This window comes from Lactuca sativa, chromosome 6 (genome assembly GCF_002870075.4).
Source record: "Lactuca sativa cultivar Salinas chromosome 6, Lsat_Salinas_v11, whole genome shotgun sequence".
NCBI lineage: Eukaryota > Viridiplantae > Streptophyta > Magnoliopsida > Asterales > Asteraceae > Lactuca > Lactuca sativa.
Window position 1 is genome coordinate 73,587,125 of NC_056628.2, and position 72,089 is coordinate 73,659,213.

The window sequence follows — 72,089 nt, forward strand, 5'->3', positions numbered from 1 at the left end:
ATCTATACAATATTTGATCCTTTCAGCATAAAATGGGAAAAAGAAACACGCCCCTCTATATATCATAAATTAATATAATTCTTCCCTTTTCAAAAAGTTATGATAAAATTATAAAGATCTAATTCTCTTTTAAAAGACGAGGGATCCACTAGTACTAGTACAGAAAGGATGTGTTGATGCTGTTAAAATGATTAAAAAATGTGTGTATTGAACCGCATAAAAAATACCCTGATTTAATGATGTAGTTCTAAAACCGTACTAAAAATAGTCAAAACCGCCTCAAAAATTGTGACAACCCAAAAATTTCCGTTAGTTTTAACGTCGAAACTAATTACGTCAAAAATTAGCCATATTTATCCCGAAAATATTTTTGACCGGATTTAAACCCGTTGGAATATTTTAAATAATATTCGTCAAGCGAACCAAAATTAAGACGGTATAACGTCGAAACTAATTACGTTCCAAGTTGCAATCTCGGCAACCGTATCAGCTGTCATGACTCAACTGAATGCTAACAACGCCAATGTTAGCAAGAGACCTATCGGGAATTCCGATCCTAGTAGTGGACAGCAGCAACCAACCTATGTGTACCCAGCCACCCAAGAGCCTCAATCAAATCCACTGAAGAGAAAGTTCAAGAACGAGGAGGGAAGTACCTCGGCTCAAGGACCTTCCGAAGGGCAACGAGCTGAGACAGTCAATACCCCTGCCAGCCCTTCCACCCCGACTTCAAGAAAACCATACCTAGGAAACTTTCCCCACTGCAGCAAGTGTAGCTACCATCATCATGGTATCTGTCGAGAACTCTTTTGTGCTAGGTGCAACATGAAGGGGCATACCGCTCGCGTCTACAGAACCCTGGTTAAGTTTATTACATCAACCACAAATGTGACGGTCAATCCAGTATGCCACCTATGTGGTGAGATTGGGCACCTAAAGCGAGATTGCCCAACGGAAAGAAAAGACAAGGACACAGGAGGAGTCTAACTCTAATGCTTGGGGAAAAGCATCAAGGAACCCGGTAGATTTTGGTACGTCTCTCAAATCTCAAATAACTAACCGAAAACATTAAAAGGCTAATTCTAAATGTAATTACTTCCCCGTTAAGGCGAAAGTCGCAGCACGGTTATAAAATTTAAAATTTCATCAGGTAAAACTATAATGGCTAGATATATACGTTACGGCCATGTATAATTTAGATGGATAGACTTAGAGTGAGTGAGTGCTGCCTCATTTCTTGTTCCTCGTTTGGTTGTGGATTTAGGGCGGAGTCGCTCAGTCAACAGTCCTCCCCACCTTAATTATACATGACTAGTATATGTTAGGCGATTATAGAAAGGCCTCGTGAGAATCCATTCATGAAAGGTACTCTACTCAGGAACACTCAGGACCCTCTACAGTTCCGCGTCGACTCTATCGGTCCAAGTATCCGCGACAGTGATACACGGGACGAAACCCGAGACGCCTAGAACTTGTGTGCCCATTCGGCACATGACTCTATCGACCCTCATTCTATATCATGTCGAAGTATGCCAACTTCGACGCCTCTATCAATCATGGTTCGACTTCGTGCAACCATGTGTAAATCCTTAGTGCTGTGTAAAAAGAACTTTCACTGTAGCCATTTCGACAGATAAAGGTTCTTCCGAACCTAAACAAAATAAGAATAATAAAGACTAATACGATATGTCAGTCGTCACTCTTATTTCAAACCTTCAGAAGTACTCAGGAGAACGGTACCACGCGCTGTTAACCAACCCTTCTTAGACATATAGAAACCGAAGCGAAAGACACTGCAGGCATTCCAGAAGACGATAACCACCCGAAGCAGACCCCGTAGAAACCCAGAAAGACCCTTCGCGCCTCGCAATCAGGTTCGTGAATCAAGAGGATAGAACTCATGGGACTGACTACTATAACTGAGTATATGCATAAGGGTGGTATATAATTGAGATCAAAAAGATTTAAGATGTGTGCTTCCTCCCTACTCCCTGTTCCTCGTTGGGTTGTGGGTCTGGGGTGGAGTCGCACAACTGAACATCCTGCCGACCTCAATTATATACGGCTTGCATACACCAAGTATTAGTGGTTAAGCCGAGTATGAGCTTTACCCCGAACCTCATAGTAAAACCCTTCATCCTATTCCATAGAATAGGAGCTAGAGTCAAGAGAAACACTGCGGGTTGAGCTACTATAATGACCACAAATCCGAAATTTGTTGTCATCCCAGTTAAGCCAACATAGTAGCTAACACCCTCAGTTGGTAAAGAAATCTGAGTCGTAAGAGTCAAGGACATTGACTACGACCATCCACTCACGTTTAATCCCACGAATTAAGCATCTCAGCGATATCCCGGAACCCTGGAAGCTACGATAAGTTAAACTCTAAGAAGAGTGGATGAGGAGATTAAAGTTCCGAGTGATGGAACCCTATACTCACTAGATTTGACCTAGATCGAGAAAACTCGGTACCACCGGAAGAGTAGTTGCAGAAGATGCTCGCACTACTCAGGCACTTCGTCCACCTCGTTACCGATGAGTAGTGCCTAGGACACTTCGCCTCCCCCTTGCGTGGAAGAATCCACCGTCACCCTGTAGACGATAGACTACATTCTTCGAAGCGAACACTAGGATACCAAGAACCACAGGATAACCTCCGCAGCCAAGAATACTTGATTTAAGTGCGGAAGTAGGTTGCGTTAAGCCTTATAACCCAGATCCCGAAGAGATTATAGACTTGACACCAGTCTAGGTGTTAGTCGATGGGTTGTACAAGAGCACGCACTTTCTGCAACTGAAACAAACCGACACCTTAGAGAATAGGGCATGTCTTAGAGATTCATTGGACTACTAGGTGTTCCAAGAATACTATCTCACACAGAAATAGTAGAACCACCTCCCGAGATAGTTCAACACTTCAGAAAATCTCTAAGGATTGAGTTAGCCCTGAGCAGAGCCTGCTATTCATGAAACAGCAAGGCAAGTAAGAGCATGATCCTTTCCCGTTAAGGATCATATTGTGAAAGCGCTAATTAGACGATAATGTAAGGTTTAAAAACTTTCTAAGCACTCGTCTGGTGAAATCCTATCTCCCCGACCCTGAGGGTTTCAGTTAGAAATATCTCAAGAAATCAGAAGTGCAGGTCCATTTTGCACTAAGTTGAGATAGATTCCACGAAACCAATTACATGCCATTGTGTAGCCAATACATCCGATGGTCCAGAAAACCTCTAAAAGCCAATCAGTAGGAAACACGAATCTGAGGACAACCCGAGCTTTCAAGGAACCAACCTGAAGGACTACACTTCCAGTATGAGAGAGAACGTTTGGAACTTCGGAATGGCGATCACGCCAGTGATGATCTCGCCATAGAAGTACACTATGTTCTAAGTACTGAAAAGCTCTACCCTTCCGAGAGCTTAGGACCATCCGAGATCCTATACAAAAATTGGTCCAACCCTCGTCAGACCACTACTACTTTCGGAAATTCCACAAGTTTCACCCCAGATCAATCCACTTCTTAGACTTGATAAGGGTTTGCCCGACGTCACTCCTTGTATCCCACTCATCTTGATAGAAACCATTGGGAACCCTAACTTCGTAGACGAACCAGTAGGAATCGCTAACTGCACGAATAAAAATCTGCATCCCGTAAGTGAAGGTTGTTAGAACGCTAAGCAATGGCCAGAGTTCACGTGGGAGCGCAAGGACCAACCAAATAGGAAGTACCCTCATACCTCTACCCGATTGTTCATGATTACTTCCTTGCCTAAACCTGAATTTCGGGACGAAATTCTCTCTAACGGGGGGATGATGTGACAACCAAAAAATTTCCGTTAGTTTTAACGTCGAAACTAATTACGTCAAAAATTAGCCATATTTATCCCGAAAATATTTTTGACTGGATTTAAACCCGTTGGAATATTTTAAATAATATTCGTCAAGCGAACCAAAATTAAGGTGGTATAATTTTAAAATTTGTTGTGATTTGCGTTAGTCGTGAAAAATCCCGTTCGCGGTTGGTGTCAGGTGAACCCCCAACAAGACCATAAGCTTCACCCTATATAAGGGTTGAGTGGGTTTCATTCCCACCTTTTTCCCACCTTAGACACACACTCTCTCTCTCTCTCTATTTTCTCTCTCTACAAAACGGGTTTTGGTCAAAAATCGCCCCTTCGAGCTTCAAATCGGTAAGTTAACCTTCCTAGCTTGTCGTTTATCTTATCTAGCTTGCAAATTCATGGCTTAAACATCCAAAAAAAACCCCAAAAACAAGATTTTATGGTCTTGGGATCATCCCAAAAGCATAAACCCCTTGGAAGAGGGTTTTGATGCCCAAAAACCCTTCCAAACCACTTCTAATGCTTAGCAAAGACTTAGAGGCTTACATGAAAGGACTTAGAACACCAAAATATTAGCAAATGGGGAGTAAACATGAGTTTACGATCTAAGAACATTCTTAGACCGTAAACCCATCTTCATGGACCATAAACACCTTTTTGGGTGTTAAACTACCCCTCAAACACCTCCAAAAGCTTCCATGAGTGCCTAGAGCCTTGTAAACCTTCATTTGATGCACCAAAACACATGATTCATGGACTAACATGAGTTTACTTCTGTAAACTCATGTGTTTAAGGTAGTAAACTCCCCAAGAACATCTTCATAGACCGTAAACACCTTTCCAAGGTGTTTAAGTGCCTTTAACACCTTCCTATGATTACATAAGTGACTAGAACCTTGCATGCATGCGTTAGAACCACCAAACAACAAAAGAAATGGGCAAACATGAGTTTAAGACCATAAACTCATGTGTTTACGGTGGTAAACTCCTCAAGGAGTGGTCATGAACCGTAAAATCCCTAAAATGGTCCATATGAGGCCTTAAGCCCTTCCTATGACCTAGAATTGAACCTAGCCTATTTCCACAAGTGTTATAAGACCTTAATGCATCCAAGAGCACACCACCCATGAGTTTACGGCCGTAAACTCATGGGGATAAGGTCTTCGGGCTGTAAACTCTATAAAGAGTTTACTCTTGAAGAGTAAACTCCTTAATTGGGCCATACACTCCCTTAGATGTTACCCGGGACACCCCTAACACTTAACCAAAGTGTTTTCCGAACTTTAGGATGCGTATACGTGTTTAATTAGTATTATATTTACTAATTGTATGTAAACATATGTCATCATACGTTAATAGGTCACTAAGTGTGTTCAAGTCTTTACTTGCCACCGAGCACCCAATCGGCACCGTCACCCGATCCACTTACAACAGGTGAATTCATACCCCTGAATTAACCTTTTAAATGTTTTTACATGCTTTTATGGGGGGGGGGGGGAATACAAGTTAAAACATGCCAGTTATCATATCAATCATATGTGATTAATAACCCGCATGCACAAGGATTTATCACACTTTCAGTTGTTTTACCAAGTATAATATTATAGATGGTTTTCCAAGACGTTTTTACTTGCTTAAGTCTTTTCTCAAAATTGTCTCTCGCGCTGTATGTTTTACATCAAAACCAGTTACAGCAATATTTTAAACAAAGGTTATCTTTACTTATATTGTTTTATCAAGGTTATATTCAAAACTTGTTTATGAAAGATTTTCAAGGATTTCCAAAAGGTCTTCAAACTTATTTTTCAAAAGGATATCAAGTCATGATTTTCTTAAGTGTAAAGGTTTTCCAAAGTTTTCATCAAAGTTTTCTTCCATGCTTCTATGCTTCTACTTCGTTAAATGCTTCTACTTCGTTAGATGCTACTACTTCGTTAGTTGCTTCTACTTCGTTAAATGCTTCTACTTCGTTAAACGCTTCTACTTCGTTAAATGCATGCCTGTACTTGTATAGTTATATAAATAATGTTTAAAGGACTTAGGAAGGCTAGTTCGCCCTATTTCCTTTTCCTCGTTTAGATGTGGTCTGGTGGGATCAGATATCTGTCCGAAGGTCGTTTAATCATTAATTATATATTATGTATACATGTATTGACATAAAGGTTTACATCGGCCAGTTCATGTTCCTTGGGTAGCAAGGGCATCCTCCCACTCATCACTCGTAGATCAGGGACACTAGTAACTATTATAGGAATAGTTAGGAGCCTCTATTTACTCTTTCTAGTACGATAATTCTACAGGACTCAGTTCATACGCGAGTCTATATCATTTCTCCAGCGCTTCTAATAGAATTCAGATTACGAGATGCATCTTCAAGACACGGATCTCGCCGTCGTCGAGTTGGTAACCAGAATCTCCTGTAGGGAGAGCGGGCATTGTGTGTATAGATCTATACGGGACTGACACTCCCGCACCCTGACTGCTAACTATAGTCCACAGCCTACCAAGCCAAGGGGTGACAAATGTCACATTTATTCCGATGCTTGCAGGGCGTCAAGTACTCTAGTGTCAATCAGTATGGTTACGAGTATCTCCATGTTTACCTTATAATTCATGGCCTTAAGGTAACGAGAATTAACATTGTATTCTGGAAACAACACTCTTAGGATTACTCTTTGTTTTAGACCTTGCTAGATGTATCTTTCATTTGATACTGTATGGGGTCTGTGTTTCTTTGTTTTAGACCTTGCTAGTTGTATCTTTCATTTGATACTGTCTGGGGTCTGTGTTTCTTGTTTTAGACCTTGCTAGCCATATCGTACATTTGATACCATCTGGGTCTGTGTTTCCTTTTGTTAGACTGAGCCAGGCATATCATTCATTCGATACTCTCCTGGAGTCTATAATTTCTTTGCCTTAGTCAGCAGTATTTTCTGCTGATGCATATGTTATTTTCCCCTAGTACTTTTACTAGTGATATTCTCCTACTTACTTTAAAGTCAAATACCGTATTTTGGTAATGATAGCATTTCAGGGAAAATTTCTCTTTAAAACATAACACTGTCGAGTCTTGGTAGAAGACCGCTTTTAATTAGAAAATATAGGATTTTCTGGAAAGGACGCTAATACACCATAGATTCTAAACTACTAGTTTTATAAAGTTATTTTGAATAAATTGCTTACTTACACAAATGACACTAAATACTTATGAACTCACCAGCATTTATAAAAATGCTGATACTCGCTTTCAAAATAACTTGTATTCTCAGGTCAACAATAGACAGGTACATCCCAGGAGCTTTTGTTGAAGACAGTTTAGTACCGAGCTGCATCTATACTAGTTTATGTATTACTTTAATGTCTCTATGAAATGTAACTTATGTAAAACTATTACTATTAATGCAATGGTTGTTGTACTTTGATTACTATATTGCATATGTTGTGATACTTGACATGACGTCATCCACCCCAGAACGTTTCTGCCATTCCGGTTTTGGGGTGTGACAAAAATAGCCAAATTCGCACCAAAAAATAGCCAAACCCGCCTCAAAAAATAGCTAGCTAAAACCAATTAGCAGGTTTTGTCAATGCAGACTATGCTCATGAAGCTTCATTTTCTTGTATTTAGGTATGTTCGATGAGCATTTTTCAATCAATGGTTCAATCGTAATATTTTAATCTGGTTTTTGAACTTTCTACCTATAATTACATCAACTTGTTTTCCTCAATTGCGGGTCAATCAGAGGTTCTAGTTGCCCCTTCTTTGATTTTAGTTTCTCCAAAAAGGTTGGTTTCAATCTGTGCAATTTCTTTTTCTCTACCAATTAAAAATCTGTTCTTCGAAAATCACTTTTCATCGGATTTGTTTTAATTTCTTTTTCGACAAATCTTAAAACTCACTCTGCAAAAATTAGCTCCATACCCATTAAATGAAAGTCACTGAAGCAAACATCATAAGTCTTTGGACCATTTTTTGGAGATATATCACGGAAGAAGAGACATTTGAAGAGATTTAGAAAAAGAAAACATCGTTAAAACTTAAAATTGGACATCCATTTATAATTAATAAGCGAAAAATGAAGTCACAAATACCATTAATGAAAAGAAGATAAATAATGGACAAACCTCACATGCATTTTCAAGCATGAAATCGACAAATTGAATTATGAGAAGAGGCAGAATCTCCAACGTTATATAAAAGAGGGAAAGACTGAACGAAAATTCTGAAAAACATGAAAATTTTGAATGAAATTTGGTGGGATCTAGTGCAAAACTAAAAATTCGAAATAAAATTTTAGAAGAAAGATTAATGGTGAGGTTCAATATTTTTTAGTGCGAATTGTTTTTGGGTGCGGTTCAATGTTTTTTAGTGCGAATAATTTTTGGTTCAGGTTGTAATTGTTTTTTGGTGTGGTTTCCACATGATCTTTTGATGCGGTTTTAGGAAACCGCATCAGAAAATGCTTTAATGGTGCCATTTTGGGAAACCGCACTAACAAAGCTGTTTTATGGTACGGTTTCTTACTTTTTGATGTTGTAGATATTTAATAAAACGGTTTTAGAAGGGACCACATCAAAAAAATAAAAATCACTCGCACTATTAAATGACTTGTATACTGGTGATCAAACCAAATGGAGCAACTTGGCATCATTTATATAAGTTCACGATTTAATAATCTAAGTGAGAAAATTCCATTGCATAGTCGCTAAATTTATAAGCCCAAATATATCATTTCCGTGTGGATCTGTGTTGGATGATGTTTGTCTTTTTGGGAGTTAATATCACATTAGCTTGAGGACCAAAACGTATCACGAAATGGAAAAATATATAATAAAGACAAATTTCCAGGACTTGTAAGTCTTTCAGCTTCTAATTTGGGGCAGTTTATTCCAATTCCTCATCTTTAATTTGTCTCGTAGAAATTTCCAAGACTTTTACGTCTTTGAACCTTAATTTGGTTCTGATGTCATGGAAATTAAGTATTGTATTCTCCACATAATGAATCCTTCCTCTTCACAGTCAAGAGTTTGAGACTATATATACAAGTCATCGATAATGGGGGAGACAGTTCATATACGCATCAACACAAATAAGAAAATATCAATATTTACATCTACGTACATCATGCATCCTTGTGTTTTTACAATTTTGTCACTTACGATGCTACGCCTTGTGACAGTATATGGCTACCACCAATTGGTAGCGGTGGAAGAAGGAGGAGGAGATGATACTAATGGTGTAATGAACAAGTGTTTGGATATGGAGAGACATGCTCTGCTTCTTTTCAAAGCTCCCCTTCAAGATCCTGATGGCAGTCTCTCAACATGGAGACCTAATGAACATGACTGCTGTCAATGGAAAGGAGTCACCTGCAACAACCAAACTGGTCATGTTACAGAGCTTGATATCAGCGACTATAATCTTAGAGGTGAGATTAGCCATTCATTGCTTAACTTAAGCTACTTAAACTTTCTTGATCTTTCCTACAATTCTTTTTGTGGAACCATTCCCGCCTTCTTTGGTTCCATGGCTCGATTAAGAGACCTCAAACTCAATTCCAATAATCTTAATGGAACTGTCCCCAAGTCCATTGGTTCCTTGACCAAATTAAGGTACCTTGACCTTTCTTATAACTCTTTTTATGGAACCATTCCTCCAGAGTTTGGAAATCTCACCAACTTGCAATACCTTTACCTTGGAGTTGTTGGCAGATGTAGAGTTGAGAACCTACAGTGGTTATCTCATCTCTCTCATTTGCAGCAACTTGGGATGGATGGGATTTCCCTAGCCAAACAAAATCATTGGGTAGATGTAATTTTGAGTCTCCGAAAACTATCATATTTAAGTTTAGATGGATGTGAGCTGTCACAGGTCATGTATCCATATTCTTCTTCATTTCTCAACTCTTCTTCTTCATCTATTCAATCCCTTTATCTTGGAAACAACAGTCTCAACTCATCCATGTATCATTGGTTGCTCCCATTAACAAGCAATAAGCTTCACTTTCTTGATCTGTCTAGCAACATGTTAGATGGGATACCCAAATATCTTGGTAGCCTTTGTAGTTTGGTAAGTTTAAGATTTGATAGCAACTCTGCCGTTGTCAAATTTCCTGGTTTTCTGAGCAACTTGTCTGGATGCACATCACTTACATTGCAAGAATTGGATGCTTCTTATAACCAGTTTATAGGGTCATTGTCTGATGACATCCAAAAGTTTTCATCCCTAAGACATTTATGGGTATCTCATAATCACTTAAATGGCATTATAAGTGACAAAGTGTGGGAACTACCCATGCTTGAAGAGATTGACGTTTCTTCCAATTCTTTTAGAGGTGCCATCTCTAAAAACATTGGAAAGTCGAAGGCTTTTGAGATATATCTTTCAGAAAACCAACTCCAAGGAGTTCCTTCCACAGATCATATGTCAAAACTTTCTTATGTACAGCTTATTGATATGAACTCGTGCAATCTAGGGCCTCATTTCCCCAAATGGGTTCAAACACTGAGAAATCTCACCCGTCTTCATATTGCCAATTCCAAAATTTCAGACAAAATTCCTATGGAGTTTTGGGACACATGGCCTTCTCAGTTAAGATATTTGAATCTCTCTTCCAACAACATCAGCGGTGAAGGACCAGATTTATCATCAAATTTTGACAACGGTTCAGTGATAGATTTGAGTTCCAACAGTTTTTCTGGTCCACTATCGAATGTCTCTTCCACTTTGGCATTGTTAAACCTTTCCAGAAACAAATTCAGTGGAGGAATCTCTTTTTTATGCCAAATGGTTGATGGGTTTTTGGAAGTTCTTGACCTCTCCCATAACCTTTTCACCGGAAAACTTCCAGACTGTTTGTGGCATCTCAAACTACTAAAAGTCCTTAATCTAGGACACAACAATCTATCTAGAAGACTTCCTCCCTCCATTGGATATTTGAGAGAACTTGAGGTGCTGGATTTATACAAGAACAACTTTTCTGGGGAATTGCCATTATCCTTGAAGAATTGCACGAGCTTAAACTTGATGAATTTGGGGGCCAACAAGTTTTCTGGTTATGTGCCTGTTTGGATTGGGGAAAACTTATCAAGGTTGTATGGTCTTATCCTAAGATCAAACAACTTCTTCGGAACCATCCCTTTACAGTTATGTTATCTTGCAAATCTTCAAATTTTGGATTTGTCAATGAACAATCTCCAGGGAACCATCCCCTCATGTTTGAATAATCTTACAAGCATGGTTCAAGAAGGATTCTTATCACCACCACCAAACATATATTCCATTTTAATTGATTGGATAATGAAAAAGTCAGGAAATGGTTATTCAAATTCCAGTGAGTATGCTGACCATATGATGATCGAATGGCAAGGAAGTGAGCGTGAATTCACCCGTAATCTGGGATTGTTGAAGACCATTGACCTGTCAAGCAACAATTTAACAGGACAAATACCACATGAACTTATGGATCTCTATGACTTAATTGCACTCAACTTATCAAAGAACTGTCTTCTTGGAGAGATTCCATTGAAAATTGGTCAGATGAAACAACTTTTAGCTTTGGATTTATCTAGAAACATTTTATCAGGAGGGATACCATCAAGTATGTCTCAAATGAGTTTATTGAATTACCTAGACGTGTCATTTAATAACTTGTCAGGGAGAATCCCAACTAGCACTCAGCTCCAGTCTTTTGAACCTTCAAGATATGATGGAAATGCAGCACTATGTGGACCTCCCCTTTCCAAAAAATGTCAAGGAGATGAAGAATCAAAAGTACCATTGGTGGTTGGTAAAAGCGAGGGTGAGGGGGGAGACGTGGATGAAGTTTGGAATTGGTTTCATATTGGTGAGGGCTGCGGTTTTGCTACTGGATTTTGGATAGCATGTGGAGCTTTACTTGTCAACAGTCATGGGAGACGAGTTTTTTTTCACTTTTATGATGGCGTCGAAGATTGGGTTTATGGGTAGGTGGCATTGTTCATTGAAGATTTATGGAGGGTTGCATATATGTAGTTGTCTATATATTTAGTGCTTCTTTGTATCATGTATGATTTTTTTTTTATAACCTATAAGTGTTCTTATTTTGGACTAAAGGTGTAGTAATGTAAGACCTTGCATGTTTTAGTTGTATTTTGTAGGGTTTCTAAGTGCCTTTTATCAATAAATTTCCCACCAACACCATGGGTGGCTATTTCCCTTGGTTGCATGAAAGAAGGTTCCCTAGAAAGTTTTTTTTTTTTTTTTTTTTTTTTTCTCATAAGGTTGTGCGGAGTGTAGCAGGAAAAGCGCACGGGAAACGAACCCGCACCTCGGAACACCACACCGATGGTGTGGGAAATGTGGTGTGGGAAGGGGGTGAGGGGAATGCTCCCCGCATTCTCTCTCCTCCTCTTATTGGCCAGGCTTTGTTTCTGTTTTTTTTATTAAATTATAATATTATATAACTACTAAAAAATTATAAAAAATATATCAAAATTCGTGGTTTTTAATTCGAATTCTTGAACATCAGTCACACTACATATTCTCAGGAACTGGAGTTGGATCCCTGCAAGTCAAAAAAGTAAGCATTTTTTGAAGCAAAGTTTATTGCTAAATAAATAGAAACGTACTTTTGTTTCTAAATATACTACAAATAGATGAATGACAGTATGTTGCTATTTTTGGCATTCACTTATTTTTCTTACTTTTTTAAGTATGGTTAGGCCTTGAACAATCTCATCTTAGCTTCTTCCTATTCCAGCTTCTTTCTTTCTTCCATCTCCCTTTGCATTTCCTCTTCATGTCTCACCATGCTCTCTAACTGAAACGGTTCGGGTTTCGTGCATTGTTTTGGCTCTAGTTTAGGAGGAACTTTTATATTAAATTCATGTCTTTTAATTTAATTTCATTCCATGTATAAGTTACATTATAATGTTTGTAGCCCAGAACAGAAAAAAGACTTAAACTGACATTTAATCCAAGAACATAATCCCCATGCTTGAAATAAGCAGGACTCTTTGCAACTCTCCTTTCAGCAGTACCCATATCATCTGTACACCATGCAATCCATGAAATCTCAATTGCATACAATGTACAACTTTGTAATTCATATCATGTTAGTTTACTACAGCTAGATATAGTAATATTATCAATATGTGAGTATATATAGAAAAGAAAAAATCTGCCACACAAATCCAGCTTACAAGAAGCCTCAAATCACAACTAGTTCTCAATGCCCAATAATTCAACACTTGTCCAGAACAACAAACTCATTCAATAATGATCTTACAACAAGCACAAATCCATTATATATAACTAGCTACATAGTAATTAAGGAACAGTTTTTAGGTCTGTAGATGATGTTTATGAGTAGATGTCGATTGAATATATTCACACATGTTGAATGTGATGCCAGCTGTGTCCCTCCTCCAACCGTACCAACCTGATAAAATAAACAAACATACATCAAGTCAATGACCATTTTACCCTTCACACTGGACTTAAGTCATTATGAGATTTCCTCATTTACCCAAATGTGTCCTAATTTTCTTAAATATTTTTTAAAGATAAATTTCCATACATCACTTAATAGGAAAAAGGAAAGAAAGAGGGCCACATGTAAACCAGACTAGTTGTTGTTATTTGAAGGTTGGTTAAATGCACATAACTTTATCCCATTTCTTATTTTAGGCAATGTTTGTTTTTTACTTAAAAAGATACAAAAAGGATGACAAGTATAGCAGATAGCTTTTTTATCTTATTTTAGGCAATGTTTGTTTTTTACTTAAAAAGATACAAAAAGGATGACAAGTATAGCAGATAGCTTTTTTAAGATGTCACGATTATTTTGGCTCCCTTGCCGGGAAATCGAATAGATTCCTCCGCTTTCTCCACCATGGTACAACCCACTGAAGCAGAGATTCAAACCAGGTTGCAAACCACGATGCACTCCCATGAAGAGAAGCTTAATCAACTTAGCGACCAGATGAAAGATTTAACAGGCTCGGTTCGTGCTTTGCAGACTCTAATGACTGATCTACCCAAGTAGATGGAGGCAAAGATGGAGAAAATGAAAGCAAACATCCAACCCTCGACTCCCTCACAATCCAAACCGACGTCTGGAAGTACAGGGTCAGTTATTTGAAACCATACCCTAATCTCCACCTCCGGCACCAAAGAAAACCCCACCATCGTCACCCCATCGCAACCCCCACCCCAGAAGATTGATGAATCGCTCTTTTCTCTCCCCAAGGTCAAGCTTCCTACCTGTAACGGGATAGATGCTCGTGGCTGGGTAAGCAAAGATGAGTTGTATTTCCAAGTTCATAAAACCCCCACGAATCAAAAGCTCGGTTTGTCCCAGATGTGTATGGATGAATCTGTGTTACATTGGTTCACTAACCTTTTAATCCGACACCCGGATACTACATGGGAGCAATTTCGATTGAAGCTCTTGAATATATTCAGTGGCACCAAGTATTGTAAGGCTAATGAGGCTTTGGGATCTCTCTTTCAAGAATGCAACGTTGAAGAATATATCGTGGATTTCGAGGCTCTATCGGCACTTATACCCGACCAGTCAGAAGTACAATCCGTTGGATGGTTTTTGAGAGGGCTGCAAATAGAAATCAGAAACTGCGTTCGAACTCTCAGCCCTTCAACTTGCGATCAAGCAATGGAGTATTTCCCGGAACGTCGAAGTAGCACTAGGAGGACAACCGGAGAAACCTAATTTCCGTCGCAACTCAGGTACTACTCATTTGGGTCCACGTCCATTTACCTAGTCCATTCATAAGCCTAGTTACTCCACGGGGTTTTTGAGTCCGGCCCATACCTGCCCACCTAATAAGCCGGATCCCACAATTATAAATGGGATCCCTAATAACGGAGGAATGTTTCCCTTATTTTTTGTGGGCCACACTACTTTTTTCTTTTTTTTCCTTTCCCTCACCTCCCAAGGAATGGGTGGGAAGCTTCCTCACTATTTTTTTTATATTTTTTTAAAAATATATTTCATACATATATATTTTTTATATTTTTTGATAGGTATATAATTTTATAAATATTAAAAAGGATAAAAAGAAAAAAAAAAACTGTCCAATAGCATGAAGAGAGAGAGTGCGGCACTCCCTCCCCCCACCTCTTTCTCGCGGGATGTTTCCCTCACCCAAGTAGTGGTGTTCAAGAGTGAGGAAGCTTCTTTCACCCCTTTTCCCGCTCCCACTCCGTGCAGCCTAATATGAGGCATTTAACTTGTACGTAATGGGAAGACAAAAAGGAAAGGAGGGTTATATTTCAAATGAGGATTGAAGTACTCTACCTAGCATAAGTGCACCAACAGAGGCCTATCCATCCTCCTGCTTGCAGACAGTGAGACTCTTGACGAAGACCGAGAGGCTTGTTGCGTTGAAATCAAGGAAGAGGACGAGACTATCGAGGACGAGTGCTCCTCTCTAGAACCATGGAACAAACCCCCAGGTTCTCCAGAGCTATCAACGATCAAACTCACAAGTGCAATTAATGGCTTCTTGGTCTTAGTTCTTGTGGATAGTGGTGCCACTCATAATTTCTTGTCAAAGCATGTCGCCATCTCTCTCGGGTTAATTATATCATTCTTTGGGCGTATATATATCAGAATGGGGGATGATAGGAAGGTTTGGATGTCGAAGCAATGCAAGGAGGTTTCGGTCACCCTAGGACCATACTATTTTGTCACCATTGCTTTCGTATATGAATTGGGCTCCGTAGATATGATACTAGGGATAGCCTGGTCACTCCGGGTGATGTGTTATGTAACTGTCCTGTCGAAGAAACTAGGTAATCTGGTCAAACTACAAGTTGTATGATACGAGCCCAACTGAAACAACCCCAACTCCACCTGAAGAGCCCAACACAAAGCCCAAATGAAATACCACACATCCCTTTCGTGAATAATGTAGACAGTAACCCTAGTTTTCATTATTTCTTGTTTACATCACGTATGAGACCACGTCCTTCAAAGAACCGGTCATAGTTCACGTTTCTTCTTGTTAGCATTTTTCCTGTTTTCTAACTAGTAGTTCTATTTATGCATTCCACACTACTTTCTTTTGGCAAAATGATTAAGAAAATTGCTTCAAGCTTTTGTGTTATTCTTTTGAATTTTAGGAGATTAGCCATCTCAAAAAGGGCCTCTATCAATTTGGTGCTTTCGTTATCGTCTCCATGCCTCCCAGAGTCGAGTCAGGTTCCACCTCTGACAACACCAAGGCCGCCTTTGACCAGCCCATTGTCGCCCTTAACGATCAATTACACAGGTTCTCACCCACCTCTCCACCGCTACCAACCATCGCCTGGACACAATCACCACTCATCTCGCTACTCAAGCCGCTAATATCGCTAAAGAAACTGACACCATTGTCCAACTCCTCCCCACCAACAACATCAACGGGCTACCACCATAGTCGTTGCCACCACCGTACACCAACCTCCGCCCCCCTAAAATACACCGCCCAACATTCGACGAATCCAATCCCCTTGATTGGCTTTTTCAAGCAGAAAACTACTTCACGTATTACTCCGTTCCACCACCACAACGCCTCTCTTTGGCCCAATTTTACTTCACCGGAGACGCCTTGAGTTGGTATAAGTACCTCGCCAATAACCAACTTTTAGGTACATGGCCAGAATTTTCTCGGGCTCTCGTACTCCGATTCGGCACATCCGATTATGAATACCACCACGCCTCCCTCTTCAAACTCAAACAACTACCACTATCACCGCCTATCAAGCTGCGTTTGAGAAATTATGTAACCGGGTCATCGGAATCTCTAATGAGGCTCTCCTTAATTGTTATATCTCAGGCCTTACATAGGAAATCCAAACCAAATTAGTAGTGCTACGCCCTACTACCCTAAGGTTTCCTCCCCCTTGCTTTATATAACCATGTCATCCACATAGACCTCCACATTGCGTCCTATTTGTTCTTTGAAAACTTTATCAACCATGCATTGGTAAGTGTCTCATACATTCTTTAGACCAAATGGCATTTTAGTGTAACAAAGGTGCCTCGATTTGTATAGAAAGATGTTTTATCTTCATCGTATTTTGCCATGTGAATTTGATGATATCTCTTGTACGCATCTAGGAAACTCTTTCATCGGAAGCCTTCTAGAGATTCAACTTTTTGGTCGACTTCGAGGATGGGGTAGCAATCCTTAGGGACAAGACTTATTGAGACTTGTATAGTCCACACACATACGCAATGACCCGTCTCATTTATTAACTAAGACCAGGTAAGATATCCATACAGGGAATAGTGATTCTCTTAAAATCGTTGCCTTGACCAGTTTATCGACCTCTTCATTCACTGTCTTGCTCGTTTCACCTGCCAACGTGCGTTTCTTTTGCCTGATGGGACGAGCCTTTAGGATAAGGCTAATCTTGTGTTCAACTAAGTTTCAGGATATTCCTTCCGTAGCAGAAGGTGTCCAAGAAAAAAATATCCATGTTGTCTTGAAGAAGTTTTCAGAGTTCCTTTTTAAGTGATGGGGGAAGTGAAACTCCTATCTTTATTGGTTGATTCGGGTACTTCTTATATATGAATTTTCCGTCCTCACGATCTTGTTGTCGTTTATGTCTGATGTCAAACTGTTCATAGTCTATTATTTGGTTGCAGCGTGGTGTGATCATTGGGACGCATACCATGATCCCAACCCCATTAAGATGGATGATTTAACTAACCCATGCAACATAGAAGGAACAACTTTGAGTTTCCTTAAACCTTCTCGACCGAAGATGATGTTGTATGGGGAAGGTACCCGAACCACAACAAATTCAACATCAATTGTTTTCTTTATGCTTCCCTTATAGTCCTCCACTGTGAGTGGGAGAGTAATGGTGTCAAGTGGCCAAAGTTAGTGTTTATCGAAGCTAATGAGGGGGGATAAAGGATCTTTAAGTTTTTCTTTTGTATTTTCTGGGAAATATTGGAAACAATGTTCGAATATCACCTCCGATGAGTTGCCTCCATTGACATATATCTTGTCGACCCGAACTCTATCTATTACTCCTTTGATAAATAAGGGCTCGTCTCCCCTATGGTCTTTAGGGATAGGATCATTTTTGATAAATTTAATGTTTCCCCTGCTGGGACGACTAGGGTCATCTCTTTCTTTAATATCTCTTGACATGATCATTAAAATCTCGTTCTCATTATGCTTGCTGGTTTCTTCTTTGTCTCTTGGTCATTTATCTTTATAACTTTTCTTTTTCATATCCATGGTGTAACTATTCAATTTCCTGGACTTCAAGTGACCTTCCATTTCTTTCTTCAAGACGCCCCACTCCGTTGTATCATGACCACAAATCAAGTGATGCTCACAATATTTGTTATTGTCTTTTGGAGGATATTTCTCTTGTACCTTCTCTTATTTTCTATTTGTTTACTAGTAAATTCAATGCTTCTTGCAATGCTAACTTTTTTTTTTCTAGTTTCTTCAAAATGACACCAGTATCCCTCCTTTACTTGACCTAGATTGCATATTAAAAAAAATCAATATAATTGTCCATCCCTATTCTTCTACATGAAATGTAGCCACCAAATTCCAGAAAACCTACAATATTCTCTATGTGTGCTTTTTTATGTTCAAATCTCTAAACGCCAGCATGATCGTCTTACACACTTTCTTGTCAAGAATAAAAACGACAATCGGAAATTTTACCTTGAGTCTTAAACCGAAAATCTCATTATAAAGCCTACTCATAAGAATATATAATACTATAAAGTGTGATATTTGGGAATAAAGAACATCACTTTCCTTCAATAATATATTCCTAGACTCCTAGTTTAACTGAATATGAAAATGATATATATTACTTTATTTAATAAACTAGAGAAATATATCTTTCCTCATCAAGCACCCCACTAGCTTTCACACCAAAATGGTACCTCAGTGGTTCACCACCAAGGTGACAACCCAACAAATATTTTGATCTCCTCATCCCTTCAAATTACACCACTAAACCATCTATCTCTATTCAACTGCTACTGATGTTCACTCATACACTTAAAACAATAATCAATTTAACAAAAAATCCTAAAGAATGATGTGTGTGTGTGTGTGTGTGTGTGTGTGTGTGTATATATATATATATATATATATATATATATATATATGATGACGTGCCGTTTGCACGAACGAAGATTCGTACTCAGACACGCCTGATAATTTCCCAAGGCAATTCGCGCCTGGCGGAATAAGCCCGATGGAACCTCGCGCTCGGGGATGCCCCTAAGAGCAGGGCGTCCGCAGAAAAGGCTCGGCCCCACCAAGGGCACCTTGTACTCCGCGACAAAGTAAAATGGCGCTAAGAGACAAGGAAGATGCTCAGAACATTATCACCTAAACCAATAGTTGGCCCTGACAGATCAAGGAGCACAATTACCCAATGAGCGCCCCTGATCATGTCGGGTCTGATGCCTTTGTCCTGTATGGACTAGCAAAAGGCCTTAGTATAAAAGGCCTCCTCCGGTACCTTGGAAAGTAATTCGCTCTCTCCTAATTCACTCTAGACTACACCCAAGTCTATCCACTAACTTGACCGTCCGAGCGTTTTCTCCGGAACCTCCTCCCAAAGAACAGCTGGCGATTCCTTCATGTTGTGACCCAGCCGATGTGGGATCAGATCTAACCCACTTTCACCCCCCATTATAGGGTTCGACGTCCCTGTCGAACACATCGACCCGTGCCCTGGCTCTGATACCATTTGTAACATCCCCCTCAGGCACGTATCACAATATTGTCAGCTTTGGGACACTCGGCACGAGGACTTCCCAAGGGGTCACCCATCCTGGTACTACTCCCGCCCAAGCACGCTTAACTGCAGAGTTCTTATGGGATCTGCTGCCCTCACGGCTTTAAAACGCGTTGTGTTAGGGAAGGTATCCACACCCCTTATAAGGAATGCTTAGTTCTCCTTCCCAACCAATGTGAGATCAGATCTAACCCACTTGATGGGGACGTCGAACCCTATAATGGGGGGTGAAAGTGGGTTAGATCTGATCCCACATCGGCTGGGAAGGAGAACTAAACATTCATTATAAGGGGTGTGGATACCTTCCCTATCACAACGCGTTTTAAAGCCGTGAGGGCAGCAGATTCCATAAAAACTCTACAGTTAAGCGTGCTCGGGTGGGAGTAGTACCAGGATGGGTGACCCCCTAGGAAGTCCTCGTGCCGAGTGGCCCAAAGCGGACAATATTGTGATACGTGCCGGAGGGGGATGTTACAAATGGTATCAGAGCCAGGGCACGGGTCGATGTGTTCGACGGGGACGTCGAACCCTATAATGGGGGGTGAAAGTGGGTTAGATCTTATCCCACATCGGCTGGGAAGGAGAACTAAGCATTCCTTATAAGGGGTGTGGATACCTTCCCTATCACAACGCGTTTTAAAGCTGTGAGGGCAACAGATCCCATAAGAACTCTGCAGTTAAGCGTGCTCGGGCGGGAGTAGTACCAGGATGGGTGACCCCCTGGGAAGTCCTTGTGCCGAGTGGCCCAAAGCGGACAATATTGTGATACGTGCCAGAGGGGGATGTTACACAAAAGCACACTCGAATATGGCATCCGACGATACCAGCAGGACTAGTGGGACCCCGACGAGCCCCATCAGGCCTATGATGTCATTGGAACCAGTTACCGATGAAACATCACAACAAGGCAACTCAATGATGACCACTACTCCAACAAATGAATTATGGAGGCCGACTGCCGAAGGACCAACATCCTCTGCCTTCGTAATGGCATAAAGTGCATGCACACAAACACCATAGCTAAAGGCGATCTCAAGTAGCATAACACCACTAACAGCGGACAACGTCAGCGGCGTGCCAGTTATCTCACAAATACCGTCGCTAAGCCAAATGGTGAGAGAACAAACGATGGCTTTCCAAACACCTTCATTTGTCACAAACACGCCTTTCAATACCATAATCCCACAACATTATCCATTCATGTCAAACAGCTCACTAGCACAAAACCTACCCCTCCTATCAACTCAAACACTAATCTTCTCGTTTCAGCAACAAACCTTTTACGGCTCAAACCCTGGGCACCTCTCGGCATACAATAGCATGATAATGCAACCATACCTCACCGCCCAAGAATATAACTCGCAAGGTGTTTTCTCCATCCTAAACCAATATTGTTTATCGCGAAGTGTAACATCTTCATTTGCCAAAGAACTCCTAGACTACGCGATCCCAAATACAGTGAAGTTACTACACCTCAAGACCTACAATGGAACCACAAATACATATAATCACATCGATACTTACGAGTGGACAATGATCTCGTTAAAACTAGACGAGCGATTCTGGTGTATGTATTTCCCGACAACCTTAGATGACAACGCAAGAACATGGTTCAAGATGTTAAAGCCAAGGAGCATTTACAAATTTACACAACTAAAGTACCTTTTCTTGACAAATTTCATGCAATTGCATAAATACAAAGGAGATTCACACTCAATAATCGGTTGTAAATAGAAGGAAGGAGAGACGAGGCGAGAATACTTCACCAGGTTCACTAATGCCACATTAGATGTCCTAGGGCATGACGAAGGATTAATAGCAGGCGCCTTCATGTGGGGGCTTCTCCCAGGACCGCGGTTCTAGACGCTCAGGGGGGAACTAACCCCAGACACGGGCTGAGCTAAAAGAGAAGGTAGAACATTATCTGAGACAATATGAAGGGGATGCAATGAAGCAAGCATACTTGAGCGCCATGACCGCCTCAGCCACAAAACGTCACAACTCACTGTCGCACCACTTGGAAACCCGGGTGGTGGAAGACACTTTGAGCGAGGGAAGTGCCCATAAGGACTTTTTAGGCCACTCTAAAGAGATGAAAGAAGAGGCAGGCGACCAAACATCTATGTAGTCTTTGATAAACAACCAGTGGAGGGAGGAAATGGACGGTACTATGAATACCACAAGATCAAGATACACGACACCATCAACTATTATGTATTAAAAAGGGAAATGGAGGAGAAACAACTAAAAGGGAACCTCATAGAGGTAGCGCGGAGTCTCCATGCTAAGTTTAATGTCGAGAATGCCAACGATACAACAAGGGAGTGTGACCAACCTCACGAAATCCTGATGATTAGGTCAAAGCGGGAAAGGCAGGAAGAATACGACGGGGCAGACAGCCTTACCAAATCCATGCAAGGCTTGACATTCTTAGCAAAACATCCTCAATCGGCAAGCTGGCGAAGAGACGAGCCGCTCATAAACCAAGGGCCCATTAGAGACATTACTATCCACCGAGTATACATCGATACTGGCAGTTCAACAGATATTATCTACGAGAATTGTTTTTGTCTCCTCCCAGATAGGTGGAAGGAGAGCCTCAAACCTACAACTAGGTGGCCGACAGGATTCATAGGGCACGACCTGTGGCCCCTAAGCACGATCCGCCTGTGGTTCACGATGACCATCTATGACAAGGAAAAGAACAAAAGAACCCTCATAGATTTTTTGTAATCCGACATCCAACAGAACACAACATCATCCTTGGACGGACATCCCTACTCAAATTTAGAGCAATCCTATTGACAATGCATGGAATAGTCAAATTTAGTACAACAGAAGGCCGAGAACGATCTTGGAAACGCCACTAAGAGAATTATGGTGTTATGAGATCATGTAGCTGAAAGAGATCATGAAGGAAAGAAAAGATCACAGGCGGAGCCAACAAGTGATAGTGAAATCATCAATAGGGAATACCCGGACCAACCAGTCGGCATAGAATGCAACCTTCCCCCGACGACGAGACATGCATTGATCAATATTTTTGTAACGCCCTGTTCTGAATTGTTTCCTATGTGGGGGTGGTAACCCGAAGACCGAGTATCATTAAGCTTAGGGCCTTTAAAGAAAAGAGATTTAGACACATTTGGGTGTGGGTAATGTAATTTGGATTATCCGGGAGTTTGGTATGTGTTTTGGCGTCAAGGGGTATTTCCGTAAAGTCTCACTTAGGGCTTTTATGAATTTTGGATTTTTGTTTGGAATGTTTTAAGAAATTATGAGTTGATAGAAGTGTAGAGCTTCTCGTTACCTTTCCGAAGATACAAAGAACGTCAAAATCGGAGTTAGAACGAAGAAGTTATGCCCATTTGAAGTTTGGTCAGTTTTGGGTTGTGCTGAGTACATTCGGTGTACAAAAGGGAGTACATTGGGGGTACTGAGGCATCATGAGTACGCTGGGCAGATCCAATCAGTGCCCAAACCTATTTTCATGGTTTGAGCCCTATTTAAGCTCCTTAACTCCCCCAAACCCACCCCATTCTCAGCCTCCACCCCTCCAACACCCCTTCCATGAAACCCTAAACGTAGTTAAGCCTTGTGTGCTAAAAGAAGGTGTTTTTGAGTGCTTTGGAGTATGTATGGTGCACCTTGGAGGAGAAATGTTGGTTGCTTTGGAGCTTATAGGTCTGGACTTTGTTCACCTTGATCTATCTTCTAGAGGTATAAAGTTTGAGTCTTGATGATGCATTTGTTAGATCTAACTAGGTTTGGATGTTATGAGCATTTGGTCATTTTAGTGCATAAAGTTTAGATCTTGAAAGTTTGTGACCTTGTGATAAAGTTGGAAATTTTATCCATATAAACATCATTTTGATTCAGATTTGAAAGTTGGATACTTGTACATAATGGATTAAGTTAAAAAAAAATATGAACTTTTAGGTCCCTTTGAGACTTAAAGACTAGATCTTCTTTTTTGGGACCATTTTAATGGATAAATTTGGATACTTTATCCATTATAAAGCTATTATGAACTATAAAAATGTGATCTTGGCCCTTCCATCCCTTCCATGCAAGAGTTATGATGTATTATTGGGTGAAGAACTTAGAGTTTTGGACATTAAGAACTTTATAGCCATGCAAAGTCATAAAGTTGGAAACTTTATGACTTAGGACATCATTTTGGGCTTGGATCTGAGTTTTGGATGTAACAACTTAATATAATAAGCTCTTAATGGAGTTTTGGGATTGGGATAAGTATGTTGGGGGTACTTGGTGGTATGTTGTGCATATGCGGTCAGCACCCCGCTATTGGTCAACATTAGAGTACGTTGGGCGTACTTCTTGGTACGCAGGTGTGACAATCGTCGAATTCCGGTCAAGTCAAACCGGTCAACTCATCTAACCCTTGTATATTAGGGTTTCCATTATGCTTCTTATTGTACAACTCGCAATCTTAATACAACGTATCACTTAGAGTTTTCACGTGTTCGGAAATTCTAAACCCTAATCAGGGTAAGTGATGAATCTACTCGGTAAAACATTATTCCATACCTCTCGAGAGCGTATAACAATCCTAACGAGCCTTAACGGGGTGTGCAAACCTTGCGTTACGAAGCCAAAACACTTAAAACGGTCACAAAAGAAGTCTCTCCCAATCTCCTTCACCCTATCTCTCTATTAAAACTCTCTCCCAAATCTCACTCAAAACTTCTTTCAACTTTTTATAATCATTCGGGTCATCCCGGCCCTTAACCGCGGCCCTTAACCGGGTCAAGAACCGCTTAAAACGGGGTAAAATGGGCAAAATAGCCTTAAGGAACTGAAACCCCTCTTTATGGGGCGAACCTTCTTAGAACCGAAGGCCCCTATAGGGACCGAACTGCTGAAGAACTGAAACCATCAGGACCGAACCCGAACCTTGTACCAGGGACCGAACCGAGCTTCTAGCCTTCAGACCGAACCTCCTCTCGCCTTCGGTCTATTTCGCTTCTCACCTAGCTTCGCTTCTGACAGGCTCGGGTCTGACAAGTTCGCTTCTGACCACCTTCACCTTCGGTTCCCACCAAGCAACCGAACCCTCGCACCTTCGGTCCCCCATGCGAGAAGCTTCGCAGACTTCGCCGTTCGTCCCGGTTTTCGACTAATTTTGCGTTTTAAGCTCGATTTTAATTATTTTAGCGTGAGGTTTTCACCCAAAATCATATTTTAACATATAAAACCCCTTATTTCATAATTAATTACGTTTTGGGGCATAATACTTATCCAAGAAGAGTGGGTGGGATATTATTGGTGGAGTGTTGACTTTGCTTTAGTGTATGACACAAGCAACCACCCCATGCCCACTCCATGACCCACCCTTGTCCTTCCACCATACCTAGTCATTTCATAGTACTTTTCCCACCATTTTTCAGCCACACACTTGGTCAAGTGCTAGAAAACCCTCATCTCTCCCACATTTCTCTCATTTCTCTCCTTTTTCCTCCAAAAGACAAACACCTTTTCTCTCTCAATTCTCTCTATAAATTTCAAGATTCAAGGCCATTTTGCAAGCTGTTCTTCCACTTTTGGTAAGTATTATCACCCTCCACATGATTATTTCACTTCTTTCTACTCAAATCATGGATATCTTACACCTTCATCATCACATTCATGTTAGATCTTCGAAATCAAGACATCTTCTTAGTGTTCTTGAGTGGAACACTTCTTTTCTTCAACATCCACCCACTAAGAACACACAAGATGAGTTCATACCCTTATCTTTTCATGTTTTTCTTAAGTTTCTGCAGCCGTGACAGCCGCCATGGCGCAAATCAATGATAACAATGCCAGTGGAGGTGGAAGCGGTGCCGACAATACTAATTGCTGCAACAATAAGGGACACCAGCAAATGTCTACCAACAAGGACGCCTCAGACCACAAACCTAAGAGTAATAAACGAAAGTTTTGGAACAAAAAGGAACGCAACCTATCTCAAAGATTCGCAGAAAGAAAACAACCCATAGCCGCCCCTGCCATTACAACAGCAGTCACGACACATGCCTCGGCATCAGCCACAACAATTGTCACCCAAGCACCGGCCAGACCATACAATGGATCACTCCCAGAATGCAACAAGTGTAGCTTCGATCACACTGGGGTTTGCCGAGAAATGCATTGCAAAAATTGCAACAGGAAGGGACACACTGTCCGTTTCTGTAAGGCACAGACACGACCCATCAACCAGGTCCCCGTCACTGGAGTAAGTTGAGCTTGTTACAAATGTGGTGAAACGGGAGACTTTAAGAGAGACTGTCCAAGAGCAAGGAAGACTGGTGACGGTGGAAGGGCACTTATGATCACCGTCGAAGACACCACCCCGAAACCACTCGTAAATACCAGTACGTGTTTCTAACATTAACATTTAGATTTTTAATTTTTTTTACTAAAGATTAGCATCGATTAAAGTATACCAACCATAAACCTCGAGAACACGACAAAGACCCGAATAAGTCTTATCATTTATAACAAAAACATAGGGTTTTTACTAGTGAATCTATATGGCTAGTGTAAACGTTACGGTCATATATCATTAAGATTCTATGGACTTAGAATGTATAAGTTCGCCTTACTTCTTGTTCCTCGTTTGGTTGTGGGCTTAAGGCGGAGTTACTCATTCGACTGCCCTTGTAATCTTAAGGATATACGACTAGTTTACACCTAGCGATTATAAAAGATCTGTTAGGACTTATATTCCAAATTTCATCACAAATTGTTGAAGCATTCGTAATACTAGTACTCACTAACTACAACCTGGAATATTCGTAATGATAACAACAAGGATAAAACAGAGAGCATAAGGGTACACATAGAATACACTATCATTCCAAAACAATAACTCCTTTTAAATCGACTTAGCTCTAGATACACTAAGAAATTCCAAGGCCATCAATTAACATCAGGCGGATTGGTCCCCACCTTATTAATTTCTTGTACTCTGGAAAGTACCCACATCCTTTTCCCCAAATTCTTGAAGTCATAGTCAAAACACTAATTTCGGTACGAAATTCCTTCTAACGGGGGGATGATGTGACAATCGTCAAATTCCGGTCAAGTCAAAGTCAAACAAAGTCAACAAGTCAAACTGGTCAACTCATCTAACCCTTGTATATTAGGGTTTCCATTATGATTCTTATTGTACAACTCGCAATCTTAATACAACGTATCACTTAGAGTTTTCACGTGTTCGGAAATTCTAAACCCTAATCAGGGTAAGTGATGAATCTTCTCGGTAAAACATTATTCCATACCTCTCGAGAGCATATAACATCCTAACGAGCCTTAACAGGGTGTGCAAACCTTGCGTTTCAAAGCCAAAACACTTAAAACGGTCACAAAAGAAGTCTCTCCCAATCTCCTTCACCCTATCTCTCTCTATTAAAAATGTCTCCCAAATCTCTCTCAAAACTTCTTTCAACTTTTTATAATCATTCGGGTCATCCCGGCCCTTAACCGGGTCAAGAACCGCTTAAAACGGGGTAAAAATGGGCAAAAAAGCCTTAAGGAATCGAAACCCCTCTTTACGGGGTGAACCCTCTTAGAACTGAAGGCCCCTATAGGGACCAAACTGCTGAAGAACCGAAACCATCAGGACCGAACCGAGCTTCTAGCCTTCGGACCGAACCTCCTCTCGCCTTTGGTCTATTTCGCTTCTCGCCAAGGTTCGCTTCTGACAGGCTCGGGTCTGACAAGTTCGCTTCTGACCACCTTCGCCTTCGGTTCCCACCAAGTAACCGAACCCTCGCACCTTCGGTCCCCCATGCGAGAAGCTTCGCAGACTTCGCCTTTCTTCCCGGTTTTCGACTAGTTTTGCGTTCTAAGCCCGATTTTAATTATTTTAGCGTGGGGTTTTCACCCAAAATCATATTTTAACATATAAAACCCCTTATTTCATAATTAATTACGTTTTGGGGCATAATACTTATCCAAGAAGAGTGGGTGGGATATTATTGGTGGAGTGTTGACTTTGCTTTAGTGTATGACACAAGCAACCACCCCATGCCCACTCCATGAACCACCCTTGTCCTTCCACCATACCTAGTCATTCCATAGTACTTTTCCCACCATTTTTCAGCCACACACTTGGTCAAGTGCTAGAAAACCCTCCTTTCTCCTCACATTTCTCTCATTTCTCTCCTTCTTCCTCCAAAAACAAACACCTTTTCTCTCTCTCAATTCTCTCTCTAAATTTCGAGATTCAAGGCCATTCTGCAAGCTTTTCTTCCACTTTTTGTAAGTATTATCACCCTCCACATGATTATTTCACTTCTTTCTACTCAAATTATGGATATCTTACACCTTCATCATCACATTCATGTTAGATCTTCGAATCTTCAAGGCATCTTCTTAGTGTTCTTGAGTAGAACACTTCTTTTCTTCAACATCCACCCACTAAGAACACACAAGGTGAGTTCATACCCCTATCTTTTCATGTTTTTCTTAAGTTTCAAGGGGGGGGGGGGGGGGGAATACAAGTTAAATCACGAAGACCTATATGTATGGGCATTCTAACCTCGATAGGTTGTGGGTCAGGGGTAATCCAATCTCGATAGGTTGTGGACCCAATATGTATGGGTATTCCAACATCGATAGGTTGTGGACCGCGGGTAATCCAACCTCGATAGGTTGTGGACCCATTTTATCTTGGCATTTTGTTTGGGGTATTCCATTCCGATGATGATTGGACCCGACATGCTGTTTGTTTGTTATTATGTGAATGTGATGGGATTTTGGGGGAATTCACTAAGCTTCATGCTTATAGTTTTGGTTTATGGTTTCAGGTACTTCAGTGGACCGTGGCAAGGTGAAGGTGTGACCGTACACATCCTTGGTTTTCAACTGATTTGATCTTGGGAGATTATGATTTTAAATAATCTTTTGAAAAAAAAATAGTTTTGTAACACTTATATTAGAAAAAGGGTTGTTTTGAAAAGTTTTAAATTTATTGAATTTTTCGGATGTTACACTTTTAAATAAATACAAGCATGTCTTTGCTTGGACTCCGACGAACATGGTATGAGTAGATAGGGAGGTCATAGAGCACAAGCTCATGATCAAACCGGGTGCCAAGGAAATTAAACAAAAAAATGAGTTCAAGAGGGGAGACAGGAACATGCCAATCAACACTGAGGTCGTCAACCTAACCAAAGAAGGAATACTCCGGGAGGCAATCTTCCCGACCTGGATCGCAAACCCTATCATGGTTAAAAAGCACGATGGCACGTGGCGCATGTGCATCGATTACTCTGATCTAAACAAATCATGCCCTAAAGACTGCTACCCCTACCAAAAATCGATTTAAAAGTGAATCCCTATAGGGTTTCAGACTAAAATGCTTTCTCGATGCGTAATAGGGGTACCACCAGATCTTGATGCGCAAAGAAGAAGAAGAGAAGACAACCTTTTACATGGACCCTGGGGCTTTCTACTACACCAAAATTCTGTTCGGCCTGAAGAACGCAGGTGCGACCTACTAGCGCCTCGTCGACTCCATCTTTGCCATGGAAATTGAAAGGAACATTGAAGTATACATCGAAGAAATGGTCATAAAAAGCCCATATGACAGGAGATTACTGAAATACGTGGAAGAAACATTCAAGACATTGGAAACGTTCAAGATGAAGTTAAACCTGGGGAAGTGTACCTTTCGTGTCGAGGAAGGCCAATTCCTGAGATACTATGTCACCACTAAAGGAACACAACCCAGCTCAACCAAGCTGGACGAGTTGATGGAAGTACCATCCCCCCACACTCTAAGAGAAACTAAAGGGTTGAATGGTAAACTGACCGCTCTAAGCCGTTTCATTTCCAAGTTGTCAGAGAAAGCCATGCCACTTTTCCATACTCTATAGGGGTGCATTGAAAAGAACAACTTCCAGTAGACGCCGGCAGCATAAACAACGCTCCAACAAATTAAGGAAGCCCTACACAAATTACCCACACTGGTTAGCCCCGTTCCAGGTGAAATGCTATAGGTATACTTCTCAACATCAAATGAGGCCATATCCTCGATATTGGTAGTAGAAATTGAAGGAAGGTAAGCATCAGTCTACTTTGTCAGTCGAGCCTTACAGGTCCCAGAGACCAACTACCATATCTTTGAAAAACTGGTGATCTTACTCATCTATGCATCACGACACTTGCTACGCTACTTCCAAGCACATAAGATAGAGGTATAAACAAATTGGCCGCTCAAACCAGAAACGTCCTGACGCCTGGTGAAATGGGCAATCGAGATGGGGGAACATGACATTAGGTACCGCCCACGTACCATCATCAAAGGGAAAGCATTGGCATATTTTCTCCTCAAGTTCCCAATAAAAGTGAAAGTAGGCGCTCAAAAGAAAGAGTTACCAGGCCCAAGTTGGCCAAAGGATGGCCAGGGATGGACCCTATGTACCAATGGGGCATCTAGAAAATAAGGATCGGGAGCGGGCCTGATCCTAACAAGCCTAAAGAGGGAAGAGATTACCTACGCCCTCTACTTCGACTTCCATACCTCTAAAAATGAGGCCGAGTACGAAGCCTTGCTTGTCGGCCTACGACTCTACGACTGGCAAGACAGATGGGCGCAGACACGATAACAGCCGTGACGAACTTGAGGTTAGAAACTAACCATAATAGAGAGTTTGAAGCAAGAGACAAGTGAATGGAGAAGTACCTAAAGGCCGTTTAAAGACTCGTCGATCCCCTCAAAGAGTTCACCATCAAGCAAATTCCAAGATGGGAGAACAGAAGAGCGGACGCCCTAGCATCAAAATGCTTCGACCACCTGTCCAAGAAGGTTTGGGTGGAGGTACTCAAGGAATGGAGCATAGATGAGCGATAGGTAAACACTTTGACACCAGCATGACACACCTGGATGACACCAATCATATACAATCATAGAAGCTAGAAGAGTAAAAATTAAGAATCCATGAAGAAGCTAGAAGAGTAAAAATTAAGGCACCATTGTATACAATCATAGAAGGATTACTATACCGAAAAAGGTTCATGACGTCGTGGCTAAAATGCATAGATGAAGCCAGGGGAAAAGAAGCACTTCAAGAGGGGAAAAGAAGCACTTCAAGAGGCATATGCAGGCCCAGATGGCGCGCATGATGGAGCAACGACCCTCACAGGGAAGATACTTCGGATGGGCATCTACTGGCCAACCATACATCAAAACGCGACAGAAGCAATGCGAAGATGTGTGGAATGCCAAACTTACTCTCCGGTTTAAGGGGTTCCCTAGGCACCCCTGACGAGAATTTCTAGTCCATGGCCTTTCTACCAGTGGGGAATCGATATCGTCAGACCATTCCCAGATACCCTCGGAAAATTGAAGTTCCTAGTAGTTGTGGTTGACTACTTCACCAAGTGGATAGAGTCCGAGCCATTAATGTGCATATCCAGAAGACAGACGATCAAATTCCTATGGAAGAGAATAATGACAAGGTGTGGAACACCTAGGGTACTCCTCAGTGACAATGGGTTACAGTTTGCTAAAAACCCATTTCAAAGTTTGTGTGCCGAGAAAGGGATTGAGCAACGTTGCACATCAGTAGCACATCCCCAGGCCAACGGCCAGACCAAAGTATCCAACAGAACATTCGTAAACGGAATCAAGAAATGCCTAGGGAGAGCTAAAGACAATTGGGTAAAAAAAACAACCAGGAGTAGGTCATATAGAACAACGCCAAGAACGAGCATGAAGGAAACGCCCTTTAGCCTAACTTACGGCACATAAGCAATGTTGCCGAAGAAGAACACAATGATAAAGACATGAGGGTAAACTTGGACCTCATTAAGTAAAGGCGTGAGTGCTCAAACGTTTGCCAAGCGACCTACAAAGATGTCGTGGAAAGATACTACAACTAGAGAGTCAAAGAAAAAGCTTTCAAGATAGGGGATTATGTCCTAAGGCGAAACGAGGCAAGCCATAACCACTCATAAGGAAAGCTAGGCCCTACATGGAAAGGACCATACAAGGTCATCAAGGCTCACCGCGACAGCGCATACTCACTCGAAGCAATGGAAGGAATGAAAATCCCAAGAACATGGAATGCCAGGAACCTAAGGAAGTTTCATTTCTAAAAGAAGAAATTCATCACCTGGACTGATCACCCGGGCTGACACTCAATATCTAAGGCTTAGTGAACCTTTGCCTTTCGCTTTATTTTCTCTTTTGGAAAGAACAAAATAGTTAGCGTATTTGTAAGGCTCAGGATAGCCACTCTATCTAAATACTCAATGTATTTGCAGGGCTCACAATACTCATCTCATTAGAAATACTCGGTGTATTATTAAGGCTAAGAACAACCATTTTATTAAAATACTTATTGTATTTGTAGCAATAGTCATTTTTAATACTCAGTGTATTTCGTAGGCTTAGAACAGCCATTTCATTAAAATACTCATCATATTTCATGGGCACAGAATAGCCATTTCAATAAAATACTCAGCGTATTTCCCTGGCGCAGAATAGCCATTTCATTATAACACTTAACATTTTTACAAGGATCAGAATAGCCACCCTATCTAACATAAGATAGATTCGCAGGGCAAAAAGACCGTGTTAACACTCAGTACGCTTGCTAGGTCTAACGCAATAACCTCATAGCAAGCCACTTAATGCAAACAGACATCACGAAATCTTATCACGTCTACATAATCCAAAGCAACCGCCTAAGTGTTATACAATCATCTTACACTCGAAGGGTGAAAAGCGACAATAACAGAGGTTTAGAGCCAAACCACACACACAAATGTAATGATCCGCACACAAAATAACAACAACAAGCATAGGGAAACATGCTTTACATTATCAAAAGTCATGCAAAATTCATTGCAAGCAAGGCCAAAGGGCCACCAACATTTGATAGTACCAAAAACCATGCAAAGTTGAAACAAGTAAACAGGAGAAAAGAGAACACACTTCACGTTCTTCTTCACACCACGAAGGGTAACACACGGTACACAAGTATCTTAAGAACCAACTTCATCATCACCACTACTAGCTTCCACGCCACCACCACCACCGCCCCCTATTGCTGCATCGTCACCACCATGATCACCACCACCGCTTCCGCCTGCTCCACCAATAAGGATGTCATCAGGAACCTCACCCACATCCTCCAAGGCACAAAGTTGACACATTCCCGCCATATCCAAATGCCCCAAGCCCAAGAGAGAAGTATGATCCATTGTAGAAAAAGAAAGTAGTGTATCGTTAAGGCTGGTAGTGTGGCTGGATCGGGAATCACTGTCATTAGGATCATAAGCCCCAAAGTCTATCTCTACCTTTAGTCCATCGTGATCGGACTCTTCACCGGAAACAAATGCAGCATGTCGGATCCGGCTAACTATAATGGTAAACTCTGGGTGTTCAATTAGTTTATCCAAGATACACATAATCCCCCCTTGTAAGAGCCAGTCTTGGTCATGATGTACAACCCCTGCTTCAGCCCCAGCTTCTCGAAGAGTTTATCACGATCGCTTACATCTCGCTTTAATCTCTCGTTTTGAATCATTAACCTCTCATTAGCTTGGGTCAGGGAGTCCACCTTCATTTCCAATGCAGATCGAATCTCTTCAGCGGCAGTTTTCTCTGATGACAGCAAGGCGTACCTCTGGTCGGAGCCTCGAATATCCTTCTTGATCTCAGAGACTTGGCGCTTAAGTTCAACCTCTTGGGCGCTACAACCAACATGGGGTATTTCCATCTTGTTCAACAACTGGATACAGTGGGAACTGACGACCAAATAAAACATCAACTGAGAAGCAACATACGACATGTTGTGGGCCAATACGTGGCTACCCATAGTTTCCATATCAATGATGACAACAGGTGAAAATGCGTGGTGGGAAAAATCTGTGGCATTGGTACGAACAGACATGCAAGAATCATTTCGCAAAGTCCAGGTGGGGACGAAGATATCAGAACCAAGATTATTTCTAGTTGGACATCCCCTACTCGGAGGAGCTTGGTGAGGAAAGGCCCTACCAGGGCCCCTAGGGGGAAAGATCAGAAGTAGATTGTTGAACAATTTGGATTGAAACAATTGGCGTCTTAGTCTCCTCCAATCCCCCTCAGACTATTGATCGTCACCAGGGATCACAAAAAAGCCTCCGGCGTGGAGGAGATTGAGTTCAACAAACGAGTAAAATTATGCCTCGATTGAACCCGCCTCCCGATGTTAAAGACATCATTGGAGGTATCCCCCATGGCCAAGACGACCTTTCTCTTAGTATGGTTCGCCGGACATCATAGATAATGCCATCATTGCTATCCTCAACCATCTGTGGTTGACCAGAATCGGCAACAAAAGGCGGGGCAAACGTCAGAAATAGGTTGCGCAAGCAAAGGCCGTTCTACGATGGTTGCAAAAGAACCCTCCAAATCCAAGGTCATCAGAGGAGAAGTCACGGCGAGCCGATCAGCACGACATGACGGAGGAATAGTTTCGATAAGATCAGTCTCTCGATGATCCAGCTTCCCCTGATACCGCATTCGCATGACATCGTCCATAGAAAGAGGGGACTCAACACCTGCAAAAACGAAAAAAAAATCATAGGCATAGTAATCATCATTCCAAAACGTAAATCCCTTTCAAAAAAAAGGTGGGGGAGAGAGGAAGTAAGAATAACAGAAAGGAAACAAAGGTATAACCGCCTATCATCAATAATGGTGTAAAAGATGGGACTCTTCCCCTGACATCTCCAAGAGGGGCTCATCCCAACTCCGGCAAACAGAACCTCTGAGTACTCCTCATGCACGATCTATATGGTCTTCAGAAGATCAACAATAGCCTTGTTATGAGGAAACACTTTGGGAGTAATGTTAGAGAAATTGTTTGCTCAGTAGGGCCCGCGACCGACTCGATCCTGGTTAACCCATAGCCATTTGTCTTGCCAGTTCTTCGAAGTCTTGCCATCAGGAAGCAAGACATGACCTCCATGTCGAGCATAGATCATGTACTTTTCACCAATAGCACTGAACCGAAAGAAGAACTTGAAGACAAAGAAGTCACGAAGATCACCATTTGCCCGATAGATCATCTTAAATGCCACCACCTTGTTGACACCCTTTGGAGTAAGCATCTAGATGCTACAAGCGTGCTTCTGAAGAAGACCTTCCTGGAAGTCAGTGAGAGGAAGGTGCAAACCAGCATCAAAGGTATTCAAATAAATAGCTACCTTATCGGAAGGATGATGAAGGATCATTGAGTCGGCCGATGGAAACTCTACACCATCAACAAGAGAGAAGTCGTAAGTTTCGACGAGAAGTTCGAAGTCAGCCTCAGAAAGAACAATGCTGGATTGAGCAGCCATTAAACCAAAGGGGGAAGCAAAGAAAAACCTAGTCAAAAAAGAATGAGAAATAAGAGAAAGAGGTTGTGTTGATAGGAAAAGCCCTTAACCTTATAAAGAATTAGGAAAGTCGGGATATTCAAAATCCTTGACGCAATGATGTAACTGACTCTTATAATGGCAGTTACATCGCCAGAAAAACTGGAGCGACAACTAAATCAGAACTCAATGCATGTACGAAGCGGTTAAGTCTAGAACATCATGGCTAGTCTAGCAATGCTACGACTACTGGACTAGGGGACTTGATGACGTGCCGTTGGCATGAACGAAAAGTCGCACTCAGAAGCGCCTGAGAATTCCCCAATGCAAGTCGCGCTTGGCGGAACAAGCCCGGCAGAACCTCGCGTTGGGGGACGCCTGTAAGGGCAGGTCGCCTGTAGAGAATGCCTGACTCCGCTAAGGGCGCCTTCTACTACACGAAAAAGTATAAAGACTCCAAGCAACAAGGAATATGCTCAGATCATTATCACATGAACCAATAGTTGGACCTGACAGATCAAGGAGCACGATTACCCAATCAGCACCCCTGATCCTGTCAGGTCTGACGCCTTTCTCCTATGCGGACTAGCAGAAGGCCTCAATATAAAAGGCCTCCTCCGGTACCTTGAAAAATAATTCACTCTCTCCTAATTAACTCTTGAATACACCCAAGTCTATCCACTAACTAACTTAACCGTCGGAGTGTTTTCCCGAGAGCCTCCCGGAGAACGGATGTCGTTTCTTCCTGTTGTGACTTTGCTTGCTCATCAGAACAATCAGAAGTACAAGCTGTAATCGTCCGGTGACCAAGTAGCATCATGTGTGTGTGTATATATATATATATATATATATATATATATATATATATATATATATATATATATATATATATATATATAAAGAGGCCAACCCAAGGACACCTAACCAAAAAGACAAATCCATAGGAGAATGATGAACCAATAAATCAAGAAATTTTTTAGGAAATTTTTTGAAGACGTTAAAGATATAACTCAAAGGATCCATTCAAAAAGAATTTGACACTAATACCAAAACCCACAACCAATCAAAAGCCAAAACCCATTCACAATAAACCTTACCCAATCAAATTGTATGTAGCTAGCCGATTTTGCAAGATTAATCAATAAGCACCATATAAAGACGATGAATATGTGACTAAGATTAGGGATCAAACGAAACATATTGTATAAGGAGACCAAGAGACCAGACATATATGCAAAACATTAGAAATTAGCATTTAGAAGGGATTGTTCTTTTCAGTTATCCATCTGTGATGGCAGTTACAATGATTTGTATGGTGACAGATTATTCTTGTAACCCAATCAAGAGAATGAGAGTATATAGTGAATCAAGAGAAACAATAGGTGTTACTAACATAAATTCCAGCCCAAATAGCGAATGCAAAGCCTACTAATGGTGTGTATATGTGTTATACATACATGCAATTTGGAGGAACAATGACGTCTTTTTTGTTGATGGACAAATTAAAATAGACCGCCTGATGGATAGAAGAAGATGATCACGAGAGAAAGCGAAAATAATGTACTAGGGCTTCAAATTATAGGAAGATTGTTTCCACATTTTGATTGTTTCAATTTTGGAAGTTAATTATAATTAATAGATTAAATTAATATACAGCTAATTGGATTATATGTTAACGTACTATTAAGCCCTTATCTAAAATGATTGACTTACATTGTGTTACACACACAAAATATTTGTCTAATTACAAATGATCCTATCTTGATGGGAATATACCTCTAATGATTTTATTGAGTTACGTGCATTAGATCGTACTATGCATCAACTATCATGCTTAGCAAAATGGTATTGTATAAAGAAAACACCATTCCTTTGTTGAAACTACATGGTACTTGCTTCTATCTTCTTACGTCCCTAGTATTTTCTGGGGGGAAGTTGTTCTTACCGCTTCCTATGTTAATCAATTTCCACTACACATAATTCTGGGATGTTTCCTTTTTTAAAAACTATACGGAAAACTTATTAATTATTCTTTATTATGAGCTTTTGGTGTACTACTTTGTTGTACGACCTCACGCAGAGCGGAAAAAATTGTCTCCAAAATAAGCTCTATATGTATTATTGGACTACGATATTGTGTGTACTCCTTTGTTACAACCCGACAAGTCAAACATGGTATGTTTCTCGTCATGTCACCTTTTTGGAGTACATCCCATTCTATAGCGTGGATGATCGTTCACACATCATGACATAATCGAAACTTCAGACTATTGATCCATTTAGCATTAAAAATGATGATATTTGTTCTAAAGCTTTCAGATAGCCCTCGAATGCCTGATCCCACACTCATTTCCGATTAGGACCACTTAACTACTGCTACTTAGGATCCCCCATCATTAAGGCCTACTTGTAATCGAAAGTCCACCAAGCTTCCAAAATTTGCATATTTCACTTACTAACCATATTTTCCTCCTTTATTATAAATGTACATCCTCTCTCTAAACTATCATCCTACAAGGAGGTCGTCGTGATCCCCTTTAACAAAAAAATTATGATTGAAGAAGTTACAACTCTTTAGCACACCCACACATGGGATTTTCTTTTCAAGAATCAAAACGACAATCGGAAAATATACCTAGAGTCTTAAACCAAAAATCTCATCATAAATCCTACTCATAAGAATATATAATACTAGAAAGTGTAATAATTGGGAATAAAGAACATCAGTTTCCTTCAATAATATATTCCTAGACCCCAAGTTTAATCGAATATGAAAAGTGCTATATATTACTTGATTATATAAACTACAGATATGTACATTTCTTTATCAAACACCCTACTAGCTTTCACAGCAAAATGACAACTCAATGTTTCACCACTAAGGTGACAACCCAATAAATGTTTTGATCTCCCCATCCCTTCAATTTACACTACTAATGTAGACCATCTAGCTTTATTCAATAGCTACAAATATTGACATCATACACTTAAAACGATAATTAATTTAACAAAAAATGATAAAGAATGATATATATATATATATATATATATATATATATATATATATATATATATATATGTGTGTGTGTGTGTGTGTGTCATACAAATTAAATCACACAACTATTTATCAAACAAAATCACCCATATTCTTAAAAGAAACAACTTATAATATACGAGGCCATCCGAAGGAAACCTAACCAAAAAGACAAATCCATAGGAGAATGATGAACCAATCTATTAGGAAAGTTTTTGAAGACGTTGTTAAAGATATAACTCAAAAGATTCACTCAAAAGAATTTGACACTAAGACCAAAATCTACAACCAATCAAACCAAAAACCCATCCAAAATACAAGTTAGCCAATAAAATTTTATGTAGCTAGCTGATTTTTGCAAGATTAATGATTAAGCCCATATAAAGATGATGAATATGTGACTAAGATTAGGGACCAAACGAAACATACTGTAGAAGCTGACCAAGAGACTAGACATATATGTAAACATTAGAAATTGGCATTTAGAAGGGATTGTTCTTATCAGTTATCCATCTATGATGGCAATTATAGTGATTTTAAAGGTGGCAGACTAATCTTATAACCCAATCAAGAGAATGAAAGTACATAGGAAATCAACGGAAAAATAGGTTCTATTGACATAAATTCTAACTCAAACAACGAATAAAAAGACTACCAATGGTGTGTATATATGTTATACATGCCTATGATTTGGGGGAAGAATGACCTCTATTTTTGTTGATGGACAAATTAAAATAGATGGCCTAATGGATAGAAGAAGATAACGATGAGAGAAAGTGAAGAATATCGTACTAGGGCTTCAAATTATAGGAGATTTTTCCAAATTTGGAGTGTTTCAATTTTGGAAGTTAATTATAATTAATAGATTAAATTAATATATAACTAATTGGATTATATGTTAACTTATTATTAAGCCCTTATATTGATTTTTAAAATGGTTGGCTCACATTGTGTTACACATACACACAATATTTGTCTAATTACAAACGATCCTATCTTGACGGGAATAAACCTCTAATGATTTTATTGAGTTATGTGCATTAGACTATCCATCAACCATGATGCTCAGCAAAATGGTATTTTATAAAGAAAACATTCTTCCCTTGTTGAAAGTACATGGTCCTAACTTCTGTCTTCTTAGGTCCCTAGTATTTAATGAGGGGGGGGGGGGGGGGGGGAGTTGTTCTTACCGCTTCCCATGTTAATCAATTTCCACTACACATAATTCTAGGATGTTTCCTTTCTAAAAACTATACATAATACTTCTTGATTACTCTTTATTATGAGATTTTGGTGTACTGCTTTGTTTTATGACTTCACACAGAGCAGAATAAGTTATCTCCAAAATAAGCTCAATGTGTATTATTGGACTACGATATTGTGTGTACTACTTTGTTACAACCCGACAAGTCAAAAGTGGTATGTTTCTCGACATGTCACCTTTTTGGAGCACATCCCATTCTATAGCATGCTTGATTGTTCACACGACATGACATAATCGAAACTTCAGACGATTGATCCATTTAGCATTGACAATGATAATGTTTGTTCTAAAGCTTTCAAATAGCTCTCAAACGCCTGATCCCACACCCGTTTCTACTTAGGACCACTCAAGTACTACTATTTAGGATCCCCAGTCATTAAGGCCTACTCATAATCGGAAGTCCAACAAGCTTCCAAAATTTGCATATTTCTCTTACTAACAAAATTTCCCTCCTTTATTGTAAATGTACATGGTCTCTCTAAACCATCGTCCTAGAAGGAGGTCGTCATGATCCTTTTTATCAAAAAACTATGATTGAAGAAGTTACAACTCTTTAGCACACTCACACATGGGATTTGGTTTCATTCCCTCTTAGAAAGAACACGATTGATTATATTTAGGTATACAAGATCAAAACTAAGTTTGATGGGTTCGTTAAATGTTATAAATCCAAACTTGTTGCAAAAATATATTAGCAAAAGTATGGTATGGATTATGAGAATACTTTTGCTCCGGTTGCAAAAATGATGTATGTTGTTACACTGATTGTTATTTCTTCTATATATCTTTTTGATCAGAGGTTGAATCGATCATCAGAAGAAGAATTACGCCAAAAATTAGGATACATTCTGGGAAAATCAAACTTCCATCGAAGAGAAGCAAATGAAAGGCTTTCATAAAAATTCTCGAAGAATCGAGAATGAAGTTTTCATTGTGTACATGTCAGATCATGAATTAGTAACTGCATCCAATTTCTAAAAAAATCCCAATTGTTTCCATTTTTGGAATGGAATATTTATGGAATCTCCATGAATAGGATGAAACCTTATTCCATGGTATTTACATGAGGTTCTTCTTTCTTATTCTTAAGAAAGTCCCTGAGAGGACTTAGTTGATCCATGATTTATGTTTCATCTTTTGTTTCCTTTTCGTTTGTTTCGAGAAATATATCGATCAATTCCGATTCTTTCTTTTTCTCTTGATTCTTTTCCGATTTATCATATGGATGTCAACACTGTTTCTTAAATAGTGATCTTCATGAGGTAGTATACGTGTCTCATCCCCGTGTATTTCTCACCAACTAGGTGAAGTTTGTTCGCTTCAGAAATCATTGTATGGTCTCAAACAGACCCTCGTTCTTTGTTTGAGAAATTTTCTATCGTAATTACTTCGCTTGGTTTTCATCCTAGTAATCATGATTCCACTTTATTTGTTAGATGTACGATTACATGTCAGATGCTTCTTTCCTTATACGTTAATGGCATGATTATTAATGATGATTATCATGATGGTATAGAGCCTTTGAATCATGATTTGCCTTACTGATTTGTTATGAAAGACTTGTGATTACTGCGGTATTTCTTGGGGATTGAAGTTATTAATACTCCAAGTGTTTTGTAACTCACAACGTTCCTTTATCAAATACGAGCATTTATCGTACCATTATAGGAAGTTTGGTTTACCTTAATATCATTAGGTCCGATATTGATCATGCAATTCATGTGGTTAACTAATTTGTCACTGATCCTTCTAAGGTTCACCAAGGAGTTGTTCTTTGTTTGAGATATCTTCGTGATATTAGGCTAATAAGTCTATTGGACCTTTTCGGTTTGGGCCTTATGTTTAGCCCTTTATTCAGGTTTAACCTAATTAGTTTTCCTATTTATTTAGGCTTTCTATTTCATTGTAATTATGCTTTTCTTTCATAATAATAAAACCCTAGCTGAACTTTGTCTTCATTGTTTAGTAGTTTATATGTAACTCATTGAATATGAAACCAAAACTGATGAAATTAGAGCTTAAACTCAAGTACAAGCTCCAAACTACATCCTAAAAAAAGATTTAATGTGAATCCAACTTTAAACAAACGATATATTCATCTTTTATAAATTTCATATATTACATTGTATTAAGGCTTTTAAATTTTCTGTCAAAATTGGTCCAATACCCTAGAACCGGCCGGACAAAAAAGGTAAAAAAAAAAAAAACAAAATGAATTTACACTGTGAAAGGAACCGATAACCAAACCTGTTCTAAACTGGTACCGGTCCAGGTACGGCTCGCGGTCCGGTACCGTTCCACTTCATCGTCGTTGTCTTCACGGTGGCCACCCCGCCCTTCCAAATAGTCTCCATCAGGTAAGTTCTCCGACCATCTCATGTACTCATCACATCCGTTCTCTGTTCTCTGTTATGTCAATCTTGATCTCTCTTTTTTTTTCTTTGTTTGGTTTCGATTTTTGATGTTAAATAGTGGGTTTCGGTTTCTGTTCTGTTTAAAAATTTTAATTGACATCATAATATGTTTTTGTAACTATTCTAATAAATATCAAAATGGTCGGAGAATATGAAATGCCTAATTTACTGTTAAATTGTGGTTAATTTAATGCTTGCAAATGTTGCAACTCATTAACATTCTGATTTTGTTATCTCGAGCTGAGTGAATTTATGGAACACAAATAAGCTAAAACACATATAAGAAAGGTCTTATTCAAGTTGCATAATAGTGATTTGTAATTTCAGTTTATAACAGTTCTCAGATGGAGTCTAAGGCCCCGTTTGATAGTTGCTGAGTAATAAATTCTGACTGAGTAAGAAACTATGTTGTTTGACTGTACATCTGACTGAATATGATGACCTATTCAAAATGACCATTTTATGCTTCTATTCTATACAACCATTTTAAATATTCGTTTTATTAATTTACCATTATACCCCTACTATAATTTTAAGTTAATATTATATATATTCTTCAAAAACTTTCAAAATATGATATTTACCTAAATTATTGTTTTAATAAATTTTAGTAAGCTAAAACCTGTAATTAATTATATAATTAAATCCTATTGACGATTTTACAAACACATGAAAGCATAGGTTGTACAAGAAACTTTTCCATGGATATAAAACGTATAAATTAAAATGAAAACAACTTCAGCAAAGCACAAAAAGATGGAAATTTCATTGAGGCATTTTGAGGAACACTTACAGTGCAACAATTCATATCAACCTTAAGGATGGGTATCTAAAAAAGGAACACTCCTGGTTCATTTTGTTTTGTTTCTTCAAGTGACAGACGATTAAAGCACCACTCAAAGATTAGGAGAAACTTTTTTTAACAAGTAGGAAAAAAAAGATGTAGGAAGAAAATCATAAGCTTTTTTTGCTTGATGGAGAAGACAAAGTCAAAGGAGAAGCTGCGAACTTGATGGGAGTGTGATCGATTTAGAGGAAGAAAAATGGTGTGGCTTTTTGCAGAAAGCATACATGATGCGAAGAGGCTGAAAGATGAGCGGTAGAACAAGGGCACAATTAGAAGAAGTTTTTCCCTTTCTCAGTCAGCTAATTCAAGATTTCTTACCGAGTCAGACGTTGCTTTCCTAGTCAGACATCCAAAATTGGTTTACCAAACACTTTTAGCTGACTGAGTCAGCCAAAAATGTCTAACCCGACTCGGTCAGATGCAAATCAAACACAGCCTTAGGCTGACTCGGGTCAGACATTTTTGGCTGACTCGGTCAGCTAAAAGTGTTTGTTTTCAAAAGAAACAGACTTTATTCCGCATCACTTTTATATATAACGATAAATGGTCATTACTCTCATTCATACTGTTTATTTTCAAAAGAAACAGACTTTGTTCATTTACCACTTTTTGGATATTGCCATCACTTATCCATACAACATCTTTTTATTCAATACTAATTGAAAAAAAAGTGTAGATCATAAACTAACAAAATTTTAGCCTTTCAAAAAACTATTATATATATGTTTGTAAGGTTGTTATCCTATCTGTAATGTTTTAGACTCGTTACTAGTGTAGCACAGCAAATAAAAATAGTTACTCTTAATAACAATGTAGATGACCATGGACTATATTAAAATGTACCAACTTGGATTCTTCAAACAAGTCACAATATTGTAATTAATAGAAAAGTTCATTTATTAGTCATCACAATCCTAGAACCAAATAATACCATATCACATAAATTTGAGGACAAATGAATATCAAAAGATATGTATAACAAATACGAATTCCTAAGACTTGCAAGCCTTTGAAAGTCTAATTTGGGGCATTCTATTTTGATCAATAATCTTTAATTTGTCTTATTGTTCGGTTCAAATTTCATAGAAATTAAGTATTATATTCCCCCAACAAATAGACCATAATTTCAGGTAATTATTATGTTTTTAGGTGGTTTATATCACATGACTTGAGAAACAAATGATATCACAAGAAAGGAAAAAATATATAATAAATACAAATAGCCAAGACTTGTAAGTGTTTGAATGTCTAATTTGTGGCAATTTATTCCAATTCTTCATCTTTGATTGTCTTATATAAATTGTCAAGACATTTAAGTCTTTGAACTCTAATTTTGGGAAATTTATTCCAATTTTCCAACTTTAATTCGTCTTATACAAATTGTCAAGACTTGTAAGTCTTTGAACGTCTAATATGGGGCAATTTATTCAAATTCTTTACCTTTGATTTGTCTTATACAAATTGTCAAGACTTTTAAGTCTTTGAAGTCTCACATTTGGGAAATTTGTTCTAATTTTTTATCTTTCATTTGTCTTATACAAATTTTCAAGACTTGTAAGTCTTTGAACGTGAAATATGGGGTAATTTATTCCAATTCTTCAACTTCAATTTGTCTTATACAATTTGACAAATTATCAACACTTGTAAGTCTTTAACGTCTAATATGGTGTAACAGCCCAAAATCTCAAGTATTGTTAAGTTGCATTTTGGGGGTGTTTTAAAGGGGAGACTCGACGAGTTGGAGCCAGACTCGCCGAGTAGGGTCGCAGGTTTGGTCGCGGGTTCACGACTGGACTCGACGAGTCCAGATATGGACTCGGCGAGTCGACGCTGTTCAGCGGAAACCCTAGCCGTTCAGTATTGGGTCGTATATAAGGGTTATTATGCCGTCATTCCACGACTTTGGATCGATTGGGAAGAACCCTAGGCGACTGGGGCGGCTAGAGCAAGCTTGAAGGCCATTGGTGACCTTGAAGGAATTGTTGTGCAAGGAGGAGAAGGGTTTTGGCTAAAGGAACTGCAGGGAGTTCGAGTTCTGAAGTTTGGGGACATGGAAGGTACATCATTCAGGTAATATTTCGGATTACATTCTCCTGTGATTGATGTGTATATAGATTTAGGGTTTATGGAACCCATTTGGAGATTAGATGGATTGTTGTGTTGTTATCCAACGTTTATAACCCTGTATTAGTACCCTTAGAGGTCCAGAAGGTCCTATGTTTGTATATTCGGGAAGATATGTATCTCAGGAAGCAGTTTGATCGACTGCATGGCGTGGACTCGCCGAGTCGGATGATCAGACTCGGCGAGTAGTTTGAAGATTTACTGGGACTCGCCGAGTTGCTCTTCAGACTCGGCGAGTGGAGTCGGGGTGGCCCCGCGATTCTTCTAGGAGTGACTCGTCGAGTCAAAGAGGATACTCGACGAGTAGAAGGGGAATCTTAAAGGATTGAAGGACGACCAGACTCGCCGAGTCGCCAGAGAACTCGCCGAGTCCAGTCGAGCTGACAATGGACTGTTGACCAGAGTTGACTGGTGTGATTTCTTAGGGTCAGTTAACGTGGAAGATAGAAGTATTAATAAGGGATATATGATGTTACAGGGAGCTTGTAGCTCGGAGGATCAAGTGCAAGGGACTTTAGGAGTTGCTATCTTCCAGTGACCGCGAGGTGAGTCTTCTCACTATACTGTACCCGGAAGGGTTTGACTGTGTGACCGGAAGGTCGGATATGATATGTGATATGTATGCTATATGTGGTAAGTTATTTGTTATGTGTGCTATGTATGTTATGGGCCGGAAGGCGATTATATTATGGGCCGGAAGGCGATATGATGTGTGATGGACCGGAAGGTCGGCGTGGGTAAGGCCGGAAGGTTTACCCAGCAGGGACGGAAGTCCCCTGAGACACATGGACCGAAAGGTCGGGCCTGGAAAGGCGTATGTGCGTAAGGTATATTGGGGAACTCACTAAGCTTTGTGCTTACGTTGTTTATGTTATGTTGTTTCAGGTTCTTACAGTAACGTGGGATGGCAACGGTTCGATTGTACACACCGAAGAAAGAGTTGTGTTTTGGAGGATCCTGGTCTTCTATTATAACAAAAATGTAACTATGTTTTGTAATTCGAATGTGAATAAGATTTTAAACAAGTGTTTTAATATTAAATTGATTATTTAAATGAAAATTTTGTTTTTGGAAATCATGGTGTTACATATGGGGTAATGTATCCCATTTCATCATCTTTAATTTGTCTTATACAAATTGTCAAGACTTATAAGTGGTTGAAAGTCCAATTTGGTTCAGGTTTCATTGAAATGAATTATTGTATGCGCCACACAAATAATATACCACCAATTTGAGGCCATCCACTAGAATCCTTGATCTTCACTGTCAAGAGTAGAGACTATATAAGCCATCACAGGCGCAGTTCATATATGCATCAATACAAATAACAAAATTTCAGTATTTGCATCTACATCATGAATCCTTGTGTTTTCATAATTTTCTCACTTATCTTGCTATTTCTTGAGACAACTGCCAACCAGTTGGTAGCAGTAGCAGTGGGAGGAGTAGGAGATGATAATGGTGTTGTGAACAAGTGCTTGGATCAGGAGAGACATGTTCTCCTTTATTTCAAATATCTCCTTCAAGACCCTGATGGTCGTCTCATGACATGGACAGCTAAGCTTGATATCAGCCACTGTAATCTTGGAGGTGAGATTAGTCATGCATTGCATAATTTAAGCAACTTATATTCTAGATCTTTCCTACAATTATTTTCATGGAACCATTCCCACTTTTATTGGTTCCATGACTCGATTAAGATCCCTCACCCTCCATCACAATAATCTTAATGGAACCATCCCCATGTCCTTTGTGTTGGGAAATCGAAATAGGGTTATGGAAATCTGGATAACAAAACAGGAATCATGTAATCACTTTCCTTGTTTGATATTTCGACCCTATATGCCTTGGGTATCACAAAATCAAACTTAGGATAATTCCTGATGCAGCAATTCTGATTTTAGGCACAAAATCAGAATCAATTTTAGAAGAAGATGAAGAAGAAAGCGTTTTCCCGGTTTTTCTGTGTTTCAATTGAGTCGTTGTTTTCCCGGATTTATCCACTCAACGGATAACGAGAACAGTTTACATCTTTTAGAATAACAAATTAGTCCTTGAACCCCGATTTGACATAGTAGATTAGGGTTCGGTACTAACAATGTTTAGTAAATACAAATGTGCACTCCTACACCTCCTAACTTATATTATAACTAAAACATTATTCTTGAAACACTTGTTAACTCCATTACACTAAAATATATTTGGTGATAAAAACACCAACAATCCTCCCCTATTTTAATGCATAAATGAAAATATCGTTACGATTGAATTTTCATGTTAGTATATTACACATTTCAAACATTCAAGAAATCAAGGTATCTTAAATATTGAACCCATCAACTCGTTTGAATATCTGAAGATAATATACACATTAGTTTTACAATCATCTAAAACAAAATAACTTGACACTAATTATAAAGTCGTGTGTCCCAATCCATTCTTGATCATATAAAAGCCAAGTCCCAAGCTCTTTGAAGTACGACTATGCTTCACGATCATATAGGTGATTCTTTTATTCATGTACCTATATACATTTTTTCAAAAGAATCATTAAGAAATCAAATTCATCCTGGTCTCTACAGGTTCAAACACACGTACCTGGGGATGGTTATAATGTGTGTTTCAATTCATATAAATAAGCTTTCCTCATTGTTTTCAACCTCTAACATTGTATTAAAGGGGAATTGGGTGTCCCATTCATAAGAATTTATAAGGACTTTAAGCCCATCCCTATAACAGACATGTGCACTAAGTCTCGCGCCAAACTCTTAGTGCGATGATCTACCAAATTTTGTTGTGATTTTACAAACTCAATAGAAATCACACCATCCATGATTAGATTTCTAATCATCCCATGTCTAACATCAATGTGTCTCGATTTACCATTATAAACTTGACTATAAGCTTTACTCAAAGTAGAAACACTATCACAACGGATAGATAATGGCGAAATCGGTTTCCTACACAATGGAATCTCATAAATCAAATTCTTTAACCATTATGCTTCCTTGCTTGCAGCAGCCAAAGCAATAAACTCAGATTCCATTGTTGAACTTGTTATACAAGATTGCTTTTTAGATGCCCATGAGATAGCACCTCCACCAAGCAAGAATACCCAACCAGTTGTAGAAGAGTGATCTTCTCTATTGGATATCCAACTTGCATCAGAATATCCTTCCAAGACCGAAGGAAATCCAGAACAACACAAACAATAATCCTTGGTTCCTTTCAAATACTTGAAAACACGATGAACCGCTTGCCAATGTTGAGTACTAGGATTATGAGTAAATCTACTCAATCTTCCCACTGTGAAAGCTATATCTGGACGAGTGCTAGTCCTAGCATACATCAAAGAACCAATAGCTTGCGAGTACTCAAATTGAGAAAATGATCTGCCTCTATTAGGAATCAACTTCATGCTTGAATCCATAGGGGTGCTAACGAGTGTATAATCACTATAATTGAACCGTTTGAGAATTTTCTCAATGTAATGTGATTGTGTAATAGCAAGTCCCTTGTTCACCCGTTTAATCCTTATTCCAAGGATTACATCCGCCTCCCCCATATCCTTCATGGAAAACTTTGAAGACAATAAATTCTTTGTTGCATTAATTTGATTTTGATCAGTGCCAAAAATCAACATATCATCTACATACAAGCAAATGATCACACCAGATCCAGATGAATCAAAACGGCTGTAAACACATTTTTCAGATTGGTTTAAAGAAAAACCATTGGACAAAATAACTTCATCAAACTTCAAATGCCATTGTTTTGGAGCCTGTTTAAGTCCATACAATGATTTTACAAGTCTACACACTTTTTGCTCATTTCCAGGCAGAACAAAACCTTCTGGTTGTTTCATATAAACTTCCTCGTCAAGATCACCATTCAAAAAATCTGTTTTTACATCCATTTGATGAATAACTAGATTGTGAATCCCTTCCAAAGCAAGCAACAATCTAATGGTAGAAATCCGTGCTACCGGTGCATACGTATCAAAATAATCGATACCGACTTTTTGTCTAAAACCTTGTATGACCAGACGAGCCTTGACTTTATCAATGGTTCCATCTACCTTCATTTTCTTCTTGAAAATTCATTTACATCCCAAAGGCTTAGAACCAGGAGGTAAATCAGATAACACCCAAACATTATTCTCCATAATGGATGGCATCTCTTCATCAACCACTTCTTTCCAAAATGCAACATCTCGAGACTCCATAGCTTCCTTAAAAGTCTTTGGATCAGTCTCAAGATTAGAGGAATATGAGTATTGTTGCTTCACTTTATCCCTCGAACCTTCAACTAAAAATAGTTGAAAGTCATCGCCAAAATTTTTCGCGACTTGACCTAATTTGCTTTTACGAAGTTGCTATGTTTCTGGAATTGAAACAACCTCCTTATCATCTGATTTAGGCATCTCACTTGTCCTTGGAATCAGATCCTTTGATCTTTGAATTGAAGAATACCGCAACTCATCAAAAATCGCATCTCGCGACTCTATGATGGTATGAACGGAATATGCCTCATTAGGTTCTATAACATAAAACCTATAAGCTTTGGAATGTTCTGCATATCCAATAAATATGTAGTCAATTCCTCTTTCACCCAAATTTTTCTTTTTAGGTTCGGGTAATTTCACAATTGCTCGACATCCCCAAATTCAAAAATAACTCAAATTTGGTGTTTTCTTGTGCCAAAGTTCATAAGGAGTAACTTTGTTCCATTTATTAGGAACCCGATTTAGCACATAATTTGCTGTAAGCATAGCTTCACCCCAAAAGCCTTCACTTAAACCCGAAAAAGAAAGCATCGAAGTTACCATTTCTTTTAAAACTCGATTTTTCCGTTCAGCAACACCATTTTGTTGTGGATTGTAAGGAGCTGTGGTTTCATGAATGATTCCAACCGATTGAAAGTATTCAGAATCCATGTACTCTCCTCCCCTATCTGTCCTAAGACATTTTATAGAAATACCCAACTATAATTTGACTTCGGTTTTATATACTTTAAACTTTTCCAAAGCTTCATTTTTGGAATGTAACAAGTATACATAACAAAACCGACTTGAATCATCAATAAAAGTAACAATGTACTCTTTATTTCCCAAAGAAGGTGTAGCATGGAAATCACATAGATCACTATGAATCAATTCCAACACTTCTGATTTTCTATTAACATTTGGAAACGGTTGTTTTGTGATTTTAGTTAACATACAAGTTTTGCATTTTTCAGAATTAATGTCAAAAGCTGGAATCAATCCGGATTTTGACATTTCAATCATTCTCTTAACATGAACATGTCCTAATCTATTATGCCATAACATAGTATTATCAAGATTAGATGCAGAAGTCATACAAGTAGATTTGACATGTGATGCACAACTTATAACATTTAACTTCAAAACACGGTCACAATAATAACCAAATCCCACAAATATTCCACATTTAAACAACACATACGTGTTCGACTCAATTACTTGTTTATAACCCATACAATTCAACAAACCACTAGACACAAGGTTCTTTCGAACCTTTGGAACATACAATACATCAAACAAACTAATTGTTTTTCCAGAAGTAAACGTAATACTAACAACACCAGTTCCTAAAATTGGCTTTGATCCTTCATGCGCCATGTGTAAGACAAAACCTTTATTTACTATGTTCAACTTCGTGAACCACCATTCATCATTACACACGTGATGTGTAGAACAAGTATCAAGCCACCATGAATCTGTATCAACCCCTTGTACAAAAGAAACTTCTGGAGTTAGTAGCATAACATTGAATACTGAACTTACAAGATCAATAGTAATTTGACCTTTGGTTGCAGATTGATCATGACACCCACTACCACCACCAGCATCTTTTCCACTACCACTTGCACCTTTGTTTCCAAGTTTCACCCGACAATCACGTTTCATATGCCCTTTCAGATGGCATCTCCAACACACAAGTTCCTTGGAATCCTTGTGTTTTTTGTTGGACTTTTTGTTGTTACCCTCATACTTACGTTTTTACCCTTGCCCTTGTGATTAGAATTGTCTTCTTTATCACATTCAACCATATGAACTTGGGGTTGTCCAAATTCAGATTTGCCCTTTCCAGTTCCTTTGTCATTCTCTTGATCACAAAGTCCTTCTTCGATTTTCAAATGACTCCCAAGTTGAATCAAACTTACCTCTTCCTTTTTATGTTTCAGATGGTGTTTGAAATCATTCCATGAGGGTGGAAGTTTATCAATCACACTTGAAACAGCAAAGGATTCATCCATGTACATGTTTTGTTGTTTGAATTGACCATAAATTCGTAGTATTTCATTATATTGTTCTATTACAGATCGAGAATCAACCATTTTATAATTGTTGAAATCAGAAACAATGAACTTTTTACTTGAAGCATCTTCTGTAATATATTTTGCTTCAAGTGTGTTCCATAATTCACTTGCAGTTTCAACATTTTGATGAGTGTCAAAGATGGAATCACACATACCATTCAGAATGTGACCAAGGTAGATGTAGTTGTCATTCTCCCATTTGCTTCTCCTTCTGATCTGTTCCAGACTTGCATCTTCAACCTCTTCTGGTTTTGGAGTAGAAAGAACATAGACAACCTTCAAAGTGGTCAACCAGAAGTGCATCTTCTTTTGCCAACGTCTGAAATCTTGGCCCTGAAATTTCTCCAATTTGCCAAACGAAGTATTCATGTCTTTTAGTGAATTGCCAGCCATCTTTTCCAGAAAACGAAAATATCAAACAAGATTGTTGGGAAATCGACATAGGGTTATGGAAATCTGGATAACAAAACAGGAATCGTGTAATCACTTTCCTTGTTTGATATTTCGAACCTATATGCCTTGGGTATCACAAAATCCAAACTTAGGATAATTCCTGATGTAGCAATTCTGATTTTAGGCACAAAATCAGAATCAATTTTAGAAGAATATGAAGAAGAAAGCATTTTCCTGGTTTTTCTGTGTTTCAATTGAGTCGTTGTTTTCCCGGATTTATCCACTCAACAGATAACGAGAACAGTTTACATCTTTTAGAATAACAAATTAGTCCCCGAACCCCGATTTGACACAGTAGATTAGGGTTCGGTACTAACAATGTTTAGTAAATACAAATGTGCACTCCTACACCTGCTAACTTGTATTATAACTAAAACATTATTCTTGAAACACTTGTTAACTCCATTACACTAAAATATATTTGGTGATAAAATCACCAACACTTTGGTTCCTTGACCAAATTGATGTACCTTGATCTTTCCTATAACTCTATTTATGGAATCATTCCTCCAGTGTTTGGAAACCTAACAAACTTGAAAGTGCTTTTCCTTGAATATGTTGGAAGATGCGGAGTTGAAAACCTAGAGTGGTTGTCTCATCTTTCTCACTTGGAGGAGCTTAGAATGGATGGGATTTCCCTAGCCAAACAAAATCATTGGGTAGATGTAATGTTGAGTCTGAGAAAACTATCATATTTAAGTTTAGATGGATGTGAGCTCTCACAGGTCATGTATCCATATTCTTCTTCATTTCTCAACTCTTCTTCATCTATTCATAACCTTTCACTTGCAAACAACAATCTCACCTCATCCATGTATAGTTGGTTGTTCCCACTAACTAGAAATAAGATTCTTTATCTCTCTCATAACATGTTAGATGGGATACCCAAATACTTTTCTAGCCTATGTAGCTTGGAATGGTTAGATTTTGTCAAGAACTCTGCTGTTGTCAAATTTCCTGATTTTCTTAACAACTTGTCGGGATGCACATCACTCACATTGCAATGGTTAGGTGCATCTTATAACTAGTTTACAAGGTCACTGTCTGATGACATCGAAAAGTTTTCATCACTAAAAATTTGTACATATCGAATAATCAATTAAATGGCACTATAAGTGAGAAATTGTGGGAATTACCCAAGATTAAAGTTATTGACGTTTCTTCAAATTTCCTTAGAGGTTCCATCTCTGAAAATATTGGAAAGTCAAAGGCTTTTACTATATTTCTTTCATAAAACCCACTCCAAGGAGTTCCTTCCACAAATCACTTGTCAAACCTTTCTTATGTAGAGTTTACAGATTTGAGCTCTTTCAATCTAGGACCTCGTTTCCCCAAATGGATTCAAACACTGAAAAATCTTACCCGTCTTCATATTTCCAATGCTAGCATTTCAGACACAATTCCTCTGGAGTTTTGGGATGCATGGCCTTCTAGATTAAGATATTTGAATCTCTCTTCCAACAACATCAAAGGGGAAGCATCAGATTTATCATCAAATTTTGCCATTAACTCAGTGATAGATTTGAGTTCCAACAAATTTTATGGTACGATACAGAATGTCTCCTCTGCTGTGGCATTGTTAAACCTTTCCAAAAACAAATTCAGTGGAGGAATATATTTTTTATGCCAAATGGTTGATGGGTTTTTAGAATTTCTTGACCTCTCCCACAACTTTCTAACCGGGCAACTTCCAGACTGTTTATGGCATTTCAAATATCTAAAAGTTCTTAATTTAGGACACAACAATCTATCTGGAAGGATTCCTTCCTCTATTGGATCTTTGATGGAACTTGAGGCGTTGTACTTATACGAGAACAACCTTTATGGAGAATTGCCTTTGTCTTTGAAGAATTGTATGAGTTTGACCTCGTTGAATTTGGGGGCAAATAGGTTTTCTGGTAATGTACCTGTCTGGATTGGGGAGAATTTATGGGGGTTGTATGTTCTTATTCTAAGATCAAACAACTTCTTTGGAACCATCCCTTTACAAGTATGTCAATTACCAAATCTTCAAATTTTAGACTTTTCAAGGAACAATCTCCATGGAAGCATCCCCTCATGGTTAAATAATCTTACAAGCATGGTTCAACAAGGAATGTTACCGACACAAAACGTACATTCCCTTTCAACTAGCTGGTATAGTTCAGGTGTTATGTATGAATTACTTGATGGTGAGTATGTTGACCATGCAATGATTGAGTGGCAGGGAGATGAGCATGAATTCACTCGTAACCTGGGATTGTTGAAGACCATTGACCTGTCAAGCAACAACTTAACATGTGAAATTCCATATGAGATTACAGGCCTTTATGAACTCATTACACTAAACTTATCAAAGAATGGTCTACTTGGAGAGATTCCATTGAAAATTGGTCAGATGAAGAAGCTTTTAACTTTGGATTTATCTAAAAACAAATTATCAGGAGGGATACCAACAAGCATGTCACAAATGACTTTATTGAATGACCTAGACGTGTCATATAATAGATTGTCAGGGAGAATCCCATCTAACACTCAACTCCAATCCTTTGAACCTGCAAGATACGAAGGAAAACCTGGATTATGTGGACTTCCCCTTTCCAGAAAATGTCCAGGAGATGAAAAAATCACAAGTACCATTGGTGTTTGGTAAAAATGTGGGTGATGGTGAAGACATAGATGAACTTGATAGATGGTTTTATATTGGTGGGGCTACTGGTTTTGCTACTGGATTTTGGATAGCCTGTGGCATTTTACTTGTTCATCGCCATGGGAGACATGCATTTTTTCAGTTTTATGATCGCATTAAAGATTGGGTTTATGTGAAAGTGATGGTGTTTGTTGTAAATTTGCCAGACATTAAATGCAGGTAGTTTCTCATCTATTGTTTTTTTCAACGTCTTATATTCATGTATGTATGTTGTCTTGAATAGACTTATAGCTACTCTTATTTGGGGTTAGAGGTTTGTTAATGTAGTTTGTCAGGGGTTTTTAAGTCCCTAATAAATACAAATAGCTAAGACTTATAAGTGTTTTAATATCTAAATTGGGGGAGTTTATTTCAATTCTGATATGAACGAACTCAAAGCTGCAACTACTATTAGCTTAATGCTTAAAAGAAATCAACAATGGGGCTCTGATAGTTCGAGATTCAGAGAGATCTCCACAAAGAAAGATTAAACATCTTAATTCTTGTCCCCTCCCCACGCCGACCCTAGCCCTTATTTAAACATAAACGAAAATCACTATACTAGGAAACTTAATCACAAAAATAAAGTCTATAATTAACTTTAATTATATTACTAATCGCCCCTTGCGTTGCGTCTTTTATAAACTCGGCCCCATCTCTTCTGATTCATATCAATACCCCGCCCCTGAAAATCCACCTTGTCCCTAAGGTGGAAATCAGGAAATTGAGCTTATATAACTTCGATATCCTCCCAGGTCGCCTCAACCTCTGGTAAATCCTTCCATTTCACCAAAACTTCCCTCTTTCCTTGATGTTTCCTCAACTTCAACACTTTTTCCGGCACTACCTATACCCTGCATAGTATATGTCAATCCTTCTGGTAAATCAGATAGAGCCTCCTGGTCACCAATCATCTTCTAGAGCTGAGAAACGTGAAAAACCAGATGGATGGTTGTGGATGATGGTAATACCAGGCGATAGGCCAATTTCCCCACTTGATCTAAAATGCGAAAAGGACTAGAAAAACGTGGTGCTAATTTTTCTTTACGCCTTCCAACCACTGTATTTTGCCTGTAAGGACGCAACTTCAAATAAACCAAGTCATCAACCTAATATTCAACATCTATCCTCTTGTGATCGGCTCGGGCCTTCATCACCATTTTTGTTTTTGCCAACTGTTCCTTGAGTTCTTCTAACACCCCATCCCGCTCCCATAGGTAGTTATCTAACTCAAACGTGACTATCGTGCCAAAATCATAATTGAGCAGACAAGGTGGGTCACGATCATACAAGATTTTAAAAGGAGTTTCTTTAACAAATGAATGATAGGATGTATTGTACCAATATTCCCCCATGGTAACCATTTCACCCACTATTTTGGTTTACTTGACCCAAAACAATGCAAATATGTTTCTAAACTACGGTTCACAACCTCGGTTTGACCGTCTGTCTGTGGGTTATAAGCAGTGCTATATTTCCACGTGGTACATTGGAGCCGGAAGAGTTTTTTCTAGAAATGACTCAGAAATATTTTATCCCGGTCTGATACCACTGATAAAGGAATACCATGTAACCATATAACCTCACGAATGAATGTGATGGCAACAGTAGTTGCTGTGAATGGATGTTTTAAGGGTATAAAATTAGCAGACTTACTGATACGGTCAACCACAACCAAAATCACATTATACCCTCCCGATTTTGGCAACCCCTCTATGAAATCCATGCTTAAATCCTCCCAAATCCATTTTGGTAATTCTAGTGGTTGTAAAAGGCCCGCTGGTGCCAAATTCGAATATTTATTCTATTGAAAAATGCCACATTTAGCTACCCGTTCTGCCACGTCTCGTCACATGCCAACCTAATAGAATTCTCGTTCTAATCAATGGTAGGATTTTTGAGTACCTTCATGACCCCCCCCCCCACCATACCACATGCAACTCTTGGAATAAACGGTCAATCCAAGAAGAGTGGGAGGGTAACACCAAGCGATTCCGATAGAACACCAATCCATCTCGAATCTCATATTCATTCATATTCTCGTCTCCACTTTCAATTAAACTAATCATGGCTAAGACATTTGGGTCCTGTTTTAAATCTAGCAATAAGTCGCCCTTATTATTGGTGTGAGAAACTATGAGTTTAGAAAACCATACCCCCTCACCTCGTCTCGACAAAACGTTGGCTGCCCCATTCTCCTTCCCAGGCCGATATAAAATTTCAAAGTCATACCCGAATAGTTTCAAAATCCTTTTCTGGTACTCTCCGGACACCAGCCTCTGTTCTAATACGTACATCAATGCTCGTTGGTCAGTGATCACTCAAAAACGCTTGTCGAACAAGTGGGTCCGCCATTTTTGAACAGCTAGAACAATGATCATCAATCCTCTTTCATAGATCGACTTCTACTGAACACGCATTCCCAAAACCTGACTAAAGTACGCCACGGGCTGCCCCTGTTGCACTAGTACCGCCCCTAAACCATGACCTGATGCATCCATCTTAATGACAAACTCCTCAGTGAAATCAGGGAGAGCTTAAACAGGAACATGTGTCATTGTGTATTGCAACTGTCGAAATTCGCGGGTTGCCTCCTCTTTTCAATGAAATTGATCTTTTTTAAGTAGATCAGTGAGTGCCCTTGAAACTTTTCCATAACCATGCACAACATTATGGTAATATCCTATTAGGATGAGGAACCCTCGCAGCTCACGTACCGTCTTGACCAACAACACACTTATTGTGATTACAAAACACGCCCTCGGTTCTAAGGCAACCAAAAACCCGTGTGAGGTACTCCCAATACTCATCTATCGACCGACTGTAAATCAATATATCGTCAATGAAGACGAGAACGAATTTACACAGATATAGGCGAAACACCTTGTTCATAAGTGCTCGAAACATTGATGGGGCATTAGTCAACCCAAAGGGCATCACGAGGAATTCATAATGCCCTTCGTGGGTCCGGAATGACGTCTTTTGAATATCTCCGGTTTCATCCGAATCTGATGGTACCTGGATTAAAGTCAAGTTTGTTGAAAATAACCGCGCCATGTAGTTCATCGAGTAATTCGTCAATAACAGGGATAGGAAACTTGTCTAATATTGTTGCCTTGTTAAGACCCAGTAGTCGACGTAGAATCGCCAACGCCATCTTTCTTTTTTACTAATAACACCTGGAAATCATACTAGAACTTGCTCGAATTACCCCTGTTGTAAGCATCTCCTCAATGAGTTTTTCTACCTCATCCTTCTGCAGTTGTGGATATCGATAGGGTCATATATTGATCGATTCGGTCCCAACCCTCAGATTAATGGCATGCTCGTGTCCACAAGACGGGGGTAAACCTGCAGGTAGCATAAAACATCAGCAAAATCAGTTAGTAAGTCGTCCAAAGCTGGTTGCACTTGTGATGATGGTACCGTAGCAATAGCTAAGTTTTGAAACTCGACCAAGTAACCCTCAGTTACTCTTGGACTCCTGGAAGGTCGCGAACTAGTTCTTGTAATGATGTCTCTGCTCTAGTCAACCCTGGCTCCACCTTTAGCGTAACCTTCTTTCCTTCTGCTACAAAAGACATAGTGAGTTCTCTCCAATTAACGAGTGTATCGCCTAGAGTGCGCAACCATTTAATTCCTAGAATTAAATCTATACTCCCGAGCTCTAAAGGATAGAAATCACTTTTCATTTGGTAGTATGGAAGAGAAAAAACCACTCGTCTACATAACCCATAGCTCTTTTCAAATTTCCCGCTTCATATCATCACCCCTATTTCGCAAGTACCTTTGACTGTGAGACCCAAATTTCCCGCTAAAGGTAGTCAAATGAAGTTATGGGTCGCTCCACTATCAATAAGTACCACCACCTCAATCCCACTGATATGCCCTCTGAGTTTAATGGTCTGGTGTGTAGTCAACCCCATAACCAAACTAGCCAAAACAAATATCATGTCAAGATGAGCATGCTCCGGATCCTCTTCCTCCTCTTCACTACCTTCTTCCTCAACCAACAACACATGTAATGTTTTTCCCGTGCATTTGTGTCCCGGTCCGAACTTTCCATCACAACGAAAACACAATCATTTAGCTCATTTTGTGCCTATTTCTGCTTCTGTCAACCGTTTAAAAGGTGCTTTGGTGATTATGGTTACCTTCTGCTCAGGCCCCACGATCTGAGCTAGCGGTTTGACGAAACTAACATGAGGTCGAGTGGTGGTGCTCCTGGTTATCCCCTTCTCGATTATCGAATCAGTACCTGAGTGGTTGTCATCAACCAGCAATGCTAGTTTGATTGTTTGACTAAGGCCTACTGGTTGTGACTTAAGCACCGATGTTCTTAACTCGGGTATCAGTCCCTTAATGAAATTTCCTTCTAGAATTAGAATTAGTTCAGCTATACCACTCAGCTAGGCTACCAATGCTTCAAATCTGCCAACATACTCGCACGCAATGTCTTCTTGAGTAAGTTTTAGGAACTTTTCTTGTAACCTTCCATTTAGCGAGGGCTGGAACCTGTCAAGCAATCTAATTTTGAGTTCGTCCCAACTACGGAATGGCGAACACTGCTCATTCCAATGATACCATGCCAACACTTGTCCTTCCAAACATAATATCGCAGCCCTGAGTTTTTCTGTAGACGAAACCAAACCCTGGATCTCAAAGAAACCTTCAACCTTGTATACCCATCCAAATGCATCTTCACCTTCAAATAATGGCATCTTTAGCTCTCGCAGGTGATAATATGTTCCTGATACCTATCCTCATCCATTTATGTGGCCACCCATAAGGTCTTGGTTGAATACATGGCCCTCGTTACAACCCCTGGGTTCATATTAGTCTTCCCCCACCCAGTGTCCAAGTAGTTATGTTTACCTCGACCGTTACTTGAACCCGAGACGTCTCCGAATATAAATGGTTTGGTTTGGCCCCTTTAATCCTCCCTTCCAAACTGGGAAAGGTGGGGCTCGTGTTGGAACCATCCGTCCGTCAGGTGTGTGGTCAATGTCAGGATTGGTATAGATGTCACTGACTGGAACAACGTTGGTGGTGGTCGGAAAGGTGGTGGTGGTAGGCTTGATCACGGTGGCGGTGGATGGGTCTGACTTGTTGAGGAAGAAATCGGTGGTGGTAGGCTAGAAGTTTGTTAAACCTTCAAGAGAAATCCCATCAATTTCGCTTGCCTTTGGTCAGCAATAACCAATCTCTTTTCTGCATCTGCCTTGATCGAATGAATCTCCGGCTTCATCTCCTCCAATCGGCCGTGATCACCATCAGAGGCTGATTCTTTGGTGCTTTCGGAACGAGTGAATGGTTTTGTCATGATTTGATTTATAAATCTGATGAACAGTAACGTCGTGAACAATAACATCATGAACAATAATGTCATTAACAGTAATGTCATTAAGAGTAACGTCGTGAACAGTGCTCCAGGAACGTTGATCTGATACCAATTTGATATGAATGGACTCAAAGCTGCAACTACTATTTGCTTAATGCTTAAAAGAAATCAACAATGGGGCTCTGATAGTTCGAGATTCAGAGGGATCTCCACAAAGAAAGATTAAAGATCTTAATTCCTGTCCCTTCCCCAAGCCGGACCTAACCCTTATTTAAACATAAACGAAAATCACTATACTAGGAAACTTTATCACAAAAATAGATTCTATAATTAACTTTATTAATATTACTAATCGCCCCTTGCATTGCCTCTCTTATAAACTCGGCCCCATCTCTCCTGATTCGTATCAAATTCTTCATTTGTATGTCCTATACAAATTATCAAGACTTGTAGGTTTTTTATGTCCAATTTGGGGTAATTTATGCTTATTCTTCATCTTTAATTCGTCTTATACAAATCTTCAAGGCTTGTAAGTATTTGAACATTTAATTTCAGGCAATTTATTCCAATTCATCATCTTTAATTTGTCTTGTACAAATTTTCAGGTCTTAAACGTCTAATTTAGTTCCAATTGCATGGAAATGAAGTATAGTATGCTCCACAAATATACATCACCTTTTTTCCCATCCAATGGAATCCTTCATCTTCACAGTGAAGAGTCGAGACTATATAAGCCATCATGGGAGGTAGTTCATATATGCATCAACACAAATAAGAAAATATAAATGTTTACATCTATGTACATCATGCATCCTTGTGTTTTTACAATTTTGTTACTTATCATGATACCTCTTGAGACAACTTACCACTTGGTACCTATGGAAGTGGGAGGAGGAGATTTTAATGGTGTGTAATGGTGTTATGAACATGTGTTTGGATATGGAGAGACATGCCCTCATTCTTTTCAAAACTCCCAAGTTCATGATGGCAGCTTCTCTATGACTTTGGTAACTGAAGAACATCATCAACAAGAATCTGTAATAGAGTACCAAACCAAAAACACCGATTGATTATATAATTACTTAAAAACATCTTTTAAATACACTTAGTATGTGATTCACTCTATTGTTCTCTAATATACGTACCACAGTACCAAACAATCATATTCCACCACAAGTTTTGAATCAATAAGCACCAAGAACTCATACCTTACAATGCAGTAAGTAGAATTTAATTGATGCAAACCTTTGAATGTGGATTTTGTTGATGACTTCTTGTGATTAAACCGAAATGGACATCCTAGAGGGAAAAATTGGAAGTTACACACACGTTTTGAAGGAATAGGATTCCTCGTATTCGTTTTTCCTTTCCCATTTCTATCATCTGTCATATGCCTAGTGTTTGGCTAAGCTTATTAATACAATTATTAGCTTATTAGCACCCTACAAGTTTAAAAAGTTCGGATATAAATAATTTATTATGTTAGGAAACCTCTAGTAAACCATTTTTCATAAGTTTCCCCACACTTACTTATTAGCTTATAAGGTAATAAGCTTATAAGCAATAAACTTTTTTTTGCCAAACACCCCTAAACAGGGTGTAAAGGAGAGACACTTGGTAGCCATCCCACATCGACTTAGTGAATATGAAATCGAAAATGAAAGAAATGTAAAACAGAAAGAATATGAGTATTATCGTTGTCTTGGCTAGTGCCAAAAGAAGTTATTTATTGGCTATCGGTGTGATGAAATTGAAGGATTGATGGGCTATGCTTGACAACTGAACATTATTTTTTACATGAGTAGCACTTTAATAAACAAAAAAAGGAAATTGAGTAATCTAACCACATTGTAATGATCTTTAATGTAACACCTAGTTTTTGGATGTTTCTTTTATCGGGATAGCAGGTCATATATGGATCGAGTAAAGGTCTTGAACTTCAAGGAAATATAGTTTAGACCCTATCAGATGATGGCAATGTTTGGTTAAGTGTTTAAATCTATTAAATTGTGCTTCGAAGAAAAGGGTAATATGGGAAAGGTTATATATCGGGCTTCTAGCATCGATTATGGTTTTAGTTCGACGTGTGTTAAGCAAAAGGTAACTAGATAGGATTGTGGGGCTCGTCAATACCTTTCCATGCATATAAATAATTCCAAAAATGGAGTTGAAATGAAGAAGTCATTGGTGTTTGAGGTTGGATTGGAAATTGGGAATTTTATCGTATGCATGGCGTAGGTAACCTATGTTCGGCATAGCCTCGTTTTTTGCCGCTTAGCCACGTTATGCTCTACGCTAGGCGTAGAGCTAAATGTTATGTTGTGCATAGGTGGTCTGGGGCTGACCCTTGAGCCAATAACTTACGACATGGGTTGACTTTTAGTCAAATTAAGGTTTTTGGAGGGTAGATTGAGAGGGTATTCTTTATTGCTGTTAGGTGCCATGTAGGATCAGTCTTTTCTGGGTGAGAGTTTTGGTGTTTAGGTGCTACTTGTATGTTAATCCATGAAGACGCACATTAATTTGGGACTACAAAATGAAAATTTTTGAACAACTCGAGTTTATGATTATTGATGGAGCGTGTGTAGTGAACCGTCACACTAATTTGGGACTACAAATTGAAAATGAATGAACAACTCGAGTTTATGATTATTGATGGAGCGTGTGTAATTAATCGGCATAATAATGTGAGATCGTAAATTAGAACGGGGGTGGCATTTGGGTTTTGCATGGTTATTCACATATTGTTTGTGATCATCGGTATCCCACTTAAAAAAGTAAGAGCATAATATGATATTAAACATGCTATTGATAGTTCAATGAATCTTATGATTTCTAGGAGTTTCATTGTGATGTAAATCGGTAAAATATGTTACCTACCTAAAACAGATTCACAATTTAATTACGACATCTCTCTTCATATTACGAATTGAGAATATGGATCCTAATCATAAGTATGTAAAATTTGGGTTAAAATATATTAAGGATTGAAATAAAGTAGCTAAAACTTTCTCTTATATAGATGTATAGAAATGTTGATCTTCCTCCTCCTCCTCCCACCACTCAAAGTTCAACCTTCATTCTTCTGTCAATTATGTTAAAGGAAAATCTTACTTGTCTAAACTGCATGGACTGGATGTGGAAGCTAAAAATGACTTTGCATTATAAGAACAAGGAGTATGTTCTCCATAACACAATTCTCGAAATTGACATGGAAATTGCTACTTCTGGAGAAATTGTTGCCAATGCTAAACATGGTAATGATGCTACAAAGGTTGCATGAATCATGATAGCCACTATGTCACCAGAACTCCAAAAGTTTTATGAAGACTACTGGCCATATGAAATGAACATGACATGTAACGTCCCAAAAATAATAATAATAATAATTTTCATTTTCAAACCATACAATCATTTGTTCCAAATTGAATCATAGTAACATGTATCTCTCAAATATCAGAGCAAAATGATAATAATCAATGTGGAAAAGCTATCAGTGGTTGTTGTGCAGTCAAGCCACGCCCTTCCCTTTGAAAATGGAAGTACCTGAGAATATTTTAACCACAGATACGAAAGCGCAAAGCTTAGTGAGTTCCCCAAAATACCACATACCATAAAAAACATCAGGCCCCACCCAATCGAGCCTCGTCCACATATCGGCCCTTCCAACATACAAACAAGCCCATATTGACATACAAAAGGGCCCAACCTAGCATACAAACAGGCCCTGCTGAACATACAATGCAAGAGTCGCAAAGATACCTAGAATCTTACACAGTATTGTGCGAAGACTCACCTTTCTCATGAATTCAAACAAACCATATATAGCTTAAAGCCACAAAATAGGTGTTACAACTTACCAATCGAATAAAATAAGGTCCCACCTTATTATATACTCTACTAGCGATTTGACCAAAAGTCAACCTAGGTCAACAAGTCAATAATCAAATTCAAAGTCAACAGTCAACATCACCATCAACTGACCCTCACGTCGCGAACAATCCATGGTCACATCATGGGAAAATGAACTTGGTCACGATTCAATTCAATCTCGTTCAAATCTAATGTCAGGTCATGATGGCCTTGCCACGACGTCGGGATAGCGACGTCCAAAATAGTCGATGAATTACCATCGTCAAGTCGTGACACCCATGTGGTCAAGTCATGAGAACCGTACTTGGTAAATTAATTCATTAATCCCATTATCCATTAAGCCTAACATCCTATCTTCTCAGAGGGCTTCCTTAACCCAAAAACCTTCTAAAGATCAATGATTTATATACATGTATGTCGAATGCATGTATTGAACTTAAGATAGATTAAAATAGTGAAAATGGGGCCAAAATCTCATGCATGGATTCAAAACTACACCAAACTCCATATCTAAAACATATAACCTACAAAGGACCTCAAGGATCCATAAAATTTGCCAAATTTGTGGAATCCTTCCACCTAAACTAGCTTATATTTTAAGAAGACGTGACAAAACCATAGATCTAGCAACATAGAATAATAAATATTGTGTCGTAAACACTCATAAAGGTCCAGAGATGCCCAAATGAAGTCTCAAAGATGGATAAGATGCTCGTTTCACCACAAAGGTCTTCTTCTTCCACCAAGATGAGCTCAAAAATAGAAGAGATGGATTAGGTTTTATTTAAGGTGGGTTTAGGAGGTGATGGAGGTTGAGGGTGGAGGAAAAAATACCCCTCACTTCCTTTAAATAGATCTTAAGCCTGAAAATTAGGGTGTTCTCCTAATCATATGTCATGTTGTGACAAATAAAGTGTCACATCGTGACACCTCAATAGAAAACGCGCCTCATATTTCCATGTCACATCATGATGATACCTTCATTATGTCGTGGCCAACACAAAACTCATAATTTTACTTAAATTACCATACCTCGAGGATCTGGATGTTCCATGGAACTTGCTAAAATGTTTCACAAGAAAGAAAGAATATAACGCTTTCAATTCGTCAAGTCCTTTATAGCTTATAAGTTGATGGAAAGAGAATCTATGTGTGCTCACATGCAGAAGATTTAGAGACATGTGGAAAGGCTTGAGAAGCTCAATGTAAATTTTAACAAAGATTTATCATTAGAAAAACACTAATACGGCATTGATGCAACTCCATAACTTTTTGCAAACTATTGAAGCAGGTATGAGGGAGTCTTATGCCACTAATGTTACTACTGTTCTTGTCCTGACCATTCATCAAGGAAAGGGGATGAAAAGGAAGGTTTTCGCCTAACCCGAATGGAAAGGGAAATCCCATGATCAAGACTCTAGTTATAGGTCAAAAGGGAAAGCCAACTATGAAGTTCCCCATGTTAATGATACGAAGGAGGCCATTTTCTTTCACTGTTGCCAAAAGGGGCCTTGGAAGAGAAGCTTCCTAAAATACCTCCAAGATATTAAAGAAGAAAAAAGCAAAATATATGGTTCTTCATTAGGTATATACATGATTGAAATCAATAACAAACAAGTTTCTAATTATTGGGTCCTTCACACATGATGTGGTTTTCACATCTATTCAGATATGCAAGGACTAAAGGAAAGTGAGAAACTCAAGCATGGAGAGCTGAACCTGATCATTGGAAATGGACGTATTATGCCTTTTACAAGGATCAAGATTTGTGAGCTTATGTTTGATGGTGGGGTTAGGATATATTTAATTAATTGTTGTTATTTGTCTGATATGACAAGGAACATAATTTCATTTCATACTTTATTTAGAAAAGGATTTCGTTATACATTTAATAATAATGGTACAATTTTTGTTTATAAGAATGGTGTCTTGTTTTTTAAAGCTTATCCTTGTAATGAGATGTATGAAATTGTTGGGTATGTGAATAATATGAGCAATGGTGTATAAAATATTATGTAACGTCCCAAAATTTAAGACTAAAAATTTCTTTTAATAAAACATTACGTTAGGCAAATTCTTCATTTCAAAACGTAAACAAAGTATTAGTTTCCAAAATACATATTTGTTATCAGAGTAAACATTCCCAGGCTGTCTGAACTATGGTGTGTGCCATGCGATCATCCCGAGCTCCATCATCCGCTACCGGAAGTACCTGAAACCAAAACTGAAAACCGTAAGCACGAAGCTTAGTGAGTTCCCCACCCTACCACATACCATACATAGCCACATACTGCACATACTGGGCCACGCCCCCTATCCTGGGCCTCGCCCCCTACAACGGCCCCGCCGCTCCAGGCCCCGCCTGGCTTCGAGCCCCGCTCGGATACAGATCTGTTTCACTTAGGCCTCGCCTGTCACAGGGCCCCGCCCACTATCATATAATAGCACATAAACATATCACATCACATCACCTAAGCCAAATACATACTAACAGATCTTGTTCTAAGGCCTCGTCTATCTCTGGGCCCCGCCCATGTCCTGCTACTGATAAGTCATGGAACCCCGTCCATACTCCTGCTGATAGTGAGATACGGGCCCAGCCCACCCTCACTCCTTCCCTAACTTGGGCCTCGCCCTTGATCTGCTGCTACTGAGATATGGAACACCATCCACACTCTGCTATTGGTGAGATATGGGACCTCGCCCACACTCACCTCCCTACCAGGCACATACAAGTATCACACAGACAACAAGTATAAACTATCATTTAAACCATTCCTTGGGCACCCGCTCTCTATCATTGGACCTTGTCCCGAATATCATACTAGCATATTGGGCCTAAGGCTAACCCCTGGGTCTTCTACTCATAACTACATGGGCTGGCATTGTGGCCGTAGACCCATTCATACACAGGGAAACTCACCTGATACTACTGAACTGCTGCTGCTAATCCCTTTGACCGCTACCTGCCCACTGACTCCGAACTGCTGCTCTACTAGCTCCCCGAGCTATCAATATCAACATAACACTTAGTCTAACTGACCTTCAAAGGTCAACCAAGTCAACTCTTGCCAAAGTCAAAGACCTAGTCAAAGTCAACCTTCCAGGTCAACCCTACTCGCCGAGTCCACTTACTAACTCGCCGAGTCCCTATGCTCAAAGTCCTTCCAATCACGACTTGACTCGCCGAGTCAGCCATTGACTCGCCGAGTCTACTGATTCCTGAATCCTGTCATGTCCAACTCACTGAGTCCTTGCTCGACTCGCTGACTCGAGTCTTAACTCGAAGGGTTTGGGACTACGCGACCTGACTCGCCAAGTCTAAGAACAGACTCGCTGAGCACAAGGCAATCTTCATCCAACTTGCCGAGTTCATGCCCATCTTCATCCGACTCGACGAGCTATTCATCCCACTCGTCGAGTTCCTCCATATCTTCATGCTACTCGCCGAGTCCACTCGAAGGACTCGCCGAGTCCATTCGGATCTACTTACAAGCAGAGGACTTTCTAGTCATGCATGGACTCCAAACTGTAGATCTACCCTTCCCAAGCCTATTCCCCATGTAAAGTTGCCAACTTTACGTGTAGAGAAGGAGATCTAGGCACAATCCACCATAAACTAGGGTTTAAGGCCAAAGGGGCTCCAAAATCGACTCAATGGCTGATACTTTATGCTTCCCCAGCTCATAACACACTTGGATCTAAAGTAGCAACTCCAGATCCGGCTTCTAGCTCACTTGGGTGGAAAACCATGGCTTAAAAGCCCCAAATCTCACAACCATAGAAGGTCTAAAAGAGAGAAACAACTTATTACCTTCAGATACTCAAAAATGTTCCCCAAATCTTCAGATCCAAGACCACTTCTTGAAGCCTCAATGATTCCCCTTCTTCTTCTTCCTTCAAATCACTCAATATGGCTTAGGAGCTTGAATGGGCAACAATGGGGTTTGGGGTTCGATGCTCTGGGTGCAAGAGGCAGTAAAGGGACCCTAGGAAGGAGGTTAAGGCGTTTATAAAGGCTCCAAGTCCCGAATTTAGGGTTTTCCTCGCACAGACCAGACTCGCTGAGTCACCTTGGCCGACTCACCGAGTCGGTCACTTACTCCTCGACTCGGATCCCGCTCGGACTCGCCGAGTCCCTCCTTGGACTCGCCGAGTCGACCCCTAAACTTAGGGTTTTCTTTCCTTTCTTGGCCTTCAAAACTTTGGGTGTTACAACTCTCCCCCACTTAAATTAAACTTCGTCCTCGAAGTTTGCCATGGCCCACCGCCTGCGATCCGCCTCCAATACCCACCAATTATCCCAACACCAGCCGCCTACCTGCGCTGGTCTTCCACCTAGTCATTCTGACTAACATAAACCTCGCGGTTAAACCTCGGGTCAAACCTGACCCTGAACAACTTAGAAACAGAACTTACTCAACCGACAATCCTTCTGGTACTCACCGAGTACTACACTGAACCCATAGGGGTTCTCCACTTCCTTCCTTGTGCGATTTCCCTGCCTCCCGAAGGCAATGCTCCATAACCAACTATTCCCTCTGCCACTGCGAAGACCCTGTCTTCACCGATTCTATTACTCCCGCTACTTCCAGTACGGGTCATTATCGCCAGTATCCACTGGGCATTTCTTTCTACTACAATTTGGTGTCGAGCACCACACGATCAGCTAACTGAATTCCACCATACGCTGTATACTCGCACTGCCACTGACTGGCAATTCTGCTATTCCTCGTCTGACTTCCTGATGAACTAAGACCACCCTGGTCCCTACCAACCTATCAATGACTGGATTACCGGCTCCCACCGGTAGCTAGTCCCAACACCACCACTAGTCGCTCCCAGCGACTTCCAAAGAACTTCGATCACCTATAACTACTCAATCTACTCTGCCATTCAGGCACTACAAACCTGGGATTCTCGATCCCCTAACTTGACACTAAGGTCCCTACCAGGTCCCACTTGTGCTGCTAAAACTCACGGGCCTCGCCCACGGGTCCCACCCGCATCTATCCTTCTATTCTCACTAGTCTAATCACTCTCGCTCGGGCCTCGCCCACGGGTCTCACCCAACCATATCCTGGAGCGGCCTCTCCCAAGGTCTCACCTCTCTAGGGCTATATAGGCAAACTCCATATCATTCTCGTCCACTACCCATTCCTGATCCCTATCTGATCAATAGGAGATAAGGGCCTCGCCCCAACTCCGCTAACAAAACTACTAAGGAATGCTATGGCTTACCCATAGTCTTACATCACCATCCATTGCTGACTGCTAGAACGAAGGCACCCATGTGCCATTAGCTCTCAAGATCCTCATTCCGACTCCCCCGAGTCCTACGGGCGATCCAAAACCTGAATTCTCAACCATAACTAACCATTACCGACACACGCACTAGCTGATGGGGAGTTTCTCAAACTCCCAACCCCGAAATCCTCAATCCATCAAACGCTGAACTACTTCTTTTCCTTCTCGGAGGTTACGTACTCATTCTGGGTCTGCGTGCTCCTCTCTGGGCACACCCGGAGGATTCTCCCCCACTTCGATCATGCTTACCCCTTGCTGCTCAATACTCAAAAGAGATCCCGATCTTTGCTACCATCCCATAACCCATCTACTGAGGAACCCAAGCCCGCCATAGCTAGGGATTTAGCCAATCCATCTCAATCGTTGTACCACTCCGAACCTAGCGAGACGTACCAAATCTCTCCCAAGCATGCTACAGTTACTGCATCCTTCGAAACCTTCTTCAATAGAGCACATCCCCTGACTACCATACAAATATCCAAGGTATGCAGATGGCATATAACTCGATCACAATCAACCACTCAAAAAAAATACTTTTACCGATAATGATGCAGAACCATAACAATAAAATCATGCACAAATAAAAGAACTGAAAATGGGAAATGGCATACATGCAACGTCCGGCGTTGCTCGCGTCTCCAAGGTCGTCATCTGAAAAGCCCTGCTCCCTGCCGCAGGTGCCTTTACCCGGCCCTGACGGCCATCCGTGATCCTTAAAGTTGCAGGAGCAGGTGCCATCACCCGTCCTGCTGGAAACAAACTGGGGCACTGAGCCTTCTTATGGCCCCGCTGGTTGCAATGAAAACATAACAAGTCTGATCCCTGTGAGGTGGTAACAGTACAATCCCTGCTGAAATGACCAGTCCGACCGCACTTGAAACAGCCAGACTCACCACCGCTACCACTCTTGCACGCGCCCCCGTGCGCCTTGCCACACTTCCCGCACCGACTGCATTCCTGATAATCCCTCGATCTCGAATCCGATCCCTTGGGCCTTTTGGCCGAACCCGCAGCTACCTGAACCTCATCTGGCTTCCTCTTCCGGATTTGCTCCAAATCAATTTCCCTTTCTCTAGCCCGAGAAATCATATCTTCCAGCGTCTTACAACTGGATCTGCTCACGAACTCCTTGATGTCATCCCTCAACATCTCATGGTACCGGGCCTTCTTCATCTCCTCATCTGCGACATACTGCGGCACAAGAAGAGCCCTCTCCCTGAACTTGGCGGTGATCTCCACCACAGTCTCAGTAGTCTGTGTCAAATCCTGAAACTCTCGTGCCAGCTGCTGCACCTCAATAATCGGCGAAAACTCCGCCCTGAACCTGGCCGAGAAATCGCTCCAAGTTATCGCGTCCAACGCGGCATCATCCCCCAAAGCATGACCAATCTCCTCCCACCAATCCCTCACTCTATCCTTCAGAAGACAGGAGGCGAGCCTAACCTTGTCCCCCTCGGGACACTTGCTCGTACGAAAAGCGTTGGCAACATCAGCCAACCATCTGCTGCTAGCAATGGGGTCCCTAGCCCCATGATAATCTGGTGCCCCGCAAGCCCTGAACTCTCGAAATGTCAAGGTACGCGCTCCCAACAATGCCATCATCTCGGTACGGAAGGCTCCCAGCCTCTCATCCAAGATCTCCAGTATACCCTCCTTGACCGTGCCAAAGATCACAGGAGTCTGAGCTAGGATACTGCGTGTAACCTCAGCTAATATCAACTCTCTCATCCGCTCCTCGAGCTGCTCGGCCCCTGAACCCGAGCCCGATCCCTCTCCGGCGCCTGATCCGCCCGCTGGTCTCTCTCGCAACGTCACCATGCTGGAACATATAACACAACCACTATCAGAAAACTCATCACTGTTGCAAGACCAAACACACCCCCTACTAGGTTCCCGGTCTTGTCTTGGCCCTTCCCGAATCAAGTACGGATCCTCTGCTTTCAGTAGTACGGGCCCATACTACCTTCCACATCTATCCGTACTTTCCTCAGGAATTGCTTTGACTCCACCAGGTCCCTTATCCACTACTACTTCTCCCAGCACTCTCTCATCCTAGGCTTACCCTAGGGAAACCTCTGACTCAACTCAAACAGTCCTCAGCTGCTGAAGGTCTCCTTGTGATGCCAATTAGCCATCACCTGGATACCATCACATGTGACGAGGCTAAGATAATCCTTCAAGTAAAAGACTCGTCCCCACAACGGTTGGACTCAAGCAAGAGCTGCGCAATAGGGTTAAATCCAGCACTCTGAGATTATTCAACCCTGATCACATGTGACCTGACGTATCCACCTAATGGCTAACTCCCATCACTCAAAATCCCACAATGCACAAAGCAAGCAGCATTCGGACAAGGGGAAAATCTAACCACAACATACTCAAGCAATCATATCCAAACAGCAAGAATCTGAACTAACATGCAACACAAACTCATAAACTCAGGCATAACCTAAACAGGCTATCCTACTACTGTCTAATCAGCACTATCATGCAGCTCAAACACATATAATAGGCACATAAGGCATCATTCCTAGATCCTTAGTCCTAATCTAGCATACTGTTCTATCAACTGATAATCATAACACAAAGTTGTATGGGTATTTTAGGGTACTTACTTGAGCTCGGTTGATTGCATGCACCACACCCTTTTTCTCTTTTCAAAGTTTTTTTCTTTCTGAATTATTTTTGCCTTTCTAAAACTGTTTTCTTTCCCAAAACTCTCTTTTTACAAAACTGTCTTTTCATTTTGAAAACTTCTATACCAACCCCTCAGTTTGAGTTCAGACACGCTCGAGAGCATGTCTGAATCCCTCAAACCAAGGCTCTGATACCAACTTGTAACGTCCCAAAATTTAAGACTAAAAATTTCTTTTAATAAAACATTACGTTAGGCAAATTCATCATTTCAAAACGTAAACAAAGTATTAGTTTCCAAAATACATATTCGTTATCAGAGTAAACATTCCCAGGCTCTCTGAACTATGGTGTGTGCCATGCGATCATCCCGAGCTCCATCATCCGCTATCGGAAGTACCTGAAACCAAAACTGAAAACCGTAAGCATGAAGCTTAGTGAGTTCCCCACCCTACCACATACCATACATAGCCACATACTGCACATACTGGGCCACGCCCCCTATCCTAGGCCTCGCCCCCTACAGCGGCCCCGCCGCTCCAGGCCCCGCCTGGCTTCGAGCCCCGCTCGGATACAGATCTATTTCACTTAGGCCTCGCCTGTCACAGGGCCCCACCCACTATCATATAATAGCACATAAACATATCACATCACATCACCTAAGCCAAATACATACTAACAGATCTTGTTCTAAGGCCTCGTCTATCTCTGGGCCCCGCCCATGTCCTGCTACTGATGAGTCATGGAACCCCGTCCATACTCCTGCTGATAGTGAGATACGGGCCCAGCCCGCCCTCACTCCTTC

The 72,089-nt window shown here is 40.0% G+C and overlaps 3 protein-coding genes and 1 long non-coding RNA gene across 4 annotated transcripts; 3 read left to right on the plus strand and 1 right to left on the minus strand.

Moving 5' to 3' along the window:
* The first annotated feature begins 8,727 nt into the window (after positions 1–8,727).
* Positions 8,728–12,346, plus strand: LOC111890151 (receptor-like protein EIX2). The gene has a single exon (XM_023886304.3). The coding sequence runs from the start codon at positions 8,899–8,901 to the stop codon at positions 11,809–11,811; it is 2,913 nt and encodes a 970-aa protein (XP_023742072.1). The 5' UTR covers positions 8,728–8,898; the 3' UTR covers positions 11,812–12,346.
* Positions 12,347–13,635: 1,289 nt separating this feature from the next.
* LOC128126704 (uncharacterized) lies at positions 13,636–31,782 on the plus strand. Its single transcript, XR_008224771.1, has 2 exons — positions 13,636–14,571; positions 28,434–31,782. It is a non-coding gene; the product is annotated as an uncharacterized LOC128126704 (long non-coding RNA).
* Positions 31,783–50,603: 18,821 nt separating this feature from the next.
* Positions 50,604–51,401, minus strand: LOC111890150 (uncharacterized). The gene has a single exon (XM_023886303.1). The coding sequence runs from the start codon at positions 51,399–51,401 to the stop codon at positions 50,604–50,606; it is 798 nt and encodes a 265-aa protein (XP_023742071.1).
* A 524-nt stretch (positions 51,402–51,925) lies between these two features.
* LOC111890149 (receptor-like protein EIX2) lies at positions 51,926–54,313 on the plus strand. Its single transcript, XM_023886302.1, has 3 exons — positions 51,926–52,275; positions 52,848–53,833; positions 53,949–54,313. Exons 1-3 carry the CDS (start codon positions 51,926–51,928, stop codon positions 54,311–54,313), a joined length of 1,701 nt encoding a protein of 566 aa, XP_023742070.1.
* The last annotated feature ends 17,776 nt before the right edge of the window (positions 54,314–72,089 follow it).

Bases quoted from the DNA above. Each gene is read 5' to 3' on its own strand.
- LOC111890151 (XM_023886304.3), top strand. From the start codon at position 8,899: ATGGGGGAGACAGTTCATATACGCATCAACACAAATAAGAAAATATCA.
- LOC111890149 (XM_023886302.1), top strand. From the start codon at position 51,926: ATGTACCTTGATCTTTCCTATAACTCTATTTATGGAATCATTCCTCCA. The intron at 52,276-52,847 runs GTATAGTTGGTT...TTCCAATGCTAG, and splicing joins AACAATCTCACCTCATCCAT to CATTTCAGACACAATTCCTC. The intron at 53,834-53,948 runs GTCAGATGAAGA...GTCATATAATAG, and splicing joins AGAGATTCCATTGAAAATTG to ATTGTCAGGGAGAATCCCAT.
- LOC111890150 (XM_023886303.1), bottom strand. From the start codon at position 51,401: ATGGCTGGCAATTCACTAAAAGACATGAATACTTCGTTTGGCAAATTG.